Source organism: Nelumbo nucifera, chromosome 4, assembly GCF_055504915.1.
Source record: "Nelumbo nucifera cultivar China Antique chromosome 4, China Antique-T2T, whole genome shotgun sequence".
Classification (NCBI taxonomy): domain Eukaryota; kingdom Viridiplantae; phylum Streptophyta; class Magnoliopsida; order Proteales; family Nelumbonaceae; genus Nelumbo; species Nelumbo nucifera.
Window position 1 is genome coordinate 59471234 of NC_142652.1, and position 72089 is coordinate 59543322.

General features: G+C 42.3%; 1 protein-coding gene across 1 annotated transcript; it reads right to left on the bottom strand.

The window, feature by feature from the left end:
* Positions 1–5293: 5293 nt before the first annotated feature.
* LOC104613377 (Chaperone DnaJ-domain superfamily protein) lies at positions 5294–27276 on the bottom strand. Its single transcript, XM_010281160.3, has 3 exons — positions 26486–27276; positions 20087–20156; positions 5294–5609 (listed from the first exon to the last, which is right to left on the bottom strand). Exons 1-3 carry the CDS (start codon positions 26884–26886, stop codon positions 5550–5552), a joined length of 531 nt encoding a protein of 176 aa, XP_010279462.1. The 5' UTR covers positions 26887–27276; the 3' UTR covers positions 5294–5549.
* Positions 27277–72089: the final 44813 nt, after the last annotated feature.

Sequence of the window (72089 nt, forward strand, 5' to 3'; positions counted from 1 at the left end):
AGGGTGGATTAGCTACTGCTTCGAGAGTCAAAGTGTGACGGATGTTATGGTCAAGAAGGCTAACGGTCAATGCCATCTCACCGTGTTCATCCTTCATGTTGCGTCGCGGTTTCTCTTCCCCAAGAGTCCTGATTATGGCCTTCATACCATGGTGTGCTGCTTGCAGTCTTGGCGGCTAGCGAGCATCACCTTCCCTTGCTCTCCATGTTCTTAGGCTATCTTTATGAGAAAATGGATAGGACGATCCATCAGATTATAGATCCGAGTTGCAAGCGTCAGACATCCTGTTAACGACCTTGTTGTAGAGCCCGTACGACCTTTCAGTGCTTCGGAAGAGCTCGTAGTCATTCGTGATACTACAGAGGTAGTTACTCCTGATTTGACACAAGGGCAGGCGCAGCCTTCCCATGAGTCTCCGGTGGTCATGGATGATGACAGTGCTTCAGAAGAGTCTCTAGCGGATGTTCAACCGGTGGAGGCCGATGTGTTGGACCCACATTGTGGTGATTTGGAGATCTCCATGGAGCTCGCGATAGTGCGCCGGGAATTAACAACAAAAAGGAGGAAAATGGTGCTTATCGGGTTTTGCAATGTTTGATCTTGTCGTTGTTTAGGGCATTTGTAGACAAGAGCAGTTCGTCGTATCCCTCAAATGTCTCAAATACAATGTCATTGATTATCAGAAAGGGTGGTTGCCTACTATCGAATTTCCTCCTGTGGTCATGAGTGCCTCCTTGATCATAGTGGTTGGGTTGATGAACTCCATCATTGTCATGGTCTTTATTCGACTAGTGTTTAATGAAGAATTGCGTTTTTTTCGCCGCAATGGGCTTCAAGATGGAGCATATTGAAGAGCGGGTGGTTCACATGGCTCATGTGTTCTGGAGAACTAGTCATAAGGAGTCCAACCCATTATCTTCTAAGAGCCTGAATGAGCTCTGCATGCAATTAAAGGTTGTGGACGCCTATATCTCAAAGACTGAGGAGAAGATAGCAGCTCTTCTTGATGAAGCCGTGCATTAGCAAAAGGGGTTATTGTAGTTGTGGGAAGAGCGTCAAGAGATCATCGAGGTTCAGGGGCAGAGGGCAAAGTTAGAAGAGATCACCAAAATGCGCGACGAATGGTTTCATCTGAGTAAATGAATGTTTTGTGTGTAACCCTTTGGTGTTTACCAATTTGCCATGTAAGTGTACATATGTTTATACTGATTAATGAAAACATTGGTTTCTTTTGTGGGCCTTTTTACCTTCTTGTTATCTTGTATTGTATTTTTTGTTATTCCCATTGGTCGAGTAACGTATTATTTGCTAGGAGTGTGATAAGATCCCAAGGTGATGACAATGCGTGTGAGCAATATTTAATGAGTGAAAAATGATTGAGGCACATACATAGCATCATGTCGATAGTGTATTAGGGTGACAAGTGCATGCGCTTGCGATGAGCATAGATTATTATCTAACTTCCACGATGGGTGTTTAGAAATCCCTCAAGTTTGTGACGAACTTAGTTTGTAATTGGCACATTGCAGTGGTTTCTCATCAATTATGAGTATTTATTGTTCATTGGTGTGGTCGGGTTGTGATCTTGTGGTATGGGTTGAGCCCCCTGCTAGTCTAGTCATGGTTTGTTGTCGCTTTTTGTATGGGAAAAATCTCATGGCCTTCGTGCTTATATCTGTTTGCGATGATTGATTGGGTAGAGTAAGGTTTTTCTACTTGTTGTATCATGCGTATACCTTGCTCTGACATCCTAGTGTCGTCAGAGGCTAATGGCTGCTTGCAGTCATCGTGTCTCACGTGAACTTTGTGATCGGGGTTGCCAGGACCTTCTTGGTGTTTCTTAGGGGATGTGAACTTTCACCTAGGGTTGATAGGGGCTTCTTGGGGTTGCCGAGGGGTGTAAGTTGCTCTTGGGGCTGCCAAGGCCTTCCTGGGGTTGCTAGGGTATGTGAGGTCGCTCCTAGGGTTGCTAGGGTATGTAATATTGCTCTTGGGGATGCCAGGGTATGTAAAATCGCTCATGGGGTTGCCAGGGTATGTAAGATCACTTATGGGGTTTCCACGGTATGGGAGGTCGCTCCTGGGGTTGTCATGGCCTTCCTAGGGTTTCTAGGGTATGTGAGGTCGCTCCTAGGGTTGCCAAGGTATGTAAGATCACTCCTAGAGTTGCCAAGACCTTACTAGGGTTGTTAGGGCCTTCCTAGGGTTGCCAAGGTATGTAAGATTGCTCCCGGGGTTGCCATGGTATATAAGATATTTATCGATTCAAATACATCAAATAATTAGTAAGAAGAGACAATCATTATCAATTATATAATGATTCAATTATCACAAATTTGCGGCAAATGAATGATGAAGTGACATATAGCTAAAGGAAGCAAAGCCTAATAATGATTCGATAACACCGATTTGAAAAAGAGAAAATCTCATTAACAGGTGCATGATGATTCAATATACATAGATCAGAAAAAGAACGGAATAACAACATTATTCATTATACAATTTGAGCAAATGGCCATCTATTGTTTCATCCTGTTCATTTGTGTGTAGGTCTCACAATACATAATATCTAGTTGGGTATGCTTCCTTGGTGATGTATGGTCCGATCCAGTTGGGTGCGAAATTTCCAGCTAACTTGCCTTGTCACGCATGTAGGGTTGTCTTTAACACTTTGTCCCTTTCCTTAAACTTTCAGGATTTGACCAGCTTATTGAAATGTGATACCATGAGTTATTTGTATTTAATTTGCCTTTGGAGAGACTTTTTTCTATCCTCCTCTACAAATTCTAGTCTATCGCAGAGTGTCTGGTTAATTTCTTTTGCCTGGAAATGTTTCACGATCGCATAGGCTACTCTGGCCAAAACTACTTGTATTTCTGCCAACAAGACCGCCTCTTGTCCAAAGACCAAGGAATAGGGTGTCGCCTATGTGCTTTTCCTAAGCGATTTGCGATGTGTCCATAATGTTTTAGATAGCTTATCAACCGAGTCTTTTTTATTTTCAACGACTATTTTGCTCAACATCTTTAGTAGTGTTTTGTTAGTCACTTTTGTCTGTCCATTTCCCTATGGGTAGTATGCTGTTAAGATTCCCAATTGTGCCCCGTATTGTTCTAATAAGTCATGAACCTCTTGGTTTTTGATTGTCAATCCATTATCAGCGAGGATTCATTTGGACCCCGAACCTGTGGACATGTTGCCTCAAAAAGTTGGCCACGTTCTTGGTTCAGATCCGCCTTTATGGTATGTCTTCTACCCATTTGGTGAAGTAGTTTGTGGCGACTATCATGAGTAATATCCTCTGGAAGGTGGGTGGATTTTGCCTATCAAGTTGACGCCTTGAGTGTGGAAAGGCCATGGTGCTACGATGGGATGGAGTTTGTTAACCGGCCGATGTATTCTCTAGCCGTGTATTTGGCATGTATGGCATCGCCTTACATGTTGTTGAGTATCTTCTAGCATCATGGGACAATAGAAGCCTAGGTGCAATAAGTGATTATGTAAGGCTATTTGCCCCTAATGAGTGGCTGGCTCAAAGCTATGGGCTGCTTCTAGGGCTTCTTCTATTTCATAACCAACTAAGCATCACAAGGGCTTTCCTGTATAAGACTTTCTATATAATAGATCATCTTGTATGTAGAACCTCTTGATCTTAGACCGGAATTTTTTCCTCGATGGAGATCAAGGGGTAAGACACCCTCCTTAAGATAAGCTATGTATACATCTCTCCAGTCTACATAACTCACAGCAAGGCATTCCTTCTTGTCAGTCTTTGGTATGCACTACATCTCTCCAATCTACATAACTCACAGCAAGGCATTCCTTCTTGTCAATCTTTGGTATGCACTTATCGTGATCATTATGTGCCTTGGTTGTGCCCTTTTTCATCTCAGGCCAATAGTACCCTAGTCTCTGTAATCTGCGGTATAGTAAAGTTGTGATATCTCTGCAGTAGGTTTCATGGGTCTCCCTTAACACTATTGTTGCTTCTGTGGGTCCTAGACACCTTGCTCTGATTCCACTTTCCATTTTGTGATATAGTACCTATAGGTACATAGTGGTCACTCAGACCATTAGAGTAAGGTGTTGAATTAATACACACGGATGCTTACGATGAGTTCACAACTCATCGGACATTTGCGATAAGTTCACAAATCACCGCATAATTGCGACAAAGCCATACTCGAAACGGGTTGTGATGAACTTTGGCCAGAATAAACCTGCAATAAGCTTTAGACGCCCGCGGACTTGCAATGATTTTTAGACATGCACAATCACGCAATGAGCTTTGCACACATGCGGATTTGCAATGGGCTTCAAAGTTATCGCAATCGTGACAAGCATAGGATCACCACAAACCAAGAATAAATGTTAGAAACACATGCCTTACTAATTTATGCACGTGACGTGATGCTCCATGGGCCTAATGAATACGCGCAAACTAAATAATAACGTCATTCGTGTCACATCGATTAAATGAGTCACAAAAGAAAACACCACACGTAGATTATGAAAATCCTCAAACGAAATGAAAGGTAGTCCCGAAAATATCTCGTAAGACACATGGCGAAACCCTGGCAGTATTCCCTGACAATTGATAATGAATCAAATATTCCCTTTCATAATGGGAATCAACTGCTTTTAGCTTCTTCCTTGCAAGACCTCGGGATCCCTCCCTATAAATAAGGGTCCATCTCATAACGAGGGGATCATCTTATCATTCACATTTGCCTTAACCTTTAGCCTACCTCCTACACTCGGTCTTCCTTTGTCCTTCAAGGAGACCCTTATACATAGCCTCACCACCGCACTTATAGTACCCCGTTCACTAATTAGTAGCACAATAGCACTTTATTATCTTATGTTGTGGATGTGGAGTTCCTAAGTTTTTCAATGATGGCTTGTCTCCAATCATCTTTCTCGATAGTGTCTATGGACTCAACCTAGCATGCTACGTTCTGTTGATGGTTCACCTTGCATCTGAATAGTAATGCCGATTAGGCTTTCACTTGATTGAATTTTGGAAAGGGCAATGTTCACCTTGTCTCCAATCATGGGTACCTATGCAGGTTCAAGAATGGAAAGGGCAATTTTCACGTGTACCCTACAGGTTGCCATCTCTAACGAGATTTATGTAAATTTTATTTCATCATTATCACCATCATTTTATTCTTTTTGTTGTTGCACTTGCATTTTTGGTTTAGAAAAGATAAGTAAAAATTTAATTTAATCTTGATTTAATTTTTAATACTTCAGTATTTTTGCATTAGAAAAGACTCTTACCAAAAGAAAATATCGGAAAAGGCATCTCCTTCTCACCTTCAAACATTTCTTATTCTTTGACCATGCTTAGAACAGCCTATATGTGGCAGTTCTTTAGTAAAATGAAACAAAAGGCACATAGTTACGGCCTATATTTACCATCATATCAACTTAAATATACACATTATTTTACAGAGGAAAGTCCTTGCTAGATAATTTTAAGTGAACTTCATGGATGGGAAACTAAAGGAAATTTTGAAGAAACACAAGAAAGGCAGCTAACCTCCTCAGCTAGTATCTTTCTGCCTCATTTTTTCAATGGACTCCATGGCTTCTTCAAATGATTTCTGCATGCCAAACTTAGTTTATTCAACAAAACATCTTAAGGGAATTCATTCCATTTGTTTAAAAGATCATGCTTTGAAACACAAAGAAGGAACACATTTTCTTTAAAAACAAAAGAAAAAAAAATATTTCCTTCATAATCTGTTGCAATTCTAATTAAAAACTTCCTTGTATGAATGGTTTGGTCCAATAGATGCAAAGATTAAACTATATACGGTCAAAGTAATATAAATTCATTTATTGTGAATAAAAATGAAAACCTACTTTAGGATAACTATATCACAATTATAATACCTTCAAGAATTCAGAAATAGTATTAGTACCTGTTGTATTGACATCAATATCATATGACACTTGTATCTTCTGAGGTTTGGATTACTTCTTTCAACATTTCATTATAAGTATTTCTTTGTTAATAATTATTATAAGTTATTTCTTTGATAATAAAGTTCAAAACATTGCATGGGTCTATGCTTGTACAATCTGATCTTTATATTCTTTTATTCTTTAATTATAACCGGGGAAAGGAACTAAACCTGGATGTTACCATGCAAGCATTAAGGCCATAATTCTCTCTTATGCAAAGCAGATGGACAAAATAGCTATTAGGTTGTAAGGTAATAGCAGTTTTGCATCCATTTGCAGGTCCGTCTGTATTGACTCATAAGATGTCCCTTCTAGGATGACTAATACAACTTAAAGATGGTCCCAGGGAAAAAAATTTGAAGGTAACAAAAGAATATTTAGTAGTTACACTGATGGGATGGTAGGCAGTAATGGTTCATGGATTCCAAAACTCTCTTGGGAATCTCTTAAGAGCACATTGGCTTGCATGCAAATCTTACTTCAGGTGTTGTTCATATGCTACTAGCACTACCAGAAGTTCAGAATTTAAAAGCCCAAGTATCTTTACTTCTGTTCTTGAGATGTCCAGGTACCTGCTGAACTGGATGAAAGTTAGGGTGGACAAAAATATCCTAATTGCATTAGATGGGTAGAGTTTGATAAAAAACATTTAACAATTCTACAAATTGGAAGGAAATATTTAACAGTCTTGTCAAATAATGGGAAAAGGTGTAGTGGTCAACCGATGAGAAACTTTGGAGAACATCCCCAATTCCGTTTGAATTGATTACTGGATTCAGTGTGCTGTAAAAACAGTTTGTCGCATGCAAACCAATGGTTGACAATTAGCAGCCAGCCAACTGTATTCAGAAACTGGTTTCAACTATCACCCTGTCTTCCTTTTTTGTCAGATGGAGAGCAAATTGGGAACAGTATGAACTCAATGAATGAATTGAAACCAAATAAGACTGAAGAATAAGAAAAGAGGGGAGAAAGAGAAACCATTGGTTAGTGAGGAGGCAAGGAGATCCACTTGTTCTCAGATCGGCCTAGGTAAGTCTGGTCTAACTCAAACATGAATGGAATGTTTTGGAATATGGGAGGGATTAGTAGCATCCCTACAATGAGAAGATTAAAAAAGTTGATTACACTTCATGGTGTTGTTTTATTTACTGATGTGGAACCAATAGCTGATCCATCCAAATTATTAGTTTTGCCAATAAGATATGGCATTTTTGGAATGATGAATTTGATATAACTTAGTTATTTGAATATGTTCTAATAGTAGTGGCTCGAGTTTTTTTTTGGATAGAAAACGGTAACTTTCAATAGATTAACTTTAAAAACATTACAGAGGTTATGCCCCATAGCAAAGGGTACTAAAACCACAAAAGACTTCAGAATTACAGTTCAGCCCAAAGCAATCCAACTCTATTTACCCCTTGTCTTGCAAATCCATCAGCCAAACTATTTGCTAACCTCCTAACCCGCTTAAAAGAAACATCAATCTCTCTTGAAAGGCTTCTGCTGAGGCCGAAAAAAAAGAAAGATAAAAAATAGAGAACAAAAAAAAGGAATAAAAAGAAGAAAAATGAAAAAAAACATGAGAATGTATTCTGTTTTGCATGTTTTTTGTAGTAGGATCCCAAATTGTTGTTTTTGGGTAGCTTTGTTGACAGTTTGGGACCAGAGGAATTTTCACCATTTTATAATTTAGATTCTGGTCAGGGGAAATTGGGTGCACATCTGTTGGGTTTTGGTCTCTTGGGTCTTTTTGTAACAAAAGTGATCTTTTGGGGGTTTGTTTGAAGTTAGCTTTGTTCTTAAGGAGTTGTTTGTGAAAGGGAAACATTCTAGGGGCTTATGTGTAAATATTTTAATTGGTTTCTCAAACAAGCCATTGAGTCTTATAAAAGAGAAGGGGGTTGTTTTTGTAGGGGTCCTTTTTAGTTCCTTCTCTCTTGTTTGAGTTTTAGCTCAGCCCTAACTAAGGTTTTCAAGTATTGGGAGCTTGGGTTTTGAAGAGCAACCCATTTTGGCACCTTCCAATCCCTCTATCGTTGTGTGTCCGTGCAAGAGGCCAACTTGATGCTATTGTTACTGTAGCATAACTGTTCCAAGAATTCTACTTCAGGTTCAGGTCTGAAATCCCTAAAAATTCAACTTGTTTTGTTGTTTTCAGCTTGGTATTTCTTGTGCTTACTGCTGTACACTAAGTGTTGCATGTAATTTCTTTTCTGCCCACGTCAGCTTCTAATCTCCCTTAGGGTCTACCTATAATTCCATATCCCCATACTGCCTGGTTGTAACCATCCTATTACCATCTTTGAATCACCTTCTGCTCCCACCTGTCTAAGACCCAATTGTTTCAATAATCTTAGCCTTTGGGGAAGAGCTAAAACTTCAGCCCTAAGAGATCTCCCTCCCCTATAGGCCCGGAATATAAAACCACAAGCTTGTTGTCACCATCTCTTGTTACTTCACCAACACCCGAAGGACCCTGGTTGCCATAAGAGCTTCCATCAAAATTTAGCTTGAACCTTTGACTTGTTGGTGGGGCCCAACTCTCTTGTATCAAAGCCTTTATTGCTTAAGAACTTGCAACTGCCATCCAACTCCTTAAAATATCATCAAATGAATAATCTTTGAACAACTCCAAAGTTTTCATCCAATTAGTAACCTTGAAGGTGATGATATCTATTAGCTCTTCCATTGATCTTGCCTTCTCTTGGAAGATTCTATTGTTTCTTTCTTCCCTAAGCACCCAAACTATTGATGCCCTTACAGCCCTCCACATTATTCTACCCTTTTTCATTGGCTGCCTAAAAAAGTTTGTATCAAAAAGGCCAGAAACACAAGTAGAGGTAACCACCCACAACCAAGAAGATTAGAAAACCATATCCAAATACAAGAAGCAATGAAGCAGGAGATTAGTAAGTGGGTTGCTGTCTCATCACAATCAAAGCAGAGGAAGCAGATATAAGGGGAGAGACACCAATTTGGTCTCCTCTTTTATAGCATGTTTTATAGCATGTCACAAGTGTTTAACTTATTGAGCACCACTTCCCAGTAGAAGGCCCTAACTCGTGGAGATACTGGACTACACCAAACCTATTAGCTGGAAAAGATACTGCTTGCCCCGAGGATTGGAGGAGGGCATAGGGCATTAAAGAAAGAGGCATAAGAAAAAAGATCTAAAGCAGAAATAGACCATTCTCAATTGTCAAACAAGCAAGGATCCAAGAAAACATTACTCAAGAGAGAAAGCAAACCATCCAAACATTTCCATTGTAAAGGACTATTTTGATCACAATTCATAAAAAAAAAAAAAAAGAACTTGAGTAGAATTAGGGTTTCCCTATTCAGGGTGTATAAGTATGCACTATGTCTGCTTAAACCCCTTAATTATATTCCTTGAAGGAAATACCCTTTGATTTTGATTTTATGTGAAAGAGCTACTTTGTAAGGGGTTAAACCCAATAACAGGTATAAGTAGTCCCATCAGCTTGGACTCTTAGCGGGTTATACCCATGAGTGGGCCCCACAATTGGTAGACAGGGCATGGGACCCATGCACCATTGGGTACTTATGTATTTAAACTTATACATCTTAACAGTGAGTCCCATTAATCTGTAAAAAGTGGGACCCACTATACTGATTTGGTGGTGGGTAAGACCCACCTTAATATATTAAACTTAAATATTTTGACAGTGGGCCCCACTGACAGGTGGGACCCACTAGTTTGATTTGATAGTAGGCATGGCCCACTTTAATGTTTTGAACTTAAATATTTTGACAGTGGGCCCCGTTGACAGGTTGGACCCACTAGGTTGATTTGTTAGTGGGCGTGGCCCACTTTAAGATTTTAAACTTAAATATTTTGACAGTAGGACCCACTGATAGGTGGGACCAACTAATTTGATTTGATAGTGGGCATGGCCCACATTAAGATTTTAAACTTAAATATTTTAGCAGTGGGCCCCGTTGACAGGTGGGACCTACTAGCTTGATTTGTTAGTGGGTGTGGCCCACTTTAAGATTTTAAACTTAAATATTTTCACAGTGGGACCCACTAGTTTGATTTGATAGTGAGCATGACCCACTTTAAGATTTTAAACTTAAATATTTTGACAGTAGGCCCTACTGACAGGTGGGATCCACTAGTTTGATTTGATAGTGGGCATGACCCACTTTAATGTTTTGAACTTAAATATTTTGATAGTGGGCCCCATTGATAGGTGGGACCCACTAGATTGGTTTGATAGTGGACGTGGCCCACTTTAATGTTTTTATATTGAATATTTTAACAGTGGGCCCCGCTGACAAGTGGGACCCACTAGGCTGATTTGACAGTGGGTGTGGCCCACTTTGATATTTTAAAGTAAAAAAAAAATTCCACAATGAGTCTGTTTATAGGTGGGATCCACTACTAATTTGGTAGTGAGACCTATTATGTTGAATGGGACCCAATTGAATCTTTAACATTGTTATGCCAGTAGATGGTCCATTGTTGACCATCTTTTAAGGTGGATAAGATCCACCGATGTGACAATGGGTCCCCCAATTTGGGGTGTAAACAGTATTCGAAAATCCAATTTTGAATTCGATATTCGACATAACCGAATCGAATTCGGATATGACCTAATTCGATTCGATAAATATCCGAATTCGATCGATTATTTAATTCTTATAATATAATATATAAAATATTTTATATAATTTATATATAATAATTAAGTTATATAAATAATTTATATACTTTATATCAATAAAATATTTTATATATTTATTAATTATCTAAAATAATTAATTAATCGAATTCGAATAGAATCAAATATTCGAATATTTAATCGGATTCGAATTCGGATATTAATTTTCAATATCCGTCAGATATCGAATCGAATTCGAATATCGAATTTTCTAATCGAATTCGAATTCGGATATTGCCTGATCCGATTCAAATTCGATCTGTTTACACCCCTACCCCCAATGGTGGGACCCATCAAAACTTGATTATGTATCTGTTATAATAGTGGAGTATATCTTTTCAAGTGGATGAGACCCACCAAATATATTATGCTGCATATTGACTTTATTTTGTTTTTGTTTACGGATATCGGTACATTTGTTGAAATACTTGACAACCCATTAATCATAGTGGGTCCCAAGCATGACTTTTTGTTTTCCTTCTTTTGTTTTTATCTACTGTAATACTGGACAGTTCGCTGAAAGTTCTGCTCTTCTGAGGTGGATAAAATCCACCGAACCAAACAATGGGTCCCAGGTATTAGTTTTATTTAGTCTGTTGTAACAAACTAAAAAATCCACTGAGAATCCTGTTCTTTGAGGTGAATAAGATCCACCGAGCAGGGTAGTGATTCCCAAGTGTTAATTAATTTTTTTATTTGTTTTAATGTTTCTTTTGTGGTGAATAAAATCCATTGGATATAATACAACTAATTAAAGAAAAAGTGAGAGAAAGAACACTAATAAAACTCTAGTGATAAGATTTAGAGTTCTAATAGAACTCTAGAGAGAGAGAAAGAGAGAGAGAATAAGATAAGGATTGAAGAAGGTAAAATTTAAAAGGATAGAGGAAAAGGATATGATTTATACCTGTGTAAGCCTATCCTTACACCTCAATCAGCCGAACTTCAAATTCCCTCCTCCATTTGTTCTCTTCCTCTCTCTTCTTTTTTTTCTCTTTCTTATCTCTTTCTCTTCTCCCTTCTCTCTATCTGCCGCTCAATTTTCTTCTCCTCTGTCCCTTATATAGAGGGAGACAGTTATGGAGTAGGGAGGTTTATACAAGGAAAGGGAGTAGATAGAAGAGAATCTATCCTTAAGCGAGGTTTCCCCTAACCAAATGTCTCCCCAAAAGCACATTTTAGTACATGAACTGTTTATATTTGACAAGAGGAATAAACAAGGGAAGAATACCACTAATTGCTTTCCAAGGGGAGGAACGTATAAAGCTCTCAGATCAAGGCCAGCATCCGAACTGTTTATAACTCGTCCATTGAATGCTTATGATCACCTTCTGCCACAACCTATCCTGCTCAAAAGGAAACCTCCAAATCCACCTTCCTAGAAGCGCTAGATTTCTCAATTTTAGGTTACCTATCCCAAGACCACCCTGCTCTCTACATCTAGTCACTATTTCCTATTTAACTAAATGATATTTCTTTAAGCCTTCTGGATTCCACAAGAAATCTCGCATTGTCTTCTCTATTTGTTTGCAACTCCCATAGGAATGCTAAAGGTGGATAAACTCTCTTAGCTCTCTCCAAGATGACAAAAGAATACTGAAGTTACAGAACAGTCCAAAAAAGTTGATCCCTTCCCACCCCTTTCTTTTCCAAAGCATCAGCAAAAGGATTTGCACTCCTTTTAACCCACTGCAACTTGATATCTATATTTTGTGTTTAACACTTGAACTTCCTCCTTTCATTGATAAAATTCCACCAACCAATCCCTTCTTTTTGCAGCTAGTTTACTATCAACTTTGAATCCCCTTCTATGATCACTCTTCTGATTCTCATCTCCTTCAATTTTTTATTCCTTCCATCACCGCAATGATTTCTGCCCTCAAAGAGTCTCCCACATCTATTGGCCCGTGTAGAGAGCAATAATTCCACCCTCCTCATTCTGAAAAACACCTCCAGTACCTGAAGGGCCCAGATTCCTCTCTCTACTACCATCAAAATTCAACCTAATAAACCCACAAGGAGGTGGGAACCAAACCAACCTGATAACAACTTTTGGAAGAAAAGAATCAGCTACCTCCTCCCATTCTAAGCAAGTCATTAGTGGAAATATCACCAAAACTGCTCAAGGACTTAACCCAATGGATCACTCTAATGGTAATGGCTTCAGTGATTGGTTATCTGCCCCTTATCTGAGAAAATTTTTCGATTCCTTTTTTCCCATACTGTCCAACATACTACTGCCCTTGTACACCTCCATAGAATTCTCCCTCTTTTCTTCCTCCAGAGGACAAATGAAGAATCAAACAAGCCTTATACACTTGGTGGGGGGTTCCACTTGCACCCAAACAAAGAGAAAAACCATTCCCAAATAGAACAAAAAAGGGCAGGAGATTAATAAGTGGTAGCAAGTCTCACCATTAGCCTTACAAAGGAAGCACCAATTTTGTCTCTTTCTTTGAAGAAGATCACAAGTATTGATTATTTCCAAGAAGACTTCCCAATAGATACCACTAACCTTAGGAAGAATAGGCTTGTTCCAAACCTCCTTAACTGGAAAAACCATCACTGAACTATTGTAAGGGTGGGTCAGGGCCGAGAAGAAAGAAGAACGAGATAAGGAACCAGGAGAATCAATATACCAGATCCTACTGTCATACAACCAGTTCGTACAAGAGAAGAGAATACAGTTCTGGGGTGAAAAACTAAATCAATTGACCCTACCCCAAGAGCTAGTATATATATATATATATATATATATATATATATATATATGAAATATAAGCAATTTACAGAGAAGTCCTTATAGGATTAAAGAAGAAAATAAATATTTACATAAAAGCCCTCAGAGGACTAAAGAAGAAAATAACAAGAAGGAAAATACAGTACAATAGGGACTACAGAATATGAAACATCATTGGGACTCTTCGCACTTCCCCTCAAACTAATGCAAAGGCATTAGCATCAGTTTGCTCACCAGGAATAAATGTCTAGATCTCATCATGGCCTTTGTGAAGATATCAGTAACTTGCATCTCAGAAGCAACATGAGGGAGAGAGATAGAGCCAACAAGAAACAAGTCTTGGATAAAGTGGCAATCCACCTCAATGTGCTTCATCCTTTCACGAAAGATGGGTTAGAAGCAACCTTTATAGCACTAGTGTTGTTTGCATACAGAGGGATAGGAGTAGAGAAGGAGCGACCCAGTTCCTTGAATAGAGATTGAAGCCAAACAATTTCACTGCATACAGATGACATTGCCCTGTACTCTGCTTCCGTAGATGTCTTGGAAACAGTTTGTTGTTTCGTGCATTTCCATGAGATAAGACAAACACCCCAGAACTGATTTAAAACTTCAACGGAGCAGTTGTGGAGTAGGAAAGCCCTAGGGCGACACCAAATCTAGGGTCTAAGAAGAAGAAAAACAAGTTGAGTGAACAAAAGAGCAGATTCACCAACCTGGTGTGTGCAGATTTTCAGAAACTACCACCCTAGAGAGGAGAACAGAACTCCCCCAATACTTGTCCTCTTTCACTAAAACTTTCTGAATAGGTAAACTTGGTCTGGGTGACAACCAGTACAGTTTCACTTCAAACAACAGCCTTTCCAAAGAGTTATGTTAGGTCTTCTCTTGCTGGAATTGCAGAACAGGGTAACTCAGGTTTACAGTTGATCAGAACAACCCTAGCTTCAGTTGATGAGTCCAGAGACCAGCAAGCTTTGAGAAATTAGTAAGTGAACTTGTTGTAGATACAGACTATAGAGCAACCTGCTCTGATACCATGTCACACAACCAGTTCGTACGAGAGAAGAGAACACAGTTCTGGGGTGAAAAACTGAATCAATTGATCCCACCCCAAGAGCCAGCAAATATATATACGAAATATAAGATATTTACAGAGAGCCTTACAGGACTAAAGAAGAACATAAATATTTACACAAAAACCCTCACAGGACTAAAGAAGTATAATACAGTACAACAGGGACTACAGAATATGATACATCATCGGGACTCTTTACACCTACAATCTGACTCTGAAGGGTTCAAGAACACACAATCGAAATGATGAAGTAAAACTGAAACACTACTCAATTCAGCATCCTTAAGACCCCTTCTAAACCCAGATTCCAGGCATAGCCTGAACTTGAGCTAAAAGGTAACAAGGAGTAGACAAGCTCATCCTTAAGGTTAGACACGTTAAAAAGAGAAGGAAATTGTTCCTTCAAAGGTGAGTCACCCAACCACACATGTTCCCAGAATTTAACAAGGTTACCCAAGCATAGGCTGTATCTAATGAATGGAAGGAAAATGGAAGAATATCTTGGATGGATTTCCAAGGTGAAGCTCTTGTTGCTCTATTCATAATTCAGTATCCCATCCGTTAGCCGCAAGCTCATGAATGCTAATAATCACCTTAGCCCACAACTTATCCTTTTTAGTTGGCAATCTCTACAACCATTTCCCTAAAAGAGCCATGTTCTTTTCTCGGATATTCCCCAAACCAAGACCCCTGAATTTCTTACTTCTCACCAATTCTTCTCCTCACCTAGCTCCCATAAAAAGTCCCTAATTAAATTTTCCGATTTTCCATTCACTCCTTCAGGAATTTTGAACACTGACAAGTAGTACATTGGAAAATTGGCCAAAGTAGACCTAATCAATGTGATTCTCCCCCCCAAGGACAAATAGCTTTTCTTCCAAGAAGCCAACCTTTTAGTAAATCTTTCCACCATAGGATTCCAAAAACTAACACTTCTTAGATTATCACCCAAAGGAAGCCCCAAATAGATCAAAGGCCATTGAGACACCACACAATCTAAAACTTCAGCATTTTCTGATATCTCCCTCTAATCCATATTTATCCCTGCAATGCAACTCTTATCAAGATTCACCATTAAGCTTGGCATTCTCTTGAATAATTGAACCACCATTTTCAAATTTATTGACCACTTACTATGTCCATCTTCATAGAACAAGATAGTATCATATGCAAACTTAGGTGAGTGATTGGCACACCCCCCTACCGACACTCCATCCACCAAGTTCCTAAAATCTGCCCCAGAGATTAGTCTACCAAGAACATCTGCAATCAAAGTGAAGAGGAATGGGGAAAGTTGGTCCATTTGCCTAATTCCTCTAAGGGTAGGGAAATGATCAACAACTATCCCATTCACAAAAATAGAGTAATGACAAGTCTTGATGCATCCCTTTATCCATTTACACCATCTGTCTCCAAAACCCAAAACTTCTCAAAACCTCCAATAAGCAATCCCAATCCGCCAAGTCATAGGCCTTCTCCAAAGTCTAGCTTACAAACAAAGCCTTTTTTCCCCACACATCTAACATGTCAAATAAGCCACATAAAATTATATATATTCTTACTCTTGTGTTTTTTCATGTCCTTATTGTTTATGGATTATATTTTTTGTTTGAGCCTTTGAGGCTTACACCACAAAACGCCTTAAGGCTTAGGCCTCACCCCTATCACACCCAACCGCCTTACCTCCAGCTTTATCCTTTCAAAACCTTGTATATGATTAAACCAAGTAATGGCTCCTTATTGATGAATTGATGGAATACCCTAAATAGATGGTTGAGGATGGAAGAATAAGCTTCTGTTAGATAAATGGTTGGACCAGGGTCCTTTGGTTGATGTTGCAAATGGTATAGAGGACTGACGACAACTACATATACTAAAGAGTAGAAAGACAGAGGAAGCATACAAGATGGGAAAGTGTTTTGTTCAACTACCAAGTGGAATAGGGAGATCATAGTGGGAAAGAAACAATTTCTGCTTGGAGGAAATAACAGCCAGAGGCTACATAACTAGGGATGGCAATTTTCCCCATTTCCCCAGTCCCCATGGGGACCCGTCCCGGATGGGACAGGGATGGGGAAATTTTCTTCCCCGTTGGTGGGGATGGGGTGGAGATGGGGAGAGCACTCCCCGCCCCGTGGGGATCTCCGCTAATATATATGTATATATATATATATGTGTGTGTATGTATGTATGTATATTAGTATTTTTAAAAATATGGTTGAATATGTTTGAATATATTTGAATCCTCTTCAATAGAATTGTAATTTTTAATTATTTTATTTTTAATTTTTTAAATAAAATAAAATAGTTGACAGTATAAAAAATCATGGGGAGTGGGGATCCCTGCAGGGATGGGGATAGCCTTGTCCCTGCTAGCGGGGGAGGGGACTGGGACGGGGATTTTCATGGGGGCAGGGATGGGAAGTGGCTCCCCATCCCCATCCCACCCCGTTGCCATTCCTATACATAACTTTGAAGAATAGAGAGGACAAGAGATCTACAGTGCTGCTGTTTTGGGATTTAGTTGAATGGCTGAGAGGCTTCTTGGATGGAGCAGTACAGGCAAGAAGTATACAGTTGAGAAAAGAAATAACATTAATCGTCAGTTCATTATGCTCTGTGAAAGATTTGGAAGAAATAGGAGGGAGATTGTATGTTTCCCAGAAGGGCGAGAGGGACATGATTGGAAGATTATGACAGAGACTCTAGATGAGTTTATGGAAAGAATCTGGAGCAGCTATAAGGATAACAAGAATCGAAAGGAAGAAGTGGTTGATCAAATTGAAGAAAGCAAGGAAAGTATTGAAGAGGAGAGGATCTTACCGGTATGTCCTGTAACCACACGAAAGCTGATTTAGGAAGGAAATAAAATGTCACCCCCACCAGATTACAGCAATGTAAGACAACAAAAAAAGCAAAAAACAACACTTCAGTAGAAAAACCTAATATCCTGATGATCCAGGAATCAGAGCTGCAATTAATTGATAGAAGATGGATTAGAAGCTTATGGGGTGAGATGGCACCGTACTAGGATGCATGGGAAGGAATAATCACTTGTGGCAAGAGGAGACAATGGAGTGTTTAGAGGAACTTTTAGGGAATTTTACTGTTTCATTAAAATTAAAGAATGTGGAGGATGAATTTTTGTGGGTGCTAACCAATGTCTATGACCCTAACTCGTATAGAGAGAGAAACATGATGTGGGAGGAATTGGCAAGATATCAGGGGATTGTGGGATGGGCCATGGTGTTTGGGTGGAGATTTTAGTGTGATCAGGTTTTCAGATGAGTCTAATAGACCACGACGAAGGATAACAACCAGTGTGAGATAGTTTAATAGCTTCATTGAGTCATTTCAGCTTAAAGAAATATCTTTGGGACAAACAAAGTTTACCTTGTCAAACCTTCAAGATAATCCTATATGCTTTAAACCAACAGATTCCTTGTGACCTTAGATTGGGAGGAGCATTGGGATAGATTGTTAGGGAGGGCCCTTCCTAGGCTTACTTCAGATCATTGGCCTATCTGTGTATTTCAAGAAGATGCAGGAGGCCCTTATCCATTTAGGTTTGAAAATATGTGGCTTATTCATCCAGGGTTCTTGCAAAAGGTGAAGGAATGGTGGGGAGGGTGGGGATATCAGGCAAAATGGGAAGGTGGAGGTAAAGGTTAGTAAATAACTCTTTAGAAGGCATGTTTAGGGGTTTGTTTCCATTTCTGGGTTCTGGTGGGGGTGTTTTTCGGTCAGGAATGGGTGTCGAGTCTTGTGTCTATAGTTCGGGTGGTAGTTTTCTTTTGGAAAGCAAGAAGGTTTAAAGGGGTGTTGTACAGGGTTATCTTTGATGTATTCTTGTTCTGGGGCCATACTTGTCACCTTTTATTATAAATTTCTTTTTTTATTCATCTGTAAAAAAAAATGACTAACATGATTTTATGCATTATTAAAGTGACCCATGTACTGAGGGAAGGAAATAAAGTTGCGGACACTTTGGCTAATCTAGCATGTGATGAGAGAAGGAGCACGATCTTCAATTATCATGATGAGTTACCAAGTAACATTATTTAAAAAAAAAAATGCAATGTACAAAGTTCTAATCATTATCATGAGATTAAACTTATGATAAACACTATGAAACTTTGGAAAAAGTAATTGAACAAAGCCTAGACATGAAACAAGTATATCAGAAAACCAACTTTGTTTTATGACAAGGATATCAGCAATGAAATCTATCTTTTTTATTGAGACAACTAAAAAAAAAATAGTTCAGGCAAAAGAAGAGATATCTTCATATGGTATTCATTGGTTGAGATAAAGCATATGATAAGAGTATCTAGAGAGATAATATGTGAATATGGTGAGTTTTGGAAAAGAAAGGAGTGTAAAATAGATAATATGGATTTAATCAAAGACATGTATTAGGGCGCAACACCAATGTTACAACACCTGTAGAAGAAATAGAAGAAATATTGGAGTTTTCAATTACAATGGAACTTTACCCAAGTACTAGCACATAGCCCTTATTTATTGGCATTAATCATGGATGTATTAACTAAACATTTTTAGGAGGTTCTATAGTGCATGTTGTTTGCTAATGACTTAGTATTAATTAATAGAACTAGAGAAGGATTAAATGTAAAATTAGATTTATGGACAAATACCTTAGAAAACAGAGGTTTTAAAAATAAGGACTAAAACAGAATATATAAGCAATGTAAATTTAATAATAGGAGCAAAAATCAGGGTACACTTGGGAATAGAGATCAAGAGATGTCTTAACGTGATCCCCTTCATTACCTTGGTTCAATGATCAATGACAAGGGAGAGATTGAGGAGGATGTTGCTCAAGCATTTATAGCAGGATGAGCAAAATGGAGGATTGTATTTGGAGTCTTATGTGATAAGAGAATACCATTGAAAAAAGGAAAATTTTATAAAACAATTATAAGGCCAGCAATGTTGTATGGAGCAGAGTATTAGGCAATCAAGAAAAAAACATGTCCGGAAAAAAAATGATTGTGGCAGAAATTCAAATGTTTAGATGGATGAGTGGGAAACTATAAAGGATAAAATAAAAGGCAAGCTTACTCAAAGAAACCTAGGAGTACCTCCAATAGGGCATAAAATAAGGGCAAAGTAGACTAAGATGGTTTGGGCATGTGCAAGGAAGACCATATAGAGTAACATCGAGAAGAAGTTATCTGTTAAGAATTGAAGGGGCTAGAAGAAGTGAAGGAAGAAGACCAAAAAAGACATGAACTGAAGTGGTGAGAAATGATTTAAGGGCCCATCATTTAACAATGGATATGTATTGAACAGAATGGAATGGTGGAACAAGATTCATATAGCCAACCCAATATAGATAGAACAAGGTTTTGATGATGATGATGATGATGACGATGATGATGATCTGAATTTATGATATTAGTTAACATAGAAGAATAAGAATCTAAGAATGTCTTGTAAAATATAATAAAAACATGTGGACTTTGATATTTAATCATAAGACTGAGACAAGAAAGGCATATGTCATTCAATCAAGTTGTATTTGATTATCATCCATGACATGCATAGCAAAACATTCAAACAGACAAGAGATTTGTTACATACCCCAGAGTTGTGCATTTTCCAAAGAGCCGCCCCACTTCTTTCGATTACAACTGCCCCACCTAACAAAACACTGCAGAGGGATATTCATTATCAGATTCGAGACTAGATATATTTTCATCAAACTTGACATATCCATGCACAGCATAAAAATTCCATCAAGTACTTTAATATCTCAATAAATTCATATAACTTAAACTGGATTGCAACTCACATCCTACACCTATGCTTTCCCATTCCATAAGTAGACCACATATCAAATGGCTTGAGAATCTTTGAACATAAAAATCATTGAAATAAATAGAAGATAATATTCTCAAGAATAGAATGTAACTAAAATAACCCTTCATCCCTAGATTAATAAGAATTGTCAAATAAAAGGCCATAACTCAATGTTGGACCCAGCTATCTGAGGTCTAAGGTTGTGCGAAGCATAGAATAATACAGACTTAAACTTTAGCATTTTTTTCATAAAGTGGCAGCTGTCAGACTCAAACCTACGTTTTCATCCTTGTCAACCTGAGAATTTACCATTACACCAAGCAATGGCCCCTGTCAATAAGAGTTGTCAAATAAGAAACTCGTAAGATTAGACAAGATAAATTCTTCAATAAGTAGGTATCATCAAAGGACAAAATTGGATCTCATAGAACAGGTTGGATGTTGAAATGTTATTGAAGTTTATATGTTTTTTTATCAGAAAATAAAACTTTTTTTAATTCATTAATTATTGATTGAAGTACACGAGTTTTAAAATTTCAGCAATGCAGTGATCCAGATTACAATATATATATATATATATATGTATATATATAACAGCAGATTTCATTAAATAGGAATAAGCTTACAAGGTAGAGGAGCTAAAGTATCTTAACTCCCCAATAATATGGGCAGGCACCCAAAAAGAAAAGAACAATTACAACTGAGCCCAGAAACCAGAATCCCCATTCACCCCTTGCCTAGCTAATCCATCAGCAAAGGAGTTTGCATTTCTCTTTACCCAAGTACACTGAACTTCCATTTTCTTGATCAGCCATTTGAATTTTCTCTTTTCATTGCTGTAGCTCCAAAGCTTAGAAGTGTCTTCTTTTAGCCAGTTACTACAACCTTAGAATCCCCTTCTATAATCAGTTTCTTGACATTTAGGTCTTTAGCCCTTTGTACCCCTTCCAAAGCTGCTAACACCTCAACCCTCAAGGAGTTTCTCACTCCAATTGGGCCAGAGAACATAGCTATTACATTCCCTTTCTCATCTCTTGGCACCCCCCCCCCAATACCCAAGGGCCCTGGATTCCCCATGCTGCTGCCATCAAAATTTAGTTTGATAAAACCAAGAGGTGGAGGGTTCCATATGGGATTCGAGGTCTTCTTAGCTTAGGCTGAACTTGCAATTTCTTTCCATTTTCTTAACATATCATCCATTGAAAAATCTGTGAATTTGTCCATTGTTTTCAGCCAATGTATTACCCATATATGGATTACTTCTAGCATAGTTTCCAACCCTCTCTCCTTTTCTGAAAAAATCCTTGAGTTTCTTTCTTCCCATATAGTCCAACAAACAACAGCTCTCACACATCTCCACATGATCCTTGACCTTTTTGTTGGGCAGTTGAAAGAAGAGGAATTAAACAAGCTTTGCACATTCATTGGGGAAATCCACCTACACCCAAACAAAGAAGCAAACAATTCCTAAATATTTTTTGCCAAATCACAGGATATTTGTAAGTGGTAACCAGACTCACCAGCAGCTTTGCAAGAACACACCAATGTGTTCTTGGGTTGTTGACTCTTTCCAGGAAATAAAGAACTATTGGGTCTTTTTCTTTGAAGCAAGTCACCTGGGTTGTTGACTCTTTCCAGGAAATAAAGTAAGTCTATCTGCTCCTTGTTTGGCTAGGATATCTGCCAATCCATTTGCTTCCCCTTTTACCCATCCAAAATGAGAGTTAAACCTCCTTGCAAGTAGATCAATTTCTCCGAAGATGAACCTGAGCTTCCAAGGTGCTGAATTGATTTGCTTTGCCTAAGCTATAACCAGGAGAGAATCTCCTTCAGTTTCCAGTTCTGTTGCTCCATTCAACTCTAGTTTCAAGCCTTGTAGGAGAGACAGATATTCAGCCTGAATTGAATCACCTAGTGCCAATTGGTCCTGATAATAGTGCCCCAACTGCTCCTTGATGATTTCTTGACACTCCACCTATATGTACTCTTCCCGGGTTACCAAAGGAACTCCCATCAAAGTTCAGTTTTAGTTTATTTGGTGCAGGTGGTTTCCAATCCATTCTCACACTTTCTCTAAATGAATCTATTTGTACCACTTCAGTCCAATTACTTAGAATGCCATTTATAGAGACATTCCCAAAGAATTCCATAGTTTTTACCTAATGTGCAGATTTGATTTTTATAGCTTCAATCACTTCCTACTTTTATTTGCTTTCTTCCGAGAAAATTCTTTGATTTCTTTCCTCCAAAATAGTCTACAACAGCCGCTCTTACTACCAAAGAAAGAGTAGAAGAATACAAGAAACAAAAGAGAAGAGAATAGTAAATGGGGTAGGGTTTTACCACAAGCCTTACAAAGAACACACTTATGAGGAGAGAGGCACTTATTCGGCCTTCTTTTCTATAGTACGTCACAGGTGTTTACCTTCACAAGAAACACTTCCCAACATAAGGCTTGTACTTTAAGAGGGATTGGTTTACACCATATTTCTCTCACAGGAAAGTTCACCCCCAAATTTTCAGAATAAGTAAGCAAACTAAAGAAAGAGGCATAGGAAAATAAACCATTAGAAGCTGGAGACCAGATTATACTGTCAGCAACATTCTAGTCCAAGTGGACCTCCAAAGTCGAAACCAAGAGCAGTAGGGAGTCACATTCATAATCTCTCAGACCCCTTCTAAACCCAAAGTCCCAAGATAGCCCAAAATCTGAAAGCACACCAAAGTTAGCAACAGGTTCAGTCTTAAGGTTGGCTAAGGAGTAGAGTTCAAGGAACTGGACACTAAGGGGCAAATCCCCTACCCATAGGTCTTCCCAAAATAACACTTTATTTCCACACCCAATGTCAAGACAGATAAAGTTAAGGAAGGTTGGCAATAAATCAATGATTACTTTCCAAGGGGAGTTTGGAGTTGCATGGGAGACTAGTTTTGCATCCAAACGGTTATCCACTTCACCATGAATGCTTTAATGATCCTTTGCCACAACCTATCTTCTTTGTGAGGGAATCTCTCACAGCCATTTTCCTAAAAGGGTCGTATTTTTCTTCAATAGGTTTCCTATACCTAGGCCACCTTGCTCCTTGGCCATTGGGTTTACAAACTTGTTCCCATTTTACTAAATGGTCTCTCTTTTCTTCTCCTGGCTCCCACAAAAAATCCCTCATTATCTTTCCTAACTATCTAGCTATTTTCGCCAGCATCCTAAAGGTGGAGAAGAAATAAGTGGGCAAGTTTGCTAGGGTGGAATTTATCAAGGTTACTCCCCCTCCCAAAAAAAAGATATATAATTTCTCTTCCAAAATGACAGCTTCTAAGTAAATCTCTCTAGAACTGGTTTCCAAAAGCTTTCTGATTTTTGTTTTCCCCCCAAGGGCATACCTAGATACTCTACAGGCCAGTTTCTATGATGTAATAAAGTCACACTTATTTACTTATATTGTATTATCATTAGATATTTCAAAATCATATTAAACAATATTGAATTAAACCTATTTATGTAGGATATGAAGGAGAACAGTCCTATTAGGGTGAATGTGTTGGTAAAGAAGGGAATTAAATATAAATTATGAAATGAAAAAAAAAATCAGATATAAATAAAGAAGAGACATATTGCACCTTTAAAGATAAAGAGGTAGAAAAGAGAAAGAGTATCATGATCTTACCAGCAAGTAACTTCTAACAAACTTATATTTTATTCATTCAACCATAAAATTCAAATTATAATGACTATTTATAGATTAACATAATGGTCATATATCCCTTTATAAACTCTACTTTAGACTCAAAAATTTGCCAAAATTATAGGTAACTCATGAAGACACTTAATAAGAATTAGAATGGTTATAACAACACCCTACCAATCCTACTACAACTAAACAAACCAAAAAACCATTTCAGGATTGACTCAAAAAAAAAAAAAAAAAACAGAACGGCACAATTTTTGCATTCCTGCAAGTTATTTCCCTTGGCAAACTTCCACTGGCCATTTTTCCAGCTTGACATCAAGAATGCCTTTCTCCATGGCGATTTGTAAGATGTGGAATGCAAGGAGGAACATCTTAGCTTTGTTGCTCAGGAGAGGAGTGTAAGATTGTAGACTATCGAAGGCAATATAATGGTCTAAAGCAATCACCTAGGGCCTTGCTTGGGTGGTTTAATGAGGTAGAGAAGAAGTTAGATATAAAGTAATGCAAGGTTGTCATATGTGTGCTCCTTCATAAATTTTGGGTCTTCACCAAAAGGAACTTCAAAAATCTTGGGTCTCTCTTTTTTTTGTTCAATTTATGTTCAATGTTTTGTTAATTTCTCGCTTTTTGTTATCATAGGCTTCAAAAAATAAGAAATTTTTTTTTGTTATAGGAGTGCACCTAAAGAATATAAAGAGTTATAATGTTTCAAAAGGATCTTACTACTTTTAAAGCTTCAAGAATCTGAATTTGCAGGTCCATCACTTTTCTATCAATATAAGTTTTAGGAATCAAATCCTGACTGTTTGACTTGCTGTTTTGTCAATGTATCTAATGAGACCAAGATCACATGAATTTGGAGACAGGGTCCAAATCTTTCTAAACTTTCATTCTATCTTTGAGTTGATTTTGGTTTATTTAGTTTTAATAAGATTAGTAATGGAAATTTTGAGTTATTTGAGGAACCCAAGTATCCCTATTGGTTATATATAGATTTTTTTTTATCGATGACTGAAAAAAATTTTCATTAATTAAGATGCTTTAGGATACAACAAGAAGTTGCAAAAGAAATCAGCATAGAAGCTGACCCAGGACAGAATTACAAATGTTCCCAAAACATATATGTTCTTTGAACCCCTTGCTTTGCTAAGCTATCTGCCAAACTGTTGGCCGATCTCCTAACCCAAACCACCTGAATTGACAAATTCCTTGACATCCATTTAAATCTTCTGAAATCATTCTTCAACTGCCATGTCACCCCTTCCCCTTTCTGCAACCATTTTATCACAGTTTTTGAGTCTCCCTCGATGATCACTCTATTAATCCCCAACTCTTTAGCCTTCTCAACCCCAGATACTGCAGCTAGAAACTATTCCCTTGCCACATCACCCTCCTCCACAGGACCAGAGTACTATTGGTTATATATAGATTTATCTTCATCCAAGTTGAATTAGGATTGTTTCCTAGCAGTTTCTGAGGCTAAATTGAAATCTATAAATGGAGGTCCAACCTCTTATGTTGATTCTATAAATAGACTCGTTGTAATTGGAATTAGAGGAATCTAATTGAAGAAGAAGGTTATTTTCCAGTGGATTGTAATTGCGAGAATTATCTATCTTTTCTTCTAGTCTTTATCTATAGTTTGTTGTTTTCTCTCTAATACAGCAGCAATTCTTTTTCTTTCCTTATATTGGATTCTACTTTAATTTCTTAAAGTTGAAATCTTCATTCAGCATGTTTGTTACACAAATAAAGCCAGTTGTATTATCCTTCATCCTAATTTCTATCTTAAAACTATTTTTACCTGTTTTCAATCTCTCCAATCTGTTGCACATACATTTGTCTACCATCACAATGTTAAGAAGAGGTGAAGGTGCAGACTGCCAAGACTTTAAGAACTCGCTTGATTATAATATCATAAGTGTCCCTAATGAAGGACAGCTAGAGTAGCGCCAGTTTGGATCTGCAATCAACACCCTCTTATCATTTATCCACAACAAACATGAAAACTTCTTTCGAATTACAAAACAGAGATACCTCCTCAAAATATTCAATTGGAGAAATCCAGATTGAAAGCTTATTCCCTTGGAGATGAAGGAACATGCAAGTTTAACATGTAAAGATGTCTGGAGTATCAACCTTAAGGATGCAGTTCTCTCCAAAGGTAAGTATTGTCAATCCTGACGAGTTTCACGGATGCATTTGTCATCTATAGTAAGTTTAAAAAGCTATTCCGTTCAAAGGAGATGGGAAGAGGTAGGAGAACAACTTGGATTTGAAATAGAGTACGATGCCATGGCTTATGAATTTGGTTTAGTTGGCATTTAGGGAAACTTAAATGTAAATTTGAACATGACGAGGCAAAATATTCTTCATGCAGACCTGCTAGTGCCCCAGGGAAGCGGAACAAAGATCAAAAGTAAAAAGATTAACCAGACAAACAAAGCAAAGAAGATTTATGAAGGAGAAAAAAAATAGGAAAAGAAAGTACCTCGCAAAGGCAAGGTTGAGAAGAAAACCACGTTGTGTTAGAAATAGAGCTATGGCATCAAAATTGAAGACCCCTTTAACCCCATTTGCAGCAGACGGAGTTCTGTATCTAGGTCTGTATGTATTCCCACTATGATAACCGTACCCATAACCACCTGCGAATCCACCTCTGGCATTAGAATACCCAAACCTCCGATTATAGTCTGAACGCTTGCGGTCGTCTATCAGAACCTCGTAAGCCTCTGAAACCTGCTTGAATTTGAGAGTCGCTCCGTCCCTGACAACCTTCGGTGACTGCAAATGTTTGTCCGGGTGGAATTTGAGAGCCAATTTCCTGAAAGCTTCCTTAATTTCTTCTTTGCTTGCGTCCCGACTCAGTCCCAGTACCGTGTAGTGATCCATCGATGAAAAACGAAAACTAAGTTTTTCTCAGAATTGATATTAGATGAAGGCCCAAGTAATGGAAACCAAAAATTCAATGTGGATTTTGAATAAGAAAGCTGAAAAGCCTGAAATTCAAAGAAATTCTGAAATATAATCGAATTTCATGCAGCACTGTGGAGGCTTTTTCGTTTGGTCTAGTCTTAGCACAAAAGCGGTGACGTTCGTTCTTTGTGTATCGTTCAGAAGAGAGCAAGAGAAGTGTTTTAATGGCGGTTGGGGATTTCGAGCAATTATGAGACCGAAATATCGTACGACTGGCGGAGGAAGAAAGCCACGAGTATAATCGAGCCGAGTCGACTTTTGGCTGACTCGAGGTCTCGAGCTCGAGATCGACCCAAAAACTCGGAGTTATCGTGTAATCGTGTTTTGACTTTTGAGCATCTGCGACACAATTCAGGTAGGCACAACGCTGAATATTTATATACCTTCATTTTTCATAAATTACTTAAATATATGAGCCCATTTGACTTTAATATACCTTCTTTAAAGAAACTTACATGTCCTGTATATGACGTTATTTGATCTAGAACCGATCAGCCCAGGTCAGAATTTGTAGATTCAAAATACTGTCGGGGTAAAGGCTAGCTCGAATTGATACTAATTTATGGGCGGGCATGGGTGAGATTGTTGACTTCTTGAATGTTTATAACTTATAGCTTTGTAGTGGAAATCATAAGTTTGTATTGCGCAAATCTGTATTTCTTGTTAAAATTTTAAAATTCCTATTATGAACTTCTTGAAATGGATCATATGTAATTAGTGGGGCCGTGCGATACACAGATGGGACACTCCTCTTGTTCCTCACCCTGTGAGTCAACACTCTACTCCATCTCCACCTTGATCCACTAACAGAGCAAGTTCAGCAAGGTATTCATTCCTCGTTGAGGATGGGGAATCCTCAAGTTTTCTCTACCTTGAAACAACCACCTAAAAAACTTAATTTATAGATAAATAGACCAGAGACGCTACCAAAATGCTCCATAAACACTGATGTTGCTCGATCCGAAGTCGTGCACTAACCAAAGTCACAATTAGATAATCCTTGCCAAATAGAAGAAGCTGTGCTCCAAAATCTGTAATCAAGAAAGATGTTAGAGGCCTGAGGAGTTATCCCCGGGTATGCACTCCAACGCTCAAATCAATAGAAAGTAGCAAGGAATCGGGTTGAGCAGTTAAAGAACAGTATTGGTCTAAGCAGTATAACGGTATGAGTGCTAGAAGTTGGAATCTCTTACCATGAGCGGGAGATACCTTTTTATAGTTGAAGGTCTGTGTCCTGATCGGATTAGGCATCCGAGGCTGTTGGGATGAGGTTAACCGTTGAGGTCTTCGGGATGAGACCTAATCCCTAGCGGGGTTGTCCCCATCTGCTCTCCTGTCTTGGTTGTGCTTATCCACGTGACGTGGAGTCTCCGTGGCTAGGGGGATACGGTGGGGGCCATGGAGGCAGCGCAATGCTGACGTGGCCGTGGAGTCGATGTAGGCCACGGAGGCGACGTGCCACTGATGTGGCCGAGGTGATTGGGTAGACACATGGTGTACGGAGCTAGCTCAACCATGACCCGAACACCACTCCCCCAGTTCTGAAGTCGAGGATTAAAGCGCTCGGCCGGAGTGTAGCGCGGGAGAAAACTTTAGTCCTTGGCTGAGGAACTCGAAATTGAAGTCTAGTTGAGCATTTGGTCTGGTTCACATAGAACTTGTCAAAATTCAAAGTTTGCGCACTGCCTTCTGGTGCTCGTCTGCGGGGTGTTGCTAAGGAGCTCTCTGATCATCGACTGAGGAAATTAGAATTTGAAATTCGGAATCCCAAACACCGCTCCCCCAGTTCCGAAGTCGAAGAGAAGAGTGCTCGGTCGTGGTGTAGCGCAGACTCCTCAGCCGATGGCCGAGGTCGAAGAATTTGGTTCTCGTTGGGCGCATCGTGGGAGTTTGAGGACTTGATCAGACCGGTCTCATGGGGCAAACCAGCTGGGTTGATGATCGCGTCTTTGAAATGGATCGTCAGAGGCATCGCTTTGGTTCCTGATGCCTCACACATGCGGTGGGCAGTTGCGCCGATTGGTCTTCCCGTGCTTGTCAGAGTGGTGCTTGATCTCCGTCGTCGATCTTGCTTCGATCCACCCCCTAGGAGTCTTTAAATAGAGGGGGAAGAGCATTTCTCCTTCGCCATTTGTGACAGGAGTAACTTAGAGAGCTCAGCGAGGGGTGGTTTGTTGTGCTTGGGTTGTGCTTTAGTTCTGCGGTTCTAAGTCTGGTAAGATGTCTTCCTCGTCTTTTCGTTCTTCCTCTTCTTCTGATTCTTCTAGCTTTAGCACTTCCTATTATGAGTCCAAGTCGGGGTCCTTTATTGAGGCCGCAGATTTTGACGGGGTAAAGCCAGGGAGAGCCGCCGAGGCCAAGGAGGCTAAGGTTGGGCCATTGAGTGTAGAGGTAAAGCTCCCTGTGCAGGCTGGCCATCAATTCCGTACCAACCCTTGCTGCTTGACTCTCGGGGATATTGCTCATATCTGAGCTCTGTACTGCATCCCCAAGGAGTATGAGTTATGGTGTTCACAGGCTGGTGAAAGGCCTACGGATGCTCGGTCGGGCGAGCTTTGTGTGTACGAGAGTAGTTTGGAGGCTAGGTTAAGGTTTCCTTTGCACGAGGGAATAGTCGGGGTGTTCGAGTGGTATCAGGACTTGTCCTCGTGAAGCACTGAAAGGGGGAATTCTTCTTTGTGTGCTATCCCAAAGGCTCGTCCCTTCCAGCCGTGCTCTAGGAGCCAAGGACTAAGGTGCCGCAACCCAAGTGGCACAGACTGACTAGGGAGGAGAGACTGGCTATCAGCATGATCGAGGAGATTAACGTGATGATGTACACCTCCATCTCGATGTTGATATGCACCGGGCTGATGCACAGGGAGGCTAGTTCTTCCTATTTCTTCTACTCACTTGTTGGTTCTTTCCTCTCTCTCTCTTTTGTTTTTTTGCTTGTCTTGATTGATTTCTCACCCTTGGAGCAGGTGCCAATATGGCGAACGAGGAGATCATTCGTAGAATGAGGGCCAGGCAACTAAGGCACAACTGAGGTGGTGCGAGGGCCCAAAACCGCTTTGAAGTGAATCCGCTGAGGTTTGCTGAAAGGGCTTCCCGACTGCAGAAGAGGGCCAGGCAATGTGACGATGATGAAGATGTAGCAGTGGTGGATCCGGAGGAAGGTTATCAGTCTACTATTCCTCCTTCCCCACGGATGGATATGTCGGGGTGCTGCAGCTCAGTCCTCCATGTGCCACAGCAGATTGTTCACTCCGAAGATGGGCTTGAGATAGAGTGGGTACCCGAGCAGCTACTCCATGGAATCCTAACAATGGCTATTCGAAGGGAAGGCACACAGACAACGAGCAATACCTTGGAGTGCACACTCCTCCACCAAATCACTTCAGTAAGTCCATGCTTACAATTGATTTCCTATTTGGTCGGGGTTGTTCATGTTGGCGTATCTTCTTTTGCAGAGTGCCTGCTCAACAATCGTAGTAGTTGATCGCCTCCGGCAATTGCAGCAACTCTCTGATGAGGAGCACACCGAGCTCGTGGGCCTAAGAGCTCAATTGGTTGAGTTCTAGACTGCTGGTGAGCAAACGGTTGTGATTGAGGTGGAGATTGCCGAAATGAAGCGAGGAATTGAGGAGCAGTCTGACACCATCCGCAACCTTAAGAGGCGCATTGCTGATCTGAAGGCAGAATAGGAACAGTTGAAGAAGGAGGCCGAGGATAGGGGGCTCAGGCCGTTGACCAGTTCAAGATTTCGGTGGAGTACTAGCATGCGATGGATGACTTTGCTGTGAGCTCCTTCGAGGCAGGGTTCAACCTCTTCAGGAGGAGGGCGTTGGGCCATTACCCTGACTTCACCGAGGTTGCGTAGACTTGGGGTCCCTATGACAATGCTTCCCTGCCTACCGAGGATGGCCTCGCTGCGTACGTGCCTGAGGAGAACGTTGCGGTCGAGGAGAACGAAGATACCTTGGATCCTCCTATCGGGGATTGAGTTGTCGCCTGTTTTTGTTGGTCCACGCTTCTGCCCTGCTTTACTTTGCTATTGTTGTTGAAATGTTGGTCTTCTTTTCTTTTTTGAATAGCTCGGCATGTCGAGCTCACAGCGATGTACAAACTTTGGGTATTTAATGGAAATGTTTTTAACCCTTCTTTTTAATTCTGGGCTTGTGTACTACCCTTTTCCTTCTCCCTCTTTGCTAAGTTGTAGGCCTTGGTCTTACCATGGCCAAAGTCAGGGGTGGTCGAGATCTTTGGTCTCCAGCTTGAGAGGCTAGAGTGCGTTCCGAGCTCTCATCTCTCGGGAAGCTCAGTTACCGGTCTTAGGAGCTTTTCGGCACTTCGGGGGGCTGGCTATTCTTTGGCGAGCTATGGTCTGACTGCACGTCAGCAGGGTGTGCGGAGTGTGATCATCGCCCTCAGGCTTTGGAAGGCAAGAGCAATCTTCACCTCTTCAAACTCTGGACATCGACTGTCAAGTCGCTTTACTTAGCCGACTATGCACTACCGAGCTATGCATCATGGGCTCTGGCCGTTGTGCGGTCAGCCAAGTCGGTGTGCACTATGTAGTTCGTGCTGTGAAATGTGTCGTGTGCTTGGTGTGCATCATCCGGTGTGTGCGAGGTGTGTGCGTGTATACTAAGCAACCAACTTGTAGACGAAAAGGTTCTTTATTAATATTGAATCACCGATTGTACATTCGAAGGTTCCCGGTATTCCAACTCCTCTATATGAGCTTGTCGTCTAGGTCTTCCAACCTATAAGGTATCGGGGCGAGGACTTTAGTGACCTTGTATGTCCTTCTCAGTTAGGTCTGAGCTTGCCTTCTCCTGGGGCAGGCATAATGACTTTGCGGCGGATGAGATCGCCAGTTTTGAATTCCTATCTTCAGACTTTTGGAGTCGTAGTATTTGGCCATCCATTACAGTTGTGCTACCATCTTGACATGTGCTTGGTCTCGTGCTTCCTCCACTAAGTCTAATTCTGCGTGGAGGTCTTTGGCGTTCTGCTCCTCATCGTAGAAATCGGTCTGAAGGGTCAGCGAGCCTATCTCCACGTGTGTCATGGCTTCAGCCCGTAGGTCAAGTTGAAGGGGGTTTCTCTGGTAGTCATCTGTAGAGTAGTCCCATATGCCCAGAGAAGAAGGGATGAGACTTCCATCCTATGGACGCCCAAAGATTGCGAAATAAGGGACGAATTTCAAAATCATTTTCTCTCCCTTCAACTGGGAATCGCATTCCCTATTTAGAAAATCATATTTTCAAGGATCAATCTTGAACCATAAACTGAAGCAGATCTGAACCAAAAGGAGTGGGAGAGGATTATACCTGATACGGAGAAATACTATCTCCCAATGGAGGTGTTCACGCCCAAGGAAGGATCCAAAATCTGCTCCCACTGAAGATGGCGCAGTGAAGGATGGAGCAGAATCAGCAATGTTCTTCAAAAGAACTTGACCCTTCGCAAGAATCAACTGGACGGCTTATGAGTACAGCTCCAATCAATCTTTTCCCAAAAGATTGAAATCAAGATCCAATCTTGATCGCTCCCAAGAACTAGAGATCGAACTGAAGGAATGGCAATGGCAGGAAGGTGGCGGCAGAAGAGAATTCGCAGTATGCAGGAAATCTCTTAATCTCTCTTTCTTAAAGAGAAGAATGCTATTGATGTTATTGTGTTCTTCAAGGCTGCCGCCCCCTTCTCCTTTTATAATCTTAAAGGGTTCAGCTCCTAATCAGATTAGGAGTTGCTAATCCAAATCATATTTGGGTTAGAAGTCCCTTAGTGATAAGGGATAATCCTTATCTTATCTGCAGATCAGATCAGCTGTCTCCTAATCTAATTAGGAGGTTTCCAGATCTAAATCTTATTTAGATCTTGGACTCTCTGAGTGGATAGGGTCTAAGCCCAATCCTTTTAGCTAACCCACTTCAGAATTCGCCCCCTTTAAATGACTGATCAAATCAGCCCAGTTCGAAATGGGCTTAAGGCCCATTAAGGTTATGTACTCAAAAAACCTTCCAAATTGCTGCCTACTGGGCATCCTTGTATGGCGTGGGACCCAAGCATTGATCTATACATCAGCCACATGGGTTCAGCCCAGCCTTTGTTACAAGGCCTGGCCGAATGCACTGCTGAAGACAGTGTACCCCCTGAAACCCATCAAATGAGCTCTATGGGCCCAACACTTACACTAAGTGGTCCCTGGGCCAAGGCACCTTGTAACACCCAGGGACTGTGGGCAGATGCAAGATTAGCCCATCAGGCATTATCCTCAATGATCTTACACTTAACCTCTCAGCCCATAATGATCATACACTGCCCGACAAGAGAGGACCTCTCCCTCGGCTGCAAGGAACAGTGTTGCACTCTCCACTCATATGGATCCCAGGAATTAAAACCTTTTGCAAACATTTTAGAAACCATATATATTCTTTTATATCTTATATAAAGTATATTTTGCAAAACAAATCTCAACGGTTGAAATCGGCTGCCGGTAGTCTTGGTTTCCATCAGTGAGAGTGCATCCCCGATCATTACCTTTGTCCGACAAAGGGGCTGATCCTGTCACTATGATCACCCACTCAGATGAATTCTCGGACTGTCCCAACATACCCAGGTTTTGACCCCCGCTAAGGATCTCACTGATTGGTACATCAAAGATAGCCCAATCTGACACCTAGTGCAGTATCATAATCGAGTATAGGGGTCGGGTGTAACTTTCCAGTTTTGCCCATCAATCTCCAAGGTCCAGGGCAATACTGGAAATCTGGTCCAGTTCAAAGGTTCAATTAATCCTACACTGTATGTGCCTAGGGTGTCACCCTGGCAGCTGAGACAGGCCACCCCAACCGACTTGGTGGCACCACAGTGTCAGCCTTGTCAGGATAGGTCTCCCCAGACCGACCCACCGGCTGTGAACATTCTAAACTAACACGAGTCTCATTAAGTGTCCAGTTTAAGGGTATTACACAGAAACATACCAAGGGAACATGAATCAAATATGTATATTTATTCATTTACAATAAACTCATAAAGTACATCATTCTGATTGAAGCTAAGGGCATACAAAACTGTCTAATAAGAGAATGCTCGACCCACCTTCCCTTGGCCTGATCAAGTCTGATTTTCAAGCCGTGCAATAGGTTTCGGTTGGTCACTTCGGTGGTTGATCTTCAAGTCGGTGCAGAGGGCTTCGAACTTTTGATTAGTGAACTGTGTTCCGTTGTTTGTGATAAGGACCCATGGAATGCCGAACCGATAGACACTACCTTGCTAGAAAAAGTTCCGGGTGTTATGCGCGGTAATGTGCTAGGGCTTCGGCTTCCACCCATTTAGTAAAGTAGTCCACTACCACCAAAAGAAACTTCTTCTGCACGACCGCGGTGGGGAAAGGGCCAAGGACGTCCATGCCCCACTGTGTGAAGGGCCATGGGTTGGTGAACGGCTTCAGAGGGACTACTGGCTAGTGGTGAAGATTAGAGTGCCAGTAATAGCTATCACACTTCTGGATGAGCTGAGCCGCATCTTGCTACATGGTTGGCCAAAAGTATCCTTGCCATAGTGCCTTGTGAGCCATGGTTCGGGCACTAGGGTGGTCTCCACAAATACCTTCGTCTATTTCCCGAAGGTCATCCTCGATAAAGGTAATCGGTTCTTCCCGCCTCTTCTTATGTCATCGGTTGTCGATCACGAGCAACCGCGCATACTTTTTGTGCCCTGAGCTGCTCTCCCCTCCAGCGGCGATTCCCCCCGATATTACGTGGATGATGCTGGCTGGAGGGGCCTGGGGTGGCGGTTGAGCCTCTAGGCACAACTCTTCCTATGCTGACATCTCGCTCTTGTCGATGAATCCACCAAGGTACTTGCGCCTAATTAGGTCATTGATGCAGTTGCGGAGGTCGAAACAATTATTTGTGTCATGGCCGTGGTCCCTGTAGAACTCACAGTATTTTTCGCGGTTCCTCCTATTGCCCTGGGTCTTCATCTTCTCGGGCCACTGGACATAGGTACGGTTGCAGATCTGCATCAGAACTTCTATTCATAGTGTGTTCAGCGGTGTGAAGTTCTGGTAGGTCGGTGGAGGCATCCTCGGTCTGCGGTCGGGCCAGCGATCCTATCTCTTGTGGTCCCAGTCTGATCTCTCTATTTTGCATTCCTCCGTGTCCCTTCTCTTTCTGTTAGGCCTTTCCTGTTCATCCCTTAGTTGTGCTTGGGCTTCCTTTGCGTTGATGTATTTTTGCACGTGTTTCATCAGTGCGGCTATGGTCTGAGGAGTATTCTTGGAGATGGAGAAATTAAATGGGGAAGGGCGGAATCCATGTTGTATAGCCGTGATGGCCACAGATTGATTCAGATTTCAGACCTAGAGTGTTTTGGTGTTTAATCTCGTTAGGTAGTCTCTGAGAGATTCTCCCTTTCTCTGTCGCACCTGCATGAAGCTGGCCAAAGTCTTCCAGTGCTTTTGGTTGGCTGTGAATTACACCAGAAACTGGTTCTCCAGCTGCTCACATGATGCGATGGAGTGCAAGGAAAGGGATGAGTACAATGTCAAGGCCGGTCCTTTGAGTGTGGAAACGAGAGCTTTGCACATTAAGCCCTCAGACGTGCCATATAGCATTAACTAAGCCTTGAGGGCTACGATATGGTCACCAGGGTCAGTGCTTCCATCATATTTGTCGAGTTGTGGCACTCGCCAGCTCGCGGGAGGGAGCTCATCCATGATCACCTAGACAAAGGACATCTCTTTGACGGGCTAGCCATTGAGTTGCGTGGGCTGGTCTACGGGTGGTGTCGCACTCCAACTCGGCCAAACGTTGTTGGATTTTCTGAATCGCTGCGTCCTTGCCATCCAAGACCGCGGCATGCATGGCTCTTTCTTTCTTGGGTCGTGCTCGCCGATCTTTAACCGAACTCAACACGGCAATAGAGACCACCTGGGGCGGTGTTCGTTTTTCGAGCCTTTCCTTGGTCAGGATCTATGTAGTCTGATGTGTCCTACTACGGTTGTTAGGTTCACGAGAGCGGATGGAGGAGATGGACCTTCTTGTCGTGTCTTGCTTTTCTTGATCGGACTGTGCTCCCTTCTTGTCCGATCAGCGCATTTTGGGGTCCTCGGGGCAAGGATCGGCCTTCGTACACATCAAGACAATAGGGGGGACGGTCTGAGTGGGTGGTGCCGTAGACCCCAATGACTACATCATCAGCCATATTTTGTTGACATTTTCTTACATTGCCTGGAACTGAATGGGGTTGACGGAAGCTTGGGGTTGCTGGGTTTCTTGGTCCAAAGGGCTATGACAACAAGATTCCCAAGAGGGGGATCGGCCGGTTGAACGCTCAGAATGGTTTCTTGGCGTCTAGATCATTTCTTGAATGCATAGTGAAGAAAATATTTTTGGGAACGCTTTTTGTGTGTATCCCACAAACGACACCAATCTGATGCTGCTCGATCTAAGGTGGTGCACGAACTGAGGTCACAATCAGATAGTCCTTGCCAACTAGGCGGAGCCAGGGTGGAAGGACAGAGCTGCGCTCCAAGATCTGTAATCAAGAAAGATGTCAAAGGCCCAAGGAGTTCTCCTCAGGTAGGCACTCCGACGCTCAAGTCAGAAGAAAGTCGCAAAGAATCAGATTGAGTAGTTAGAGAATAGTGTTGGTCCGAGTGGTATAGTGGTATGAGTGCTAAAACTTGGAATCCCTTACATTGAGTGGGAGATACATTTGTATAGCCGAAGGTCCGTGTCCTTATCTGATTAGGCTTCTGGGGCTGCCAGGATGAGGTTAACCACCGAGGTCTTCGGGATGAGACCTAATCCCCAGCAGTGTTGTCCCCATCCGCTCTACTGTCTTGGTTGTGCTTATCTGCGTGACATGGAGTCTCCATGGTTGGGGGGATAAGGTGGGGGCCATGGAGGCAGTGTGGCACTGACATGGCCATGGAGTCAAGGTAGGCCACGGAGGCGATGTACCGCTGACGTGGCCGAGGTAATTGGGCAGTAAAGTGGCATCCGGAGCCAGCTCAACCATGACCCGAACAGACCCTGATATTGGTGTCTTCTTCAACTAATCACGGTTTGATAAAAAAAATAAAAATGTACAGTATATGACGTTATTTGATCTATTTAAAATTTTAAAATTCTTATTATGCCCTTCTTGAAATGGATCATAAGAATATTCTTATTTGATCTACCAAACTGCTCCATAGAAAGTGATATTGGTATCTTCTTCAACTAATCACGATTTGATATAAAAATAAAAATGCCCATTGTATGTGGGTCGTCTTTGTGCATGTTATTGAATGATCGGTGATGAGACAAAAAGTCTAAAAATCAAATCCAGTTCTTATTCTCTCTTAATCTCTTTAATCCTGCTGAGGTACAAATTTGCTCACTCCCTCGTGTCTCAGTGATGTGGCTTGAACTAGGTTCCAACCTGGCGGTGCCGATTTGTGAATCTATACGTTCGAGCTGAGAGATGCTATGAAGGAACAAGGGTCAGAGTGCCCGGGTAGGTTTTATCCAGGGGAACGCTCTGATGCTCAAGTCAGTAAGGAGATTTAGTGAGAATCTTTGAGAAAGTTCAAGAGCTTCAGTGCGTGTACCTTTTAGAGCATCCCTGAGATCTTTTTATAGTTACTAGGCATTCAGGTGTCATTGATCAGCGTCTTTGAGCTTTCTGCAGAGCTGTTTCCACAGTTTAAGGTAATGGTGGTTCGTTAGCTGCTAAATTCGCACGGTGGTTACCAGAGCCCTGTGGGTCTTGTGGCGCATGGTTTAGTGAGTTGTTCCTGTAATCTCGGTAACAGTACTAGATCGAATATGGGGCAGGGACAGTTTTGGGCGAGCTGTTTGTTGTCGGTGGGCCGAGCTTACCTCAGCTCGGCCATGCACCTGGTATAAACTACCACGTGTTGAGCTAGCAAGTTGTCTTACTGATTTGGATGTTGTGTTATTGACAACATCCACGTGTCCACCATCAAGTGGGTTAACCAAAACGTCCCTCATCAATTGCCCCCTACTCTCGAGTCACTATCTACTCTCAGGTTCAATTCATCTTTTCAGTCGGTTTTGTTCAGCTCGTCGTTCTCAGTTCTGCGCGGTCGGTTCAGCTCGTCTGGTTTTGGCACGGCTAAGGAGGTCTGTTGTCACGAGACGGTGAGCTTTTTTAAATTTTGAAACTGCGCACCATTTTTTCTTTTCAAACTTCCGCGATTAGCACGCTGACAAGTTCGGTGCGCACGTCTTCTTGCAGCTATCAGCAGCCTGTTAAGCGCAGGCACCGCATGGTCGTGGGAGACGTGCTCTTGTCACATCTCTTCCAAATCTGGGTCGTTGACTTCTTTCCTACAAGCTTTAAATATGGGGGCCCTCTAAATCCCCACTTTGTCATTGTTCTTTGGATTTTTCTGAAGATAGGTGTGTGGTGAGAGTTTGGAGTTTTCTGCTGAGGTGAGATCTGTTTTCCGTGGGTGAGTTGTATTTTCTTCCTTTGCCAAATACGATGGCTGTCGTTTCAAGTCCTTCCTAGCGTTTTTCTGGCGAGTACTTCATTCTCGACATGTCTTACAGTTCTACTGAGAATAGAGTTCGTTGTAGTGGGTCAGGGGAGGAGTCTAGCTCCTCTGATGAAGTGTCTTTCGAGTCTTCTATGATGGGCCTTCGGTAGGCAAAAGGGAAGAGTTTGAGGCTGCGACAGGTTCGTTTGGGGAACCGAGTTGTCGGGGGATGAGATAGTAGGATTGTATCATAGGTATAAGGTCCCAGACGAGTACCAGTGGATCACGCCTTGTCCTGGTAGCTATCCTTGGGAGCATGGCCCAGAGGGGCTATGTGTCTACAAAGAGTCTTTAGCAGCTAGTCTTCGTTTTCCCCTTCATCCATTCATTGTTGCAGCCCTGATGCGTTATTGGGTATCTTTGGGCCAGATTGCCCCTAATGGGGTTAGGACATTGATTGGGTTGATCAGCTTGTTCCATCATCGTGGCTTTCCTCTAAGCATTGAGGCCTTCTCGGCTTTGGTGCACATGAAGCGGGTTTCGAGTCCCTTCTGTTTCTATCTTCCCTTTCGTAGTGGGAGGAAAATCTTTAATTTTTCAAATAAGGTTAGGAATTGGAGGCATCGATTCTTTTTCCTGGAGAAGGCAGGTGGTTGGGGCTATAGTACTACCTGGTATAGCAGTCCCAGAAGGTTCCTGAGTGCAAAGATGGCAAGCTACGGTCTGCTGTTCAGTAGCCTATTAGAGAACGTGTTAGAATTAAGGATTTTCTGGCTGAGCTGATGCTTGTGCAGGCGGGCCTGAGCCGAATAGGTGGGTCAGATGTTTGGCCACTTATTGCACATTCAGTTCAAGTCGGTTGTCTATTTATTTGTTCCTTTTGATTTGGTAACTGATACTCTTTGTTTTTTTTTTAGGTATGGCGAGCTTGGCATCTAGGATGTCTGTTGATGCTTAGCGGAGGTATACCCACAAGAAACATCAAGCTAAGCGCAGGCTATCGAGGGGTGAAGCTTCTTCTTTTGGTACTCCTCCCATTGTCAACCTGGAAGGGGAGGGGGACACGATGCTTGCAGAGCAGGATTTTATTGGCCCTCAACCTACGCGAGAGGCAGGCCCTTATCTCCTTGATGTCCCTCCTTTCATTCCTTGTATTCCAGATGTCAAGGTGATTGATCGATCGAGTGATACCCGAGTGGCACTTCAAATTGGTAGGGGCATTCTTCTTCTGTCGGACATACAACGGATTGCCAAGATGCATCTCGCGAAGGCTGGGGCTCAAATGACCCAGTGCATTATACAGGTGCATTTACAGCTTTCTCCTCCCCCTTCCCCTTTTTTTTGGTGTCTTACTCCTTTCTTTTTACAGGCGAACTCTTACGGCCAGGCCTTGCTAGATCATGCCTATTCCTACCAGAAGGAGCGAGCTAGCCCGCAGACCAACATTGGTTTGCTTAACGCCAAGGTGTAGAAGCTCAGGCTGGACTCAGAAGGGGAGCATGGGGAGTATCAACATTTGTAGCGCAATCTGTTATAGGCGAGCTCGAAGTGTTCCCAGAAGGAGTGCCTAGGGCAGAACAAACTAGAGTGGAGGTGGTAGCTTCTAACTTGAAGTCCCCTGCATATGAGAACCAGTGGGCATTGGATGGTACCCCTTCGATGAAAAGGGGTTTCAAGCTATGTCGCCACTATCTTAAGTCTGTGTACCCCAACCTTGGCGTTAGCTCCATTACTTCTCGGAAGGTGCTGCTCGAGCTCGTCACCCAGGTGGGCAATGAGCCACTGCCCCTGGAAGAGGAAGAGGAAGACGATGAAGAGGGGTTTGAAGGGAGAGATGGAGAGGAGGCTCAAGATGATGCTGGCGGTGATGAGTAACCTGCTTCTCAGCTTGGCAGAGAAATCTGTAGTGGTCTTTGGTGGTCCTTCTCAGTTGTTATGGGGACTTTATGCTCCCATTAAGATCTTGGGGCTTGTGTTCCTTGTATTGCCCAAACTCATGAAACTCTTTTTTTTTTTTTTGGCGGCCACTTGGCATGCCCCTTGTAGGGGGGAGAGTTCTGGTTCCCCTTTATTCCTTTTTTTAGCAATAAAGGAATTTTGTTTCTTTCAAAGTTTCATGCTTGTTTATTCTACGTAATTTAGTTGTGTTGTGTTGTTTCGGGCTTACCTGTTGCCTATTGCCGGGCGAGCTGATTTCTAGTGCTGGCGAGCTGTTTGAATCCCTATCTTAGGCATAATTCCGATGCAGGTTGTCTATGTTTCACGCCCGAGGAACCATTTTGCCTTCAAGTGTCTCAAGTTCATATGCATTCCCACTGAAAATTTTAGAGACTATATAGGGTCCTTCCCAGTTCGGACCGAGCTTCCCTACTCTAGGCTTGGGCATCATGATTTTCCTAAGTACTAGGTCGTCAACTCTGAAATTACGTTTTCTGAATTTAGCATTATAGTTCTCTAGTTTCTTCTAGTAGGTCGAGGTTGGCTCATAGCTCTTCTTCGTTTGATTCTTTGGTGTACACCTCAGATTGTAGGGTTGGAATTTCTATTTTTATTAGTATCACAACTTCGGTTCCATAGGTTAGGTTGAATGGCGTTTCATCGGTTGCTGTTTTGGCAATGGTCCTGTAGGTCCATAGCACGCTGGGTAGCTCGTCCACCCACAATCCTTTGGCCCGAGTAGCCGAGCTTTGAGTCCTCGTAGTATTGCTCTATTGGTGACTTCAGCTTGCCCATTTGCTTGGGGGTGTGCTATCAACATGAATCTTTGCCTTATTCTCATTTGACCACACCAATCTTGAAACTTAATGTCTTCAAACTATTTTCCGTTGTCGGAGACTAGTACCGTTGGTAAGCCAAATCTGCACACTATTGTTACTAAAGGTTCCGCTTCCACCCATTTGGTGATGTAATCCACAGCTACTACCATAAACTTCTTTTGTCCTTTAGCTGGTGGAAAGGGTCCCAGTAAATCTATGCCCCACTATGCAAATGGCCACGGGCTGGTCAGGTATCTTAGGTCGACAGTGGGCTGATGTAGGATGTCCGCGTGTCATTTACATTTATCGCACCGTTGGACTAGCTCGGTTGTGTCTGCTTTCAGGGTGGGGCAGTAGCATCCTTGTCATAAGGCTTTCTGGGCAAGGGCCCTTCTGCCCAGGTGTCCAGCGCAAAGGCCATCATGGATCCCATGTAGAACTTGTCTCGCTTCAGCTCGCCTCAAGCATCACAAGTAGGGCAATGTGACGGATCTCTTGTAGAGCAGCTCGCCTACTATCATGTAGCGGGCTGCCTGTCACTCTATTCACTGACCTGCATTTCTTTTTGTTGGTAGCGTTCCGGGTTTTAGGTAGTTGTAGATTGGGTCGATCCCACTCGGCTCTGCATCTGCGATGCTGGTGATTCCTTGCCTATCATTTTCTATCGAAAGGCGAGGTAATTCTTTTATGTAGATAATTCGTTTTGTCGAGTCAATCATGCTCGCAAGTTTAGAAAGGGCATCAACATCTATGTTTTCCAATCTCAGAATGGAGATACCAAGAATCAAAGGAGTAGCCCTCTTACTTTGGCAAGGTATGCTGCCATGGAGGGTTCCTGTGCTTCGAAATCCTCGTTTACCTAGTTTACGATAAGCTGTGAATCGCTACATATGATTATGTGTCTAGCGCCCACTTTTTTTGCCAGCGCTAAGCCCGCTAGTAGGGCCTCATATTCAGCCTCGTTATTCGATGCATGGATTCGAAACCAGAGCGCATATTCTAGCTTTGTCTCACAAGGTCCATATAGCATTAACCCAGCCCTGCTCCCACCCTGGTTGGATAAGACTTCTACATGAAGTATCTAGGGCTCCGTATCCCAGCTCGCTATCTCGCGAGGTGGGGGTGCCAAGCAAGATGAAGCTCCAGCTTCCAACTCTACCTATCCACGCGGCGACGAGCTAAAAATACACTCGGCAAGGAAGTCTACCAGGACCTATGCTTTTATTGCCACGCGTAGTTTGAACCGGATATCATATTCGCTGAGCTCGATTGGCCATTTAGTGAGCCTTCCTAAGACCTCAGCCTTTAGGAGGACTTGCATTAGGGGTTGGTCAATTTGCACCACTATGGTGTGGGCTTGGAAATAGGGCCCTAACCTTCGCGCGACTAATACCAAAGCACAGGCGAGCTTCTCTATGTTGGGGTACCATGTCTCAATGGTGTGGAGAACCCTGTTGACATTTCTCATGACATTGTACTTTGTCTACCTCCCTCACAAGTGTTGGACAGTTTTTGTATACCCTTACCTTCAATCAGTATTGATGTACTTTAGATATTTAATGTAAATAAATGAAGTACATGTTTGATTCATGTTGTGTGGTATACTTCTATGTAAGACCCTAAAACTGGACACTTAATGAGGCTTGTGTTGGTTTTAAATGTTCACAGCCGTTGGATAAGTCTGGGGAGATTTACCCTGCCAAGGCTGACACTGGTGTGCTGCCAACTGTTGGAGTGGCTTGTCTCGGCCACTAGGGTAAGACCCAAGGCACATGCAGTGTGGGATTACTTGAACCCTCGAACCGGACCAGATTTTTAGTGTTGCCCTGGACCTTGGAGATAGATGGGCAAAACTGGCAAGTTACACCCAACCCCTAGACCCGATTATGGTACTGTACTAGGTGTCGGATTAGGTTGTCTTTGATATGCCAATCAGTGAGATCCTTAGCGGGGGTCAAAACCTGGGTATGTTGGGACAGTCTGAGAATTCATCTGAGTGGGTGATCATAGTGACGAGATCAGCCCCTTTGTCGGACAAAGGTAATGATCGGGAATGCACTCTCCTTGATGGAAACCAAACTGCCGACAGTTGATTTCAATCGTGGAATTTTGTTTTGCAAAATTTATATATGATATATATATATATGTACGGTTTCAAAACGTTAGCAAATGGTTTTAATTCCCGGGATCCATATGAGTAGAGAGTGCAACATTGTTCCTTGCAGCCGAGGGAGAGGTCCTCTCTTGTCGGGTAGTGCTTGATCATTATGGGCTGAGAAGTTAAGTGTAAGGCCATTTGGGATGATACCTAATGGGCTAACCTTGCACCTGTACACAGTTAACTGGATTTTTATAAGATGGCTTGGCCCAGGGACCACTTAGTGTAAGTGTTGTGCCCATAGGGTCCATATGATGGGATTAGGGGGTTTACTGGGCTCCCAAGTAAATTCGGCCAGGCCTTGTAACAAAGGCTGGGCCGAACCCTTGTGGCTGGTGTGTAGATCAATGCTTGGAACCCACGCCATACAAAGAAGCCCAACGGGGCAGCAGTTTGGAAGATTTTTTGAGCACATAACCTTATTGGACCTATAGCCCATTTCGAACTGGGCTGATTTGATCAGTCATTATTAAGGGGCACATCTGAGATAAGGATGAGCCCAAAAAGCTTATCTAATCTCCAGATAGGATTAAGAAGAGTCCTAATCCAAATACAGATTTGGATAAGGAGCTACTCCTGATATGATCAGCAATTCCTTTTCTTAATCATTAAGCAACTGGAAGAAACCCTAATTTCGAATTACATGAATTCGAACACTAGGGAGACAGAACATACTTTGCAGTTTGTGAGATAGGATCTCAGAAACCCTAGAGAAAAAGAAAAGCAGTTCCACCATCTATTTTGTCTAGCTTTCTCCTGTTGTAGCCGCCATCCATCTGTCACAGTTCGATTTCTCTGTCAAAGGAAGATCAAGAACAGTTCATGATATCAACCTTTATTGAAAGACTGATTCGGTTTGGTGCTCATTGTCATCCAGAAGGTTCTTGTGAAGGATTCGGTGTGCAGGACACACCCTACTGGTTCTGTTCCACAATTGTTGTGTCATCTTCAACAGGAGCAGATCTTGGTTCCTCCTTTGGGCGTGAACACCAATTTTGGGAGATATTGTTTCTCTGGATTAGGTATAATCCCTCCCTTGTCTTTTGGTTTAGATCTCGTTCGATTATGGTTCAAGTAATATCCTTGAATATTGTATTCTAAATTTAGGAAATGTGATTCTTAGCTGGAAGAAAGTGGGAAATTTTTTAAATTTGCCCTACCTTATTCCACAATTCTTTGGCGTCCATACGATGGATCCCACCATTCTTTCAACAAGGACTGAGCTTATCACCTTGTCACTTGCAGAGAGGTAGAGCTTAAGCTCGTCTCCTTTCTCTGGCCTGGTCAACAGGGGACGAGCTAAGGTATCGCTTCAGTTCGTTGAAGGTGAGCTGACATTCTTCAGTCCATTCAAAGGGTTGGTTCTTTTTTATGGTCTTAAAAAAGGGAAGGCACTTCCCAGCCGATTTAGACATAAATTGGTTCATGGATGCTGTTCGACCTATTACTCTCTGGGTTTTTTTAACCAACCTAGGTGGTCTCATTTCTAGAATAGCTTGAATCTTCTTGAGGTTTGGCCTCTATATCATGTTGGTTGACGATGTAACCCAAGAACTTGCCGGAGGTTACACCAAAAGCGCACTTGTTCGGGTTTAATTTTAAGTTATGTTTACGTAGAACATCAAACACAAGTTTTAAATCAGAAACTAGATCTTTTGAAAAAAGCATTTTTACAACCATGTCGTCGACATAACATTCGACTTTATTGCCAATCACCTAAAAAAAAAACAAAGTTTACTAAACGCTGATAGGTCGCTCCAACATTTTTTAAACCGAACGGCATGGCCTTGTAGTAGTACCGACCTGTTTCAGTGATGAAAGCGGTCTTCTCGCGGTCTTTGGGGTCCATTAGAATTTAATTGTAGCCTGAATAGGCATCCATGAAAGTGAGAAGTTCATATCCTATGGTCGCATCTACCTAGCGATCTATGCTGAGTAAGGGGAAACTATCTTTTGGGCAGGCTCGGTTCAGGTCTGCAAAATCTATGCACATCCACCATCTGCCACTTGCTTTCTTTACTAAGACTAGGTTGGCTACCTAGCTCGCATATTGGACTTCCTCAATGAAATCCGCTGCTAACAGCTTCCCCACCTCCTCGTTTACTATGTTCCACCTTTTTGGGGCAAGGTTTCTCTTCCTCTACCGAACTGGTCTGATTGTAGGGTCCACATTAAGCTCATGAGTTATCAAACTAGGGTCTATACCAAGCATTTCAGCAGCTGATTAGGCGAAAACGTTTAAATTATTTAATAGAAAGCTTACCAATTCAGATCGCAATGGTTCATTCAGGTGGACTTCTATCTAGAGTACTTTTTCTGGTTCGATTTTGGAGACCAATACCGTTGTCTTTTCTTCAGCTCTTTCTTCCGTCTTCTCTAGTGCTGGCTCCAAGTCTATATCAACTGTCATTTTGCATTTGGCTTTCAATGAAGCCACATAACATTTTCGGGATTCCAGTCGGTCGCCTCATAACACTCCTACCCCTGTATCTGTCAAAAATTTCAGTGCGAGGTGGTATGTTGAGACCACAACTCACAGTGCATGTAGTATTGGTCATCCCAGGATTGCATTGTATGGTTACACAGAAGTCACTACCAGAAAATCGTGTTCAAAGCGTATCTTGTGGGGTGGCGAACCCGCCTTAACTGGTAGCTTGATCCTGCCAAACGGGCAAACTACCTCGCCACTGAATCCTACTAAGGGTACGTCGATGGGCTATAGGTCACCTTTGCTAATTTTCATCCTGTTAACAACTTCTGCAAACAAAACATCTGTCGAGCTACCTGAGTCCACCACGATCCTCTTCACCTTGAAATCATTGATGAGTAGTTTCACCACTAGGGCATCATCATGGGGGTACTGGACCCCACACATATCATCTTCTATAAAATAAATTACTTACTCCTTTCATGTGCCCTTACATGGATGGCTGTTTTCTTGCTTCAATTCACGCATTGCTTCCTTCCTGGATGACGTGGTACAACCTACTATTATTAAGCCCCCAACAATTACATCTATGGTCCCTCTGACCTACCTTTCTTGTGTTTGCTTACTCTACGTAGTTTGATACTACTGCCTGATGTCCTGAGGTGCCTCCTTGCTAGTTACCACTTCGGGCTGTCATTCATCCGTGATGAAACATTTCAAGTAACCTCATTTGATGAGGTCTTCTATTTCGTTCTTTAAATTCCAAAAATGCTCAGTGTCATGTCCGAAATCCTTGTGAAAATGGCAATATTTATTTGGTTTCCAGGTTTTGGGGTCTCCCCTCATCTTGGGAGGCCACTTTACATAATCATTGTACTGAATTTGCATTAGGATCTCCTTCCTCCTGGTGTTTAGTAGGGTAAAAACACTCGTGTATGCTGGTGGTGTTGTTGTTCATTGTCTTGCCCTCCTAACCGGTGACCTGCTTTTTCAACGTGGCAAGCTGCTACGTCTTCTCCTTGGGGACTTGCTCTTTCTGGGCGACCTGCTCCTTCGCCTAGTTCTGTTGGTGCTTGCTTCTTCATCAGCTCGCTTCCTTTTGGTTGTCTCAGAATCTGTGCCCACTGCTTCTTCTGCTCTAATGAAATCGTTGGCTACTTCAAGGAATTTCTCCATGGTAGTTAGGGGACGCAATTCAATTTCCTACTTCAACTCTCGGTCTTTAACTCCTTTCTTGGCCGCAATGAGCTGTATAGAGGGATCTATGTCTGAAATCTACAGTCATTCCATGTTGAATCATCGAATGTAGTCCCTGAGTGTCTCTTTGGGCTTTTGTATGATGTTGAATAGACATGTAGCCGATTTCGAATGCCGCTTGCTAGTGACAAACTGATTGAAAAAGAGTCTGGCGAACTAGTCACAGTTCTTTATAGACCCTGGGGCCAACCTTGAATACCAGAGCCATGCTTCTTCCTTCAAAGTGGTGGGAAACGTAATGCACATACAGGCGTCATTCGCTCCATGGAGGAGCATAAGGGCCTGAAAGCTATTTGCAAGTTCTACAGGGTCTATCTTTCCTTGGTAGGATTCGAGGGTGGGGGCCCGAAAGTTTTTGGGTCGTGGTGCTTTAAGGATTTCGGGTGCCACGGGAGTCTCGCAGGTTAGGCCATGCTGTTCCAAGCACCTCAGCGATAAGCCCCGGCACCCCAGGCATCCATACAAAGCCTCGGACACCCCAGGCAATCTGGTACCCCGGGTACACATACAAAGCCTTGGACACCCGGGCATCTCAGCAAGCCTCGGCACCCCTGGCATAAATAAAGCCCTGGCAACCCCAGGCACAGAGAAAGACCTGGCAACCCCAGGCACAGACAAAATCCTAGCAACCCCAGGCATAACCATACCTCCACGTAATCATTGGGGGGCTTCATCGATAGCAGGTATGACTCCTATCCAATTTATAAATACAGATACTCTGTCTAACTGCAATGAGTTAAGGGAAGACAAACTCTACTCGTCTCGCACAACTGGCAACAATACTTTGCTAAAGAACAACACTAATTCCGACCATCGCTACCTCACTCCCATGTGAAGGTTCAAGTTTCCCTCTCATACGCTAACCAAAATCTTACCCCGAAAGGCAACAAAGGCCTGATGCTCATAATCAACCTTTAGGGTAGTCGCTTCCCAGACAAAGTTGCAATGAAACCCTAACTTCTGCTAACTATTTATATTTATATTGACCAAACTCCAACTGTATTGCCGGTGGAGGGCCCCTGTTGACCTCAGACATGACAACGTTGTGATATCGGGATAACTCCTCTCTATGAACACATTAAATATTTCCTTGTTTTACGCACATAATAGTACCTCGTATATTGGAATAACACTACGTGATAAAGTTCACTATGTCAGTGCCAATACTTAATTACGATAGAGTCTAATGGGTTCTCAACCCAGAAATACTTAATCCTATCATCTTGACGTTTCCTACAAACCCGCAAAGCATTTTCCAGTATTCGCGAATGCCCACAACTTTTTTTCTCAACAACATTTAACACTTGCACAGAGCCTCCAAACTAAGGAGCACGCACAATTTCTTTTTAATTCGCAATTCATTGTTGATTACACTTGCACAGAGCCTCCAAATAGGGTAAATTCCAGAACCCAATGCATGCAAACCAACTCACCCCAAGATTTAAAAACAAATACAAAGGCAAGTGCTTATCGATAAACTCCCACTTACCGATAAGCAGGGGGTTAATGGAGGTACATAGTGGTCACTAAGACCCTCAGAGTACAAAAGGTGTCAAACCAACACTACACGGTCGCCTACAATGAATCTATAACCCATTGCACGATTGTGATGAACTCACACCTGGGACAGGTCGCGATGAACTTTGGCTAGCACGAATTTGCGATAAAGCTAAGACACACGCGGGTTTGCGATGAACCCGGACACGCATAAAACTATAATGAACCCGACACCCTTACAGAACCGCGGAATCACGGTAGAATGGGAATAGACATTGCTTACATGTACGACTTTATGTTACACATGCGGGTTCAATAAAATGCGCCCGCCAAATGATGGTCACCTACGCCACGTCAATATAGCAGTGTCACATATGGAGAGAATCCAGAAGGGATAGGATTCTCTAATAATGATCCCTTAATAGTCAAACTATAGGAAATATCTCATTCCCTAACAGAAATGATTCCCTTTCCTAACAGGAAAGAATTTTTCCCTTGATAACCTTAACTTTCTCTCTATAAAAGGGAGAGAACAATCCTTCCCCAGAGAGACAATACAATCATAACTCTAACCTAGGGTTTCTCACAAGGGTTCCTCTCTCTCTCTCTCTCTCCTCTCTTCTTCTCTCTTCTCCACCTCCTCTCTCATTCCCGTCACCATCTCTGGACCTTTAGAGACTTAACCTCCATAGCCTTACCATTGTGCTTATAGTTGGCATTTGGCCGTTGACGTTGTTGGCAGAAGGGTTGCCGGAAGATGCCATTGAAAGGTTTTTTTTAGGAAAATGAGAGAGATAAAGAGATGAATGAAAGGAAACACAAGATTTTTGTTGTGTTTCTCATAGATGGCGCCAATTGATGAGGCAAAAATCCGCTCACTCCCTCATGTCTCAGTGATGTGGCTCGAATTGGGTTCCAACCTGGCGATGTCGAGCTGTATTGTCGAGCTGTGAATCTGTACGTTTGAGCTGAGAGATGATGTGAAGGAACAAACTCTATCCTTAAGAAGATTTGAGTTGGTAGTATCAATGCAGAGTGGGACTTGATAGTGTTGATATGGTTTGATTCTTTTGAACATTAAATTATTATAATGGAAAATTCCCAATAAGTATCTTGTACTTTAAGACTAGTGATAATCTAGTATCTAAACTTTAAAATGCAACAATCTAGTACCTGAACTGTCAATTTGCGACAATTTAGTATTTGGCGTTAATTCATTGTCAACCAGAAAGACATAACTACCCACCTGTGGTTTTGACCAATATATGAATTATTTTTTGAAATGACCCCAATTATAACAACCTTTCTCTGCAAGTGGGACCTGAAGTTCCGAAGAAACCAGTTCCTTCCACCAGTGATGTAAGCAGAATACAACACCAAAAACGTTGAAATTGACAAGTCACACACCAGACAGCGTCGCACAATTATCTTCTCCATGTATTTTGAAAGAAACCGCAGGAATAAATCGCGTCTGCTGCTGGTAACCTGCTTTTAACTCAACCATTGCTAGAGAAAACGACCTCTTGTTGCCGGTGCCTGAGGAAGGAACCAGGGCATGTTTTTTTTCTCGGAATAAGATCAACATGAACAGAAGCCACATCACAATCTCTTAACTATTATTTGCATCTCGTCGGCTTTACCCTCCTTGTCTTTTTCCTTACCCTTCCTAGATCTCTCCTTCGCCTCCACGACCGAGACCACTCCATTACCAAAGCAAAACCACGGCCCCCTTTACCACCTCCTTAAAGCAGCCAACACTCACTCCACCGAGTTCGTTCCTATGTACTTTGAATTGGGAGAACCAAGAGAAGATGTACATCAAGGTTCGGGTTCCAGCTCCGGTGTCAGAACTATGACTCCATCTTGGACCAACTCTGAATTGAACGTAGAAAATATTTGGTGAATGATGCTATAAACATGACCCAGCGGTTTGGGGTTTGGACTTTGAACTTTGAATGATAGAGGATCCATTCCAATACGTTATCCATATTCTTTCAATCTTTCTCCAAGTACTATGTCAACATGTTTCTTAGAGTTGAATTTCGCTCATTTGAAAACGTTGGGGAACGGGCCGACGAAACGGTTGTTGTTAAGGTTGAGTTCATAGAACAACTTGAGATGTCGGAAGGTATCTGGGATGATGCCGCATAAACGGTTGGAGTTGAGGTGGGAAAGAGCCAGATCCATTAAGAGGCCAAACTAGGATAGGAGATATCCAACAATGTCAGCATGGTTGAGATCGATGCTGGAGACTTGTAGTTTATGGTGTAAGTTGCTAAGACAACAGGGAGCCATTCATGTAATCAGCAATGGAGATTGGAGATCCACTTTCGTTGGTCTTCCAACCCAAGACTGAAGATGAAAAGGTAAAATGGTCCGATAATTATTAATAAAGATAATTTTGATATTTTCTAATTATTTAATTCGCATATGATGTCATATGATGACATTAGTTGATAATTCATTAAACGATAGATACTGAATTGTCGCATTTTAAAATTAGGACCTGCCCTTTGTAATGAGACTATCCACAAAAAGTAGCGGTAGTGGTAACGATTCCATCTCACCATTCTCTCTACCTGCATTCAGGCGTCCTTTTGAAAAGATGAATTTTGTTGAGGAATGCTTTGAACAACTCACGTCAGGTTGCTTGTATTTTTTTTCTGCTTTTTATTTGTTTATTATTTATTTTGACTGAATCATGCTATAGATCTGATTTCTTGTTATGTTTATGTTACGGTGTAGGTTGGTTTGAGGTAATCTATTGGTTCTGTATTCTAATATAGGTCTGAAGTAGAAGTTAATTTGTGGAATAAATTGATTGAACAGCTTAAGTTTTACACTTTTACCTCGACTGGTGATGTTATGTTAAATTTTAAATTAATGAAATAGAGCTATTCTATCTTGGTTGGCGATGGATGATTACTAATAATCGGATGTTCATTCGAGAATCCTATTTTTAAGAATTACTGTTTATCTGTTTTGCAGCATAAACAATTTCTGGAGCATTTTGTTTCATTAGGCTGTGTTTCGATGCAAATAAGTGTGAGTACAAATATATAGATTGTAAAACTGTTTATATAGATTGTAAAATTGGGTTAGTTTTGTATTGACATTCTTATCAAACAAACTTTTAGTTGTAATGGATGCAAATACGAATTCCAATAAAATATATGTATTTTTTTTATCAAAAGCCCACTTGAATCCAAATTTAATTCTTTTTTATTGATGTAGACAAAAGTGAATCAGAGTGCAAATTTACCCTAAACCAGTATTTGGCCTTAGGAGAAACAAAGAACAGCGTTTCAGTGAGAGAGAGATAAGTTGTCGTAGCTGTGTTCGGAGGAAGAAAGGATGAAACACTGTTTTGATTTCACATATCAATCAATGGTAGAAAAGTATTTTCATTATTTCTGTTTAACGTACCGGAGAGAAGGTATGTTTAAGTCAATTTGTAAAAACTGAGCGTATGTTTTAACTGTTTAAGTTTTTTGCCCAAAATTTTCCTCTGGTCCACTCCAAGTTCAAATTTAACGTTAACATTGACATAACGGGGTTGGATTCCAAGTCCGAAATAAAAACCCATTAAGTGATCATTTTGATTTACAAACACCACTCCCCCATCTCTCTCACCATAGCTCACTACAAACCCACAATAGGATCCCATTTTCATCTTTCCCCTTCATTTAAGTTTCAGCTACAAACCCCACCCCCCATAATCTCCGGTAACAATAGAATGCTGGTGAGCGTGTCTCCCACTGCCGGCAATCGGAAGCCCTAATTGAGACTCTAGGATTATTAATCGTATTTTTATCTACATATATTAAAGCCAACGGCTACTTTCCCCTTTGCTAAATGGAATCTTCCTGTAGCTGTAGTACAAGAAGATTCCATTTCAATTGTACAAGTCAAACGTGCCGCCGATTCTCTCCCTCCCTTTTTCTTGTGAAAAAATAAAAAGAGACAAACGTGCCATTCAAAAACTTCATTTATTTCAAACTTCCCAATATACCCACAAACAATAATTTGAATTTTATGGGGCCTCTCGTTTGATTCATGAACAATTGGTACGCTAAACCCGATTGATTGTTTGGTAAATAGATCTTGCTAAAAAAAGTTGTTTGAAGCAAGGTATTTGTGTTTACTTTCTTAGTTTAATTATATTTATTTTTCTATACATTTTTTCACTTAAAAAATGGTTTCTTTATTTGCTTGCCTTTGATTAACATCATTTAATGTTCGATGTTTGTAACTGATCGGAACCCAAGAGTACAAAAAAGCAATATTTCAATGGCAATTGGAACAACAATAGGAACAATGGATCAGTAATATTTTTGATTTCTTGGTTCCTTTTTAGCAACTTTAATATCACAATTTCAAAGATTCATTTATAACTCAATTACTTTTCCAATGTGGATGGACTTCATTGGTTTCAAGCTTATTAGTCTATGGTGTATTCAGAAGCGTGTCGTTAACTACTTCGAAACACTAGTTTTAATATTTGTAAGTTTCTCTGTTTCTCATAACAATTACAAACAAAGTAAATGGTGAGAACGGGTCGTATCCACAGGGAAGCAAGGAAAAAATCGTTACAAACTTTAATCCGGATAAAAGAACACAAAGGGAAGTTGCAGTAGTAGCTAAATCTAAAAATGAATTAAAGAACAAAAGTTAAATCTAAAACTGAATTAAAATGGTTGGGCTCCGATTCCAGATGTGGCAGTAGTATCTTTGGCGAACTGCAAGCAGGAACCCCTCCTCTTGCCTGGGCGTTCTCCTCGTCCTCTACCCTTGAATTTCTCAAGATCAGCCTTCCATCTTACCTGGGGGCAGAATCCAACCCTTTCTTAGGAGCCCTTGGGTCCTTTTTATAGAGAAGGGTGGATAAAATTGGGATTAGAGAGAAAGAGGGGGGCAACAGCTGAGTTTTACTAAAAATATGGGCGCCCTAGGGTTTCTAATGAAGGGGTTATGATGGTTCTAAAGTGATCCTAAGGCTGAGAAGAAAAAAGAGAAGACACCCAATATTATGTAGGGCTGAGATTTGGGTGCCCAGAAATGAATTGTGGAGATTGAGGCGCCTAGGGTTGAAAGGTGGAGATAAAAAGGAGCGGGTGGCACCCTAGAGTGGATGGCTAAGATAGAGTATGGAATAGAGGGCTAAGATCTAGTGGCTAGGGGCTAAATGGTAAGGATTAGAAGTTAGGTGGTGCCCTAGGGTTAAAAAGCTAAAAAGAGAGTGCCCTAGAATGAATGGTGGAGATTTAGCAGTTAGGGGCAGCTAGGGTTTGTTGAGGATGAAAAAAATGAGTTAGAAGGCGCCCTAGGGTTTGCTAAGGAGATGGGAGCATGCTAATATAGTAAGAGGGGCGTCATTCTGGGTTTAGTTTATACGAGGCACCCTCCTGTGCTCAATTTTTCACAAAAACACCCCTTCTCTCAGTTAGACTTCACACCAGCTTCCCAAAAACTGCATTTCAGCCATGAAACTTTCCCAATTTTCCACAAGATTTGCACATAGACCCTCAGAGGTCACAATATTGAATTTAACTGGAAAATGAAACATTTTGACTATTCTCTGGCCTAAAATACCGCTGAAATAATGCCCTTAAGGCATCAAAATATAGAGTTATCACACCCCCCAACTTAACCATTGCTAGTCCCTTAGCAATGCAGCCTTAAAATTACATTGAGTATAGAAATCATTCCCATTGCAAGATCATCCTTGACAAAATTAGCCAAGTATCTTGATTCAAAATTCTCAAACTTTGTATAGATTGGTATTGGGCTTAAGGGGTAAAACTATCTTGTTTTGAACATTATAGAAACTTGGCTTAAAAATCTCATATACCCATCCATTTGCAGACTGTTTCGATAAGCTGAGATTGATTTTTAAAATCAAACGGGTATTCTCCTTATCATTTCTGACAATAGATTTCTACCCCAGAACTTGATATGCACACTTATTTTTATTGCTACCTTCCGTCGTTTGACGCGAATCTCGACACTTGCCTTAGGTAAAGAGACCCCGGCTACTAAGTGTTAGGTGATTGTCTTTGGCATTTCATTTCCCGTTTGATGTGAAAAAGACACAAAAACATTTCAGAAGACCACTCAGTTTGACTGATTTTTGCCTTCAGTCATTTTCTCCCTGCTTTTGCCGCCCTACCCTGTTCGATCTCCAATTCTTGGAACTGATCAATATTTGATCTTGATATTGTTTCTTGCTAGAAGAAACAATTCTGAAGTTGTGCTCACTACCCCATTTGATTCTTGCTGAAGAATCACAAGTTCTTGGTGAATACTACCTGTTGATCATGCCTCACCCTAAGTTGTGTCATATTCAGTGCTAAGAGGATTTGGTACACTCTTTGGGCATGAACACCTGCGTTGGGAGGAGCATATTTGCGTGGATTCCCTATTAGGTATAAGAACATCTCCCTATTTTGGTTTCCGATTTGGTCCAATTTGGTTATAAGAACAAACATTGAAAATGCAGTTTTTTCTAAACTAGGAATGCGATTCCCAGATGGGAGTAAAAAAATTTTTTGAAATTTCGCCCAACCTTCCTGTAGGGTTCAGCCATCCATATGATGGATCTCCCATCCCTTCAGCTATTAACCTCAAATCCGATCATGGATATTAATTCCACTTTGCCCACCTGGCCATAGTAATAGGGGTTCCTCTATCCTCTTTATCGGTTACTAATAATCCCATTTCTTCCTTATCTCTTTCCCAAAAGTCAAACTGTAGTAAGAAAATCTAAGGTTTGGCTTATTTTTTTCTCCTCCTACTAACGTTTTAACTCTTGATTTGATCCAACTATTCTGTTTCTTTTTTCAGCATTCTCTATCAGTAGGAAAAGAATTTGGTTAAGGGCTTATGTGTTTTGTTGCATTTCCTTTTTCTGTTTATATTTTTTAATTTTCTCCTAAAAGTTGAGACCTAACACTCTTTATTAAGTTCTCATAATCATAAAAAAAAAACTCAAATTCTAGGAAATTGTCAAACAAACTAGTCAATTCCCTCACTATGTATTGAAAGAAAGTATACCCATGTGTTCTGTCTACTCTTGCGATCAATTACAAACCCAACCTTTGCAATAGACACAACTAAAACACGTTTCAACTATGACGAAGCATTCAGATGTAATTGAAGAACTACTAAGTAAGGCCTCATATTCATGCATTGATCTTATAGCATATTGTTTGGGTCAAGGTTAAGTTGGCCTTAAATGCCAAGTGGTCGCCCAGTCACCTCGGCCACATCGGCACCGCCCTGTTAGCTCCACGACATACACCGACTCCGCAACCATGACCGCGCTACGCTACTTCTGTAGCCCCTACCTTATCCTCTCAGTAGCGTTAACTCCACATCATGCGGATAAGCATGACCAAGAACAGGAGAGGATAGGGACAACTCTGCCGGGGATTAGGACTCTATCCCGAAGACCTCAGCGGAACACCTTATCCCAGCAACCCCAGAAGCCTAATTCAATCAGGACACGGGCCTTTGACAATAAAAAGTTATCTCCCACTCAAGGTAAGGGATTCCAACATCTAGCACCCATACTGTTACTTTGCTCAAACCAGATCTCTCATTGCTCGGCCCGACTGTCCATCACTTTCCACCCTCAGGCCTCTAACATCATTCTTGACCATAGATCTGGGAGCACGACTTCATCCTTCCACCCTGTTGGCAAGGACTATCTGACTGTAACCTCGGTTTGTGCACCACCATGGATCGAGCAGCATTAAATTGGCACCATCTGTGAGAAACACACAAAAAGCTTTTCCTAAATTTATCCCTCACTGCGCATTCAATAAAGCAATCAAGATGCCCAGAAATCATTCCGAGCATTCAATAGGCCGATCCCCATCTAGGGAATCTTGCTGCTACAGCCCCCCACACCAAGAAACTCAGCAGCCCCCAGCCACGGTCGACCCTATGTAGTTCTAGGTGATGCAAGAAAAGGTCGATTAAACAACCCCAATGAAGTAGTCACTGGAGATCGTGGCACAACCCATTCAGATCGTCCCCCCTATTGTCCCGGTGCATACGAAGGAAGATCCTCATTTTGAGGACCCCAAAATGCGCCGATTAAACAAGAAGGGAGCACGGTTTGGTCAAGAAAAGCAGAATTCTACGAAATGGTCTCCTCTGCCTGGTCTGGCAAGCCAGACAACCGCAGTAGGACACACCAGACTACATGGCCACCCTAGGTGGTTTCTATTGTTGAGTCTAGTTCTGTAAAAGACCGCCCAAAGCAGACCAAGAAGGAGAGAGCCATGCACGCTGCCATACTAGATGATAGGGATGTGGAGATCCGGGAGCTTCAACAGCGTTTAACCGAGTTGGAGCGCAACCAAGCGCTGAAGAGTGAGGCCCCGCCCATGGACCAACCCATGCAGGTGGACAACCAGCCCGTAAAGGAGCCGCCCTTCATCTAGGAAATCATAGGCGAGCTCCCCCAGTTGGGTGGCAGGCACCACAGCTCGACAAGTACGATGGAAGCACTGAACCCGACGACCACCTCGAAGCCCTTAAGGCATAGTTGATATTTCATGGCACGTCCGAGGGGTTGATGTGCAAAGCCCTTGTCTCCACCCTAAAAGTACTGATGCTGACATGTTATTCATTCCTTCCCCCGCACTTCATCGCAACGTGGGAACAGTTGGAGAACCAATTTCTGGCGCAGTTCACTACTAGCCAGAAACATTGGAAGACTTCGGCTAGCCTCATGCAGGTGTGGCAGAGAAAGGGAGAATCTCTCAGAGACTACCTAATGAGATTCAACACCGAAGCACTACAGTTCCACAACCTGAACAAATCCATGACTGTCACAGCCATATAGCACGAACTCCACCCTTCACCCTTCAACTTCTCCATCTCCAAGAACCCTCCCCAAACTATAGTCGTGCTGATGAAACATGCCCAAAAGTACATTAACGCAGAGTAAGCCCAAGCACAGCTGAGGGAATCGGAAGAAAAGCCTGACAAGAAGATAAGGGATACAGAGGAACACAAGGTAAAGAGGTCAGACCGGGACCATAAAAGACAAGATCGTTGGCCCGACCACAAACCAAGGATGCCCCCACTGACCTACTGGAACATCACGCCATTGAACACACCGCGGTTTGAGGTTTTGATGCAGATCCGCGACCGTAGCTATGTCCGGTGGCCCAGAAAGATGAAGAAATAGGGCAACAAGAGGAACCACGAAAAATATTGCGAGTTCCACAGGAACTACAGCCATGACAAGAACAACTGTTTCAACCTCCGCAACCACATCGAGGACCTTATCAGGCACGGATACCTCGGTGGGTTCATCGACAATAGTGAGAAGCCAACCCAGGAAGAGCCGCGCATAGAGAATGCTTGGCCACCACCCCGAGCTCCTCCGATTGGCGTCATCCATGTAATATCAGGAGGACGTAAGAAGTATGCATGGTTGTACGAAATCGATGACCGAGGACAGAAGAAGAGGCAGAACAACCCGATCACCTTCATAGAGGATGACCTCAGGGGGGTGCAGACCCCACATGATGACGCTCTAGTGATCACAGTCGAGATAGCCAACTTCGAAGTGCGGCACATCTTGGTTGATATAGGCAGCTCAGCTGACGGTCTCTTCTTGGAAGCATTCGAGAAGCTCGGCATCGACAAAGACCGCCTCCCCCCTGTCAACACTCCCCTGATGGGCTTCTTTGAGGAGTCTGTCATGCCAACCAGGAGGATAACCCTCCCCCTTTGAATCGGAGATGACAACATCACCACAACAGCCATGGTAGACTTCATTGTGGTTCGTTGCCCATCCTCCAATAACGCCATCCTCGGCAGGTCGACCCTCAATTCTCTACGGGCCTCTGTCTCCACCTTCCACCTCGCAATATAATTCCCGACCCAATATGGCTTGGTAGTAGTACGTGGAGACCAGAGAAGCGCACGACAATGCTACTTGACCTCCTTCTGAGGTCCGCGCTTGCCGCAAAGACATTGATGGTTGAAGCCTATGATCTACAGGATGAAGTAAGGATGCATTGCGGCCTACCTATCGGAGACCTCACCTAGGTGAAGAAGACCCTGAGAGAATGGTCCAGGTTGGCTCCCTCCAAGATAACCGCCTTCGGGACGAGCTAGTGCAGCTACTAAGAGAACACGCCGACGTATTCGCTTGGTCGGCGGCATACATGCTAGGGATCGACCCCAAAGTCATCACCCACCTCCTGAACGCTGACCCACGTTACTGACCCATCAGGCAAAAGAAGAGAAGCTTTGCCACAGAAATGTGGCAGGTAATCGCCGACGAGGTACAGAAGTTACTCGATGCCTGCTTCATTCTGGAAGTGAAATACCCTGACTGGCTGGCCAACATGATGATGGTGAAGAAGGCCAATGGGAAGTGGAGAATATGCATTGACTTCACCGACCTAAACAAAGCATGCCCTAAGGATAGTTTTCCCCTGCCGAGGCTCGACTAGCTCATCGACGAAACTGCAAGGCATGAACTCTTGAGTTCTATGGATGCTTTCTCATGATACAATCAAACTCAGTTGCACCTAGATGACTAGGAGAAAACGGCCTTCATCACTGACCATGGACTCTACTCCTACAAGGTGATGCCTTTCAATCTCAACAATGTCGGCGCTACTTATCAGTGACTGGTGAACAACGTTTTTAACGATCAACTTGGCCGAAACATAGAAGCGTACGTGGACGACATGCTCGTGAAAAGCAAGAAGGCCGAGCATCACCTGGCCATCCTCAAGGAAGTTTTTGGCACCCTTAGGAAATACTGGATGAAGTTCAACCCATCCAAATGCGCCTTTGGGGTCGGCTCTGGCAAATTCCTATGGTTTATGGTGACACAGAGAGGAATCAAAGCCAACCTAGAAAAGATTCCGGCCATCCTCGACATCCAGTCACCCCAGACTCACAAGGAAGTGGAACACCTCAACGAACGAATAGCCGCCCTTAGTCGATTCATGTTGAAATCTGCCGATCGGTGTCTGGCTTTCTTTAAGGCCCTCAAACATCCAAAGAATTTCTAGTGGACCGAGGAATGTGAATGGTCCTTTCAAGATCTCAAACAATACTTGAGCTCACCGCCGCTCCACACCAAACCGAGCCCAGGAGATGAGTTGCTGCTCTACCTCTCGGTCGGGGATGAGGTCATCAGCTCGGTACTAGTCAAGGAGGAAGACCAAGTACAAAGGCCAATCTGGTACACCAGCAAGGTTGTCGGCGGTGCGGAAACCTAGTAGTCCAACTTGGAGAAAATGGCCTTGGCGCTAGTCACCTTGGAAAGAAAGCTCGGACCATACTTCCTAGCTCACAGCATCCGCGTGCTTACCGACCAGCCCCTCAAGCAAGTACTCCAGAGGTTGAAAGCATCTGGTTGCCTGATCAAATGCAGCATGGAATAGAGCAAGTTGAACATTGACTACGCACCTCGGCCCACAATCAAAACCCAACCCTTGGCCAACTTCATCATAGAGTGCACCTTCACAACCCAAGACCCGGCCTCAACACCCCAGGTATGGACTCTCCATGTCGACGGTTCATCAAATAAACAAGGCAGCGGGGCTGGCTTTATTCTCCTCGGCCCGGACGACACAATACTAGAGCATGCCCTCAAGTTCGAGTTCAAAGCCTCCAACAGCGAAGCTGAGTATGCAGCCCTGATCGTTGGACTTCGGCTTGCCTTAGACCTCGGAGCCCGACGAATTGAAGCATTCAGCGACTCTCAGCTGGTAGTAACCAGATCCATGGCTAGTTTGAGATGCGGACGCCTATAATGGTGAGCTACTTTTAGAAAGTGCAAGAGCTCATCCAACGACTCAAACAATTCAACATCCAACAGATATCCCGAGCCAAAAACATCTGAGCCGACGCACTATCAAAGCTAGCTAGTTTTTCGAAAATCGACATAGACTCCACAATGCGGATGGACACCCTGGCCCAGCCAAGCATAGCGCCGATGGCCCTCCTCGTCCTCCTAGTGCAACATGGCCCATCTTGGATGGACCCCATAACACAGTACCTCAGGGATGGTACACTCCCAAAAAACCGAACAGAAGCTAAAAAGCTCCAGCATAAATCAGCTCAGTACTGCCTTATCCGGGGTCAGCTCTACTACCGCTCACATACTCTCCCCTACCTGAAGTGTCTTCCCCCTTCCGAGGTTAACTACGTCCTTAGGGAAATACACGAGGGCATTTATGGAGACCACACCATCGCCCGAACCTTGGTGCACAAGGCACTCCGGCAAGGATACTTTTCGTCGACTATGAAGCAGGATGCAGCTCAGCTCATGCCGAAGTCCGACAGTTGTTAGCGACACTCCAACCTTCACCATCAACCAGCGGTCCCCTTGTAGCCGATCACCAACTCGTTGCCATTCGTGCAGTGGGGCATGGACGTCCTCGGCCCCATCTCCACTGTAGTTGCGCAGAAGAAGTTCCTCTTGGTAGTGGTGGACTAGTTCACTAAATAGGTGGAAGTCGAAGCACTGGCATGCATTACCATGGACAATGCTCGGAACTTTTTCTGGCAAGGTATTGTCTGCCGGTTTGGTATTCCATCGGTTCTCCTCACAGAAAATGGGACACAGTTCACCGATCGGAAGTTTGAAGCCCTCTGCATCGACCTAAAGATTGACCATCGACCCACTACTTTGCATCAACCTCAAAGCAATGGGCAAACCGAGGAGACCAATCGAACCTTATTGGATGGCCTAAAAACCAGACTTGACCAGGCCAAGGGAAAGGTGGGTCGAGGAGATGTCGAGCATACTCTGGGCATATAGGACAACTCTGCAAATGGCTACCAGAGAGACACCCTTCAGCCTAACCTATGGGGCCGAAGCCACGGTACCTGCGGAAATAGGCTCACCGATTCTTCGGACTGAGCTTTACGATGAAAAGCAGAACGATGAAGACCTCGGCATAGAGTTGGATCTGGTGGAAGAAGCGTGGGACCGAGCACATATCAGGATGGTAACGCAGTAGCAGAGGATGGCCAAGTACTACAACTCCAAAGTCCAAAGATGAGAGTTCAAAACTAGCGATCTCGTCCTCTGTAAAGTCATAATGCCGGCACTAGGAGAAGGCAAGCTCAGACTCAACTGGGAAGGACCTTAAAGAGTTACTAAAGTCCTTGGACCCCGGTACATATAGGCTGGAAGATGTTGACAGCAATCTTCGAATGTACTATCAGTGACTCAAAATCAATAGAGAACTTTTTTCATCTACAAGATAGCTGCTCAGCATGCATGTGCACTCCACGACACACTTCGCACACACACACACACACACACACACCATGCATACCACACGGCACACTTCACGCACCACACATTGACACGGCTAACCCTTGAACGGCCATAGCCCATGACACAATTCGGCAGCACATTGCCGACCAAGCAAATTGACTCGGTTGTCGACGACCAAAGCCCAAAGCGGAGAAGAATGTTCCCACCACCGAGGCCAGAGGGTGGTCACTAAACTCCACACTCCCATTGACTAATAGTCAAGTTAGAGCTAGTCAAGCAACGGCCAGTCCCTGAAGAGCCAAAAAGCACCCAAGACTGGTAATTGAGCATCCCCAAGAGAAGAGAGCTCGGAACACTCTCCAACCATGCAAGCTAGAGACCAAATATCTTGGCCAACTCCTGACCTCGGTTGCGATAAGACCGAGGATCACTACTTTGCGAAAAAGAGAAAGCGGTACACAATCCTGGAATTCCGCTCTGCATATGGAGCCACTACATAAAGAGAACTCGACAATAATAGCAAAACAAAAATAGAAGGAATTCCGCGGTAGCTCAATCCTCGGCAGGAGGGTCAACAGCATCTTCCTCTTCCCCACCATCCCCGCTCCCATCGTGAACATTGACGGCAACATCGTCCTCAGCAGGCAAGGTCTTGTCATCATAGGGGTCCCAAGCCTATTCAACATCAGCAATGTCAGGGTAGTGGCGCAGCACTCTCCTTTGGAACACATTGAACCCTACCTCGTAAGAGCTTGAGGCGAAGTCATCCACATCGTGCCGGTACTCCAGTGAGGCCTCGTACTAGGTCACCGCCAAATTCTCCCTATCGTTGGCCTCCTTCTTCAGTCGCTCCCGCTCCGCCTTTAGATCAGCAATCTACTGCTTCAGGCTACGCACCACGTTTGCCTGATCCTTTATCTAGGCTTTCATCCCACTGATCTCTGCTTCATCAAGTGCAGCAATGCGCTTGCTAGTCGCTTGAAGATCGACCAACTGGGCCTTCAGATTCAAAAGCTCAGTGTGCTCTCTCTCATAAAGACACCACAAGTGCCAAAGACGGTCAATCAGCGCGATCACCAAGCAAGCATTCCACGAGCAAGAAAAAGAGAAACACGTCAGCACAAACAATCCCAACCAAGTAATAAACCAGAAGCAAGTACGATCTTACCTTAGCCACAGCCCGAATGAGTGAACACTCCAGAGAGCTATTCATAGTTTGCCCGGCCTCCCGACTAATAGCCGTCGTCATGAGTGCGCGGAGAAGCTGCTCGGGCACCCCGTCCATCTCGAGTCCATCTTCAGAGCGGACTGTCCACCGCACCACGTGGACAGCCGAGCTTTTACCCCCAACTTCCATCCACAGAGAGGGAGGGACGGCAGATGGGTAAGACTCCTCCGGGTCCACACCACAATGTCCTCATCATCGCCCCGCTATCAAGCCCTCTTGTGCTGTTGGGATGCCCTCTCCGAAGACCCCGGCGGCGGAGCCACCTCCTAACGGGGCTGGGACCGTGCATCAACTCTATTCTGTCTCTGCTGACTTTCCTTTATCCTACAGACAATCTCTTCCGCACCCACCATCTCCACACTTGTACCGACGAGTTGTGTTAGAAAAAAAAAATAAGGTCAAAGAAAAAGAGATTTGATAAGTAAACTGATGCAGCAAGACAGACCGGCCATCCTACTCATTAGTCCAGCAAGAATCAACATCTCCGAACATGTGTGCGCCATCACATCGATCTCACCAATCATGTTCAGGGCCGACCTCTCCTCCCCGGTAAGCCTGTGCCAATTGGGTTGCAGCACCTTTGTCCTCGGCTTCTTTAGCGCAGCTAGAAAGGGCAGGCCCCTGGGATAGTGCACAAAGAAAAATTCCTCCTTCCAATGCTTTACTAAAGATGAAGCCCCAACCAATACCCTAATATTCTTCCTAGTCGAGAAGTAATAACAACCTTGTTGGTGATGCTTCTGCTGAAGAAGGTAACTCACCATATCCAGGTAACTCAGTATCAGCTACACCGGCAACACTCGATACCATTCAAATACCCTACCTACCCCTTCGTGCAAAGGAAACCTTAGCCCGGCTTCCAAGCCCCTCTCGTACATGCATACCTCGCCCGGTCGAGCATCCGTTGGCCTCTCACCGGCCTACAGACACCTTATCTCAAACTCCTTGGGAATGTCATACAGGGCTCAGATCCGAGCCATATCCCCGGGAGTCAAACTGCAAGGGGTGGTTCTGAAATAATGACCAGCCTGTGGGGGAAGCTCTACCTCCCTGCTCGAAGGACCAACCTCGGCCTCCTTGACCTTGGCGGATCTCCCTGACTCTACCTACTCAAATTCCCGGGCCTCAGACTCATAATTGGAACCACTAGAACCAGAAGAAGAAGAAGAAGAAGAAACAAGACATCATATCAACCTTAAAGCCGCAGAATTAGAGCAGAACTCGAGCAATGCCAACAACCCCTTGCTGAGCTTCCTAAGCAGTCTCTCTCGCAAATGATGAAGGAGAAATGCCCTTCCTCCTCTTTTTATAACCTCCAGGGGTGTGAATCGAAGCCAGATCTACAATAAGGATTGAACACCACTCTGACGAAGCCCGGGAAGACCAATCGGTGCGATTTCACTGCATGCATAAAGACTTGGGAACCGAAGCGATGCTCCTAACAAGCATCTTCGAAGACGTACAAGCATTAACTACACTGGTTCAGCTTGAAGCAATGGTCCAACCGAGTCTACAAACCTCCTCGATCCGCTCTAGAGCACCGGTTCGACCAAGCCCTTGGATCTCCTCAGTGCACTCGACACCGAGCTTGAAATGCCTCGGCCCCTCGACCGAAGAGTCTGCGCTGCTCCCCGACCGGGCACTCCTCTCTTCGACTTTGGAATTGGGGGAGTGGTGTTCGGATTCCAAAGTTTTAAACCTAAGTTCCTCAGCTAAAGACTGAAAAGCCCTCTTGTGACGCAGCGCAACCGAACACCAAATAAGCTCGGATTCCAAAGACGACCGTGTTGAGCACAGGAGGTTGCTTCCTATCTACTAAACCCAGAAAGGTGCCCCTCCTACTGTATTAGCATACTCCTTTCTCCTAGCCGCCCACTCATTCTTTTCACCTCTAACAAACCCTAGTCGCCCTTAACTGTTAAATCTTCACCTTCCACTCCTCCCTAACATCTAATCTCAACCATCCAAGCCTTAGAAACCTCTCATACCCTTAGATCTTCACCTTGTAATCTCCACCCTCCATTCTAGGGCACCATCTCTTTAGCATTCTAACCCTAGGGCGCCACCCACTCCTTTTAATCTCCACCTTTCAGCCCTAGGTGCCTAAATCTCCACCATTCAATCCTAGGAGCTTAAATCCTAGCCCTCCATACTTATAGGCGCCCTATCCTTTTCACTCTAAACGTAGGATCCCTCTAGTTTAATCCTAACCCTCCATTCTTAAACCCTAGGGTGCCCATTTTCTGCATAAACCCATTAGCCTCTCCTCTCTTTCTCTTTAATCCCAACTTTGTCGACCCTTCTGTATAAAAAGGACCCCAAGGGCCCTAGAGAAGGGGTTTGCTAGCCCATTTCACAAGGCCAAGGTTTCTTGAGGGGTTCAAGGGTTATATGAAGGAGGATGCCCAGTTCTTGTCAGGAGGGGTTACTGCTAGCAGTTCGTCCAACCTACAACTGCTGCCATTGGAGCTGATCCACCATTTTTATTTTGTTTTATTTTCTTTCTTTTTGTTATTCAGCTTTTCTACCAATTGAATTTTTGCAATTTTCGATTTTGGTTTTATTTAATTTCTATTTTTCTTTGTCTTTTGTAGATCTGAATTCGCCCAATTCAAGGCTAAAGTGTCTCGAGGGGTTCGAGGGCTGAACGGAGGAGGAATGGCTTGTAGTTTGTCTTCCTGGAAAGCTACCAATAGATCTGAATTTCAGCATATTTTTATTTATTTTCTTGTTAATTTCAGTTTTGTTTAATTTCTGAATTTAATTTATTGTCTTTTTCAATTCTTAATATTTAATTTCAGCTTTAATAAATTTTATTTTCTTATTTTATGCAAATCCCAAATTTGTTTTCTTTTACTAATTTGTCCGGAACAAAATAATAATTTATAACCTTGCTTCCCTGAGGATTTGACGCCTTCCTCACCACTAAACTACGTTCTTTATTTAGTTTTGAGGATTGGAAAAATATAAATTATTAAACTAGTGTCTCAAGTATTTGACGACGCATCCCAGGTGCACCACGTTTATGGCGCCATTGCCGAGGATGCAACGGATTGAAAATTTTTATTTCTTTGTTTCGGATCTGTTTACTTTTTTTTTATTTCGTTAGTTTTCTGATCTTTGGAAAGAAAGCTCTCATAATTCTTCTATGCTTTCGCAGGACGTAGCAGCCGAAGGCGGGGTGCCGAAACATTGCCAAATTGCACACAAAAAAAAAGAAAAATATTTTTTAGCGATTCAGGTGTGGTCGTCCCAACTTATTTCAGATTTTTCTTTTTATTTTTGAATTTATCTAGGTAGATTAGTGTTTTCGAATCTTTGGTTATTTTTTTATTTTTATTTCTTAATAGTTTCGGCTATATTTTTTTCGGATTATTTTTTTTCTTTTGTTTCGTCTTTAGATCTAATTAGTTTTTTCATTAAGTAATTAATTGTTAATTAGGAAATTATTCAAAATTTTGAATTTGAGTTTAAATTTCAAAAATTGAATTCAAAATTTGAATTTGAATTTAAATTTTGAATTTCAAAAAAAAATAATATTTATTTATTTATTTTTTGCTTTTGCATTCCAACATTTAGGGTTTGATATGTTCTAGAGGATGCATCATACATGATTATTTAATTGCTGAAATCATCTTGTTAGATGTTAATGTGTTAGGGTTTTTCATTTTTTTAATTGCTCTCTATGCTGAATTATTCTGTTTTACTATTTTATGGCTGAATTACATATTTGAAATAACTGTTCATGTATTGTAATTAGTTGCATTTATTTTGTTTTTTGTGTTTTTCCATTAATCCATTTAAGGGCAATCCAATTTAAATAAGATAAGGTGGGGATTTCATCACCCTTCCTTCGCCCAAAATCCACCACCCTTTTATATGCAGTTCACCCTAAACCTTAATTTAAAATTTTGATAGCAAGATCCTTTAGGAGGCCCCACACATTTGGTTCAAAAGTGTGCTGAATTTTAGGGAAGATTGTAATTACTTTCCATAACCGGCGGTTGGTGTCTAAGGAAAGAGGTTAATCGGCTAAGCCTAAGCGGGTTTTGTGGTTATTTAATTAGGTTCTTGCGGGAGTAAGGGAAGCCTTTCACATCCCCACATCTTACCTTGCTAACCAAAGGAAGTGGTGTAATTCCAAGTGAACATAAGAGGTTTCACATTGGTTTCACCACTAGTTTAGGAAACTTTAGTTTAGCCCTTAGGTCGTGTGTTTTACTTTTTTGTGCTTAAAAAAAATTAAAACAAAATAAAATGAATTCAATGGCTAGAGTTGTGGAATGAAAAACTACTTCCAACCTAAGCCACAGATAGAATGGAATCATGTGTCTCAACAACTGGATAAGATTAATGGGGTGCCCCAAAGACTTGATCAAGTCCTTGCATTTTGTTAACAAATTGGCCCATACCCAACCTTGTCATCCTACCCAACATGTTTCATCTATGCAAGCCCGACCCATCTTGTTAGCCAGTGCCCTACGGCGGGCCCATGTCAACCAGCCATTCTTTCGCCCATATAACCATGGGTGGGAAAATCAGCCCAACTTCGCTTATTGGGCCTAAGCCCAAGAAACCACCCTACCAGATGTGCACTCTCAATGGTCTAAAGACCAGACTCACTGTGAGTATAATGATTACCTTGGGACTTAACCGGCTCAGCCATGTCAAACCTACCCTCAGCCCTATGAAATCGATTCGCTTCATGATATGTTTCTACAGCTCCAACAACTGATCTAAGCTCAACAATAGTCAATCCTAAGATTAGAGAACCAAGTAATTCAGCTAATGGAAGCTAACCTGTAGTGGAAGAATGATTCAATGCTTAGTTAGTCGGTTGTCGACCCCATAACTGAACCCGTAGGTCTTCCCCAACACCTTATGACTTCTAATGTCCAACACTTAGAAAATGCTGGAGAAATTTTGGCTCTTCAAAGTGGAGAAAGGTTTAAAGACGGGTATGAGTCTGCAAGTCCTTCTACCTACCTAGAACAAAATTGTTGTATGGTAAATATAAATAGAAACCCCAAAGAAACCGGTTTGGTCACAAGGGATGACCTGACAAAGGAAGATAATGTTTTAACAAAGTCTCCTCACCCATTACGGTCTTGGCCTACTGTTGAACCTCTCCCAGAGCTAAAGAGTGAACCACCTGTGCCTTCTCTTGAATCTCCTCCACAACTAGAATTAAAACCCTTGTCGGACTCCCTTAAGTATGTGTTTCTAGGACCCGACCAAATACTACCAGTAACTATATACAAGAACAAAAACTGAATAATGTCTTAAAAGAGTATAGGGTTCCATTGGTTGGTCTGTGGCTGAGATGAAAGGGATTAGTCCATCCATTTGTATGCACCATATTTATATGGAGGAGGGTGCCAAATCGAGTAGGGAAGTGCAAAGGCGATTAAACCCAAATATGAGAGAAGTGGTCAAGCAAAAACTAGTCAAGTGGTTGGATGCGGGTATAATCTACCCACTTTCAGATCGAAGTTGGGTAAGTCCTACGCAAGTGGTGCCTAAGAAGGCTGGACTCACCGTGGTCACCAGTGGGTGAAGTGATCCCCACTCGGCTTACTAAGGGATGAAGAGTATGCATCGACTTCAGGAAACTCAATGCAGTCACAAAAAAGACCACTTCCCTCTGCCCTTTATTGACTAGATTTTGGAAAAACTTGCACGGTAGAAATATTTTTGCTTCATAGATGGGTATTTTGGGTATAACCAAGTAGACATTTACCCTAAAGACCAAGAGAAAACTACTCTCACTTGTCCATATGACACATTTGCCTTCCGAGAATGCTATTTGGATTATGTAATGCACCAACAACCTTTCAGAGGTGTATGATGGCAATTTTCTCGAAAATGGTAGGTGACTTTCTAGAAATATTTATGGATGATTTCTCTGTCTTCAGAGATTCCTTTGAAACTTGTTTCAAACACTTACGAAAAGTTCTTCAAGGATGTGTCGAGACAAACTTGGTACTTAGTTCGTAGAAGAGTCACTTCATGGTCAAAAAGGATATTATCTTTGGCCACATAGTTTTCAAACGAGGGATCTAGGTAGATAAAGCAAAAGTTGACCTAATCTCTAATCTCCTACCTCCCACCTCTATCAAGCAAATGTGCTCATTTCTCGGACACGTTGGTTTCTATCGTAGGTTCATTAAGGACTTTTCCAAGATTTCTAACCCTCTATGCAATCTTTTGGCGAAGGATGTCCCATTTAATTTCAACGAGGCTTATTTTAAGACTTTCGATTATTTGAAAGAGGCATTGACTAAAGCCCATATTCTTCAACATCTCGACTGGTTGTTGCCCTTTGAAATAATGTATGATGCCTCTGACTATGCCATCAGAGCAGTTTTGGGATAAAGGGTGAATAAATGTCCTGTGGTAGTATATTATGCTAGCCACACCCTATCTAAGGCCCAGTTGAATTACACCACTACCGAGAAACAATTGTTAGTTGTAGTATTTCCTCTGGAAAAATTTCGCACATACCTATTCGGCACCAAAGTTGTTGTATATTCTGATCACTCGGCCTTAAGACATTTGTTATCTAAGAAAGAGGCCAAACCTAGGCTCATCAGATGGATCATTCTTTTACAAGAATTTGACCTTGAGATTCTAGGTAAAAAGGGCTTTGCAAATGTAGTAGTTGATCATCTGTGCCAATTCAAATTGAAAAGAGTGAGCTTGTGCATGACTATTCCTTTCCAAATGAACACCTCTTCGTTGTTTTCCATAGTATACCCCCATGGTTTGCTCATATTGTCAACTATTTAGTAGTGGGTAAATTCCTAAGGGGTGGTCCAAAAATAAGAATGACAAGTTATTCTCACAACTCAAATATTATTTCTGGGAAGACCTTGAGCTATTCTGTATTTATTTGGATCAAGTAATTCGAAGATGCATCCCCAAGTCTGAACACCAAAATATCCATAATTTTTGTTACACTCTTGCTTGTGGGGGGCACTTTTCAAGGAAAAAAACAACGGCCAAAGTATTGCAAAGTGGCTTTTAATGGCCAAGTTTATTTAAGGATGTCCATGCTTTTACTAAAAATTGTCTAAGATGCCAAGTTGTTGGGAATATGTCCCGTAGAGACATGATGCCACTTAATCTCATTCTAATTGTAGAAATCTTCGATGCTTGTGGTATTGATTTCATGGGACCGTTTCCGTCGTCGTCCGGTCACGAAAACATCTTCGTGACCGTTGATTATGTGTCGAAATGGATTGAGGCGGTAGCAACCCAGACCAATGACCACAAAGTTGTAATGAAATTTATTCAAAAGAACATTTTCTCAAGTTTTGGGTGTCTATGAGCAATTATTAGTGATGGGGGTCACATTTTACTAATGCGCAACTCTGTGTATTTGCTCCGCAAATACGGAATCACTCATAAGATAGCAACCCCCTACCATCCCCAAACGAATGGTCAAGTGGAAGTTTCCAATCGGGAAATTAAGAATATTCTGCAAAAATCTGTTAGGCCTAATAGAAAAGATTGGCCCGATAGATTGGACGAAGGTTAGTCTTCGACAAAGCTTGTCATCTTCCTATAGAATTAGAGCATCGGGCTTATTGAGCCATCAAATAGTTTAATTTCGATCTAACCCAAGCTGCATCCCACTGGGCTCTGTAATTAAATGAGCTAGAAGAACTTCGCAACAAAACTTACAAAAGATCTTACATTAATAAAGCCAAAATGAAAGTGTTCCATGATAAAAACATTTCAAGAAAAACATTTGAACCTGGTAAAAAAGTTTGGCTCTTTAATTCTAGGCTGCGGTTATTTCCGGGAAAATTAAAGTCCAGATAGGATGGGTCGTTTGTTGTTGATAAAGTGTTCGAGCATGGCGCGGTTAGAAAAGTTAATCCTAAGAATGGAATCATGTTGAAGGTCAATGGTCAAGGGCCATATCGGGAATGCCACGATATGATACATATCGACCAATATGGGTCGAAACATAATGATATTTTGAACCTTGGTCTCAACTACTAAGGTTAGACCCTAAGCACAACTAGTGGGTGTTTACAAGAAGCACTGAATTTAGACTAATATCCAGTTATGCCCTAGACCTTAGAGAGAGATGGACAAAATTAGAAAGCTATACATAACGCCAAACTTGATTATGGTATTGCACTAGGTGTTGGACTGACTATCTTTGATATGCCAACCAGTAAGATCCATTAAGGGTCAAATACCTGGGTATATTGGAGCAGTGTAAGATTTCACCTGAGTGGTTGATCATAGTGATAGGATCGACCCCTTTGTCAGATAAAGTGAATATCAGGGTTTACACTATCTTTGATGGAAACCTAAACTATTGGCAATATATTTCACCTATGTTTGAAATCTGGTTTGCAAAATATATTTATATGTTATATATATATGTATATATATATATGTATATTACTATTTTATGGAAAAAATGTTTGCAAAAGGTCTTAATCTTGAAATCTATTCGAGTAGAAAGTGTGAGAATGTACCATATAGCCAAGGGAGAGGTCCTTGCCTATCAGGTAGTGTTTTGATCATTGTGTGCTAAGAGGTTAAGTGTAAGAGACAATTACAGGGCTGATTACCTGATGGGCTTTATTTCACTTAACTCTATTATCCTTGGGTTTTCATAGTATGGTTGAATCTAATGATCATTTAGATATAAATGTTGGGCCCAAACTGAACCAATGTTGATTGGGTCAGTGGTCCACTGCCCCCGAGCAATGAATTCGGCCAAACCTCTTTCAAAGGATGGGCCAAAATCATATGGGCTTTGTGTGAGATCATTGTGGGGTCCCATGCCATACAATATCAAGTCTAAAGTGGCCATGCAACACCTTGGGTTGTGAGCCTTTGACGTAAATGGGCCTAAGGCCCAAAATTAATAAGATCAATTAAGTTATGCTTTGGGTCAAATATATGTTTGGTATTGGGTATCGAGCACCTATCCTCTTAAGAGGATAATGTTTATCTCTTAATAGAGTCCAGATCTGAATTAAATTTAGATAATCTCCTAATTAGATTA

Excerpts from the sequence above, each read along its gene's own strand:
- LOC104613377 (XM_010281160.3), bottom strand. The coding sequence starts at position 26,886 with ATGGATCACTACACGGTACTGGGACTGAGTCGGGACGCAAGCAAAGAA. Across the intron at positions 20,157-26,485 it reads CTCAACCTTGCCTTTGCGAG|TGTTTTGTTAGGTGGGGCAG; the intron begins GTACTTTCTTTT and ends ATCCCTCTGCAG. Across the intron at positions 5,610-20,086 it reads GGAAAATGCACAACTCTGGG|AAATCATTTGAAGAAGCCAT; the intron begins GTATGTAACAAA and ends TTTGGCATGCAG.